We start from the raw sequence: 72,089 nt of genomic DNA on the forward strand, positions 1-72,089 counted from the left end.
GAATAGAAAGATTTGGATTTAGAGGAAGAAAATGTGTTAAAATACAAGTTTTGTTCCTTTCTTTGTAAAGAACAGCACTTACCTTCCTTGAGCCCCTGTTTTTCTCAACTGTAAAATGACAGTGTAGGCCCATATAATCTCTAAGTTCCCTTTTAGTTCTCTGATCCCATGATTGTATACCATATTTCCCTGGTGCTCTTAATATAACCTCCCTTTCTTTAATGAAATTCATTCAGCAAGTACCTTTTAAGTATTTAATCTCTTTGGGTTACAGTATGCTATTCTGCAGAATCAAGATAACAGACTAAATGAGTTCTAAATTCCCTCCTCCTTTTAAATTCTAAAATTATATACGTTTTCAAGACAATATCCTTAGTAGCAGAAACAAAGATAATTGAATTGAACAATCCCTGCCCTTAAACAGCTTGCCAATGAGTAAGGGAGATAAGACATGTACAAAAACAAGAATAATTTAAAGTAAGATACTATAAGTGCATAAAAAAACTACAAACAAAATTAGAGTCAGTATGAGAAGAGCCCTTAGAAACCATCTCCCTTTATAACATTTCTCTCATCTGTTCCTTTCTATCCACTCTCACGGTAAATCTGATCTTCTATTATAATAGCCTTCTAACTGTTCTCTTGGCCTCAAGGTTTATTGTAATCTCATCTACCCACACACCTGTCAAAATAATTGTGCTAAAATTTAGGCATAGCAAGGTCATTTCCCTATCTAATCTAGGATCAAATATAAATTCTGTTTCACATTTAAAGTCCTTTCTGACCTGCCCCCAACCAGAACTGTGTGAAATCCTTAATCTTTTGCTTTGGTCTCAATCCTATTCCTGACTGTGACTGAAACATAAAAGGCCCTAAATAAATGCTTATTGACTAAGTTTGAGCCCACTGTCTCCAAAGAATGAGAAAGTATATGTGTGCCCTGCTCCTAGGTATTACTATTCCCTTTCCTACAGACCAGCCATGGTCTAAGCAAATTTGCCTTCTTACAAAAAAATTACATTCCTATGGTACTACATTGTTCCAAACTTGGAAATCTTTCCTTCCTCAGCTGTTTTCTAAGAACTCCTAGTCTCCTTCAAGGCTTAGCTCAAGCTTCCTTTCCTATATGAAAAATTTTCCGGATTCCCATAGCTGCTAATGCCCTTTCTCTTCTCTTCTCATGACTGTTTTATATCTTTTATATATATATTTATAGCCTTATTCATAATGAAAATAACACTTATATAGTTCTTTAAAGTTTGCAAAATGCTTTACAAACATTGTCTCACTTTATCTTGACAATAATCCTGGAAAGGGGGTACTGTTATTATCCCCATTTTACAAATGGGAAAACCGAAGCAGGCAGAGGTTAGATGTCATGTCTAAAATAATGTCTGAGACAGGATTCGATCTGCCAGACTTATAGTAAATCATTATATGTTTGTCTTTGTATCTTGACTGCATCTACCACATAATAGTTCATTAGAAACAATTGTTGGTTGTTGACTGATGATTTCATAGAGTTAAACACCTTCATTTCACAAATGAGAAAATCCTGGGGCGACTTGCCCAGGTCACAAGGAAGTAGTAACAGCCTGCATTTTAAACCAGGTTCTTTCATTAAATTCCAGATCTGTTGAGTCTTTCTGATATCAGCTTTGAGGCTAGGCTATTTTCGTTTTGTTATTTATATGTCGGCAGTGCTAGGCCTTTACTAAACGATTATTGATTATCGATTGATAAATGAATCAAAACACCTCGAGGTATTTCAGGAAGCTCCAGGAAGGGAACAGAGCCTTTATTTCGAGTCAGGTTCTTTTACTAAAAGTCGATATCTTGACTCTTTTGGGGCAACACCTTCCTGGTTTTATTTCCAGACTTCAAAAACAAAACAAAACAAAAAAACAAAAACAAACGGAAAAAAGAAAACCCCGTTCCGACCACCCTCGACCCCGCCCAGCCCACAGTACTCCAGTGGCTCCAAGCAGCCCAAGAGCCTCGCTCTCTGAGGAGAGCAGACAGAATCGCAGTAGGAACTACAACTCCCAGTTGCCCCTGCGCGACCTCCTCCGGGCTGGGCTAGGGAGGGAGCCAGGACCGGACCTGTGCTGAGGTGGCAGAGGAAGAGATCCCGGATGTGGCGGAGCCGCGGCAGCGGAGAAGGAGGAGAAGGAGAAGGAGGAGGATTGAAGATGGACTCCTCCGAGAAGGCGTCTGCCACCTCTTCCCCGCGGGGTCGGCCACCCCGGGGTCGACCCCCGAAGCTGCAGCGCACCGCCCGCAATGGCGTGGGCAAAGGTGCGGAGAAGACCCCGCACATGGCAGCCTTGATTCTCGCGAGAGGAGGCAGCAAGGGCATCCCCCTGAAGAACATCAAGCACCTGGCGGGGGTCCCGCTCATCGGCTGGGTGCTGCGCGCAGCCCAGGACGCCGGGGTCTTTCAGAGGTGTGCATGCGCAGAGGGGACCCAGGCTGAAGGGGAATGGTCTGGGATGGGGGTGGGAGTCAACTTCCTTCAGCTGACAGTGCCCTCAGGAGTGGGTGTGGAAAGGGTCAGGAATTCCGGGTGCTGAGCGATTTGGACCAGAGGTTTTAGCCCCTTCAGATGACATTGGGGCAGTTCACAGACCTCTATTGCCCCACCTCAGAGACTGGTTGCCTGCTTCTCCTTTCCTCCCCTTATTCTCAATGCTGGGGTCTCTAATGAATGAATGGGTGGTTGAATGAATGGTATTCAAGTCTTAATCTATGCCAAATACTGTGAGACAATAGGCGAGCTATTTCTGACAGACTAGCGCCAATTAATTCCCCTTGACGATGCCTTGTTGCTTACTGATAAGGATGAAGAAAAGGGTTCAGAAATGGTTGAAATGTGAGATCATCCAGGCTTCATTTAATTCTCAATTCCAAGCAGCCTTCCTAGTCTTCTTCCTGTGAGTCAGCACAATCCAAAATGCATCCAGTGTTTATACAAGGTGAAAGATAGGGAACATTTATAGTACAGTCTTGGTGGTTTTATTATAATATTCTTGTAAATGATTTCAAAATTTAAATGTGAACATTGCATTGTTCAGATAACTGCCACTGCTTGGCCCTTGGGGGGCAACTTTGATCAGTCAGTTCTAATTATGTGCCTTTTGTAAATCACCGGATGATGTTCCTGTCAGCTCTTAAGGAGATAAACTCATATAGATGACTAAGGGGAAAGGAGGAAATATTTCTTAGTAATTACGAATTGAATTGCTGTAGCCTCAGAGACTGGCTAAATAGCATATAAAAGGATTACTGTGGGAATTGCAGTATTTCAGCATTTTAGTGAAGAGGTGTCCAGTGAATTGAGAGCCAAGCTGTCAGGCAGTCAATAAGAATTTATTATTCAGTCTTCCATTTGTCAGACAGTGTGCTAAGGCCAGGGTTATGAAGAAAGACAACAAATTCTCCCTGCTCTCAAGGAGCTCACAGTCTAATGGAGGAGAAAACATGAAGACAATTATGTATAAACAAGATACATGCAGAACAAAATGGAGATAATCCCAGAGGGAAGGCACTAAAATTAAGAACTGGAAAAGACTTCTTGAGAAAAGTGGGTCTTGTTTGAACCTAGGAAACCAGGGAAGCCAGGAGGAAAAAGATAAGGAAAAACATTTCTGGCTTGGGGGACAGATAAAGAAAAGGCCCAAAAGGGAGTGATAAGTGTCTTGCTTTTGGAACAAGGAATTCACTGGTTTGCAAAGTATGTGGGAGGCTATAAGGTGTAAGACTGCTAATACCTTTCCAGACATTTGAGGGCTAGGTTATGAAACCCAAACAAAGGACTTTATATTTGATTATGGAAGTGATAGAGAGCCACTAGTTTCCTGTGGAGGTGACAAAATCAGATTTGCTCTTTAGGGTGATGACTGGTAATTGAATGGAGGATGGATTGAAATTGGGGGAGCTAGAAAACCAACCAGAAAGCTATTGCAGTAATTCAAGTGGGAGATGATAAAGGGTTTGCATCAGAGACAAGAAGGGAGTATATTTAAGAAATGTTGCAAAGATAAATAAACAGGCCTTGGCAACAGATTATGGAGGGGTAAGACAGAATGAATCAAGGATGGCACCCTAGGTTATGAGCCTGATTGACTGGGAGGATAGTGGTGCCCCCAATAGTTCAGTTTTTTTAAGATGTCTACTGTATGTTCATTTTGAGAGGTCTGAAAGGGAGTTGGAGATTTGAGATTGGAAGTCAGCAGAGAGGTGAGAGCAAGATAGGTAGGTTTGAGAATCAAAGGCTTAGAGAAGATAATTAAATCCATGGAAGCTGGTAAGATCACCTAATGAAGTAGTAAAGAGAGAGAAGAGAAAAAGGCCTAGGGCAGTCCTGGCTCCAGAACCTAAAAGGCCTTGATTACAGCCTCTAACCCACACTAACAATGTGACCTTGGGTAAGCCTCTTAATTTTTCTGTGTTCTAGGCAACTCCCTAAAATTAAAAATGGTAGAGAAGGTGCCAACCAGCACTGGTCAGAGGAAGTTCATCAGGAGATCCATATACTAAGGAAGTTATATGCTTACGGCCTATCCCTTTCCCAGCTTTTGAGTTTTATGTTTATATTCCACACCTAGCTCTTACCTGGCATTTTGAGTTGGTTCTTGAAAAATGTTTGTACATTGAATGAATTCAAGTCATTTTCAAAGGTGCTCTTGGCAGAGGAAGTTCTTCACCCAGAAATTCCCTATACCAATGAAAAACAGTCCTCTTTTCTTTCCCCAATAGAGGACAATAAATATATAGAGAAATGAATACTTATAAATTTACAGAGCAAAAAAAAAAAAAACAAGAAAAAAATTAGAGGGGAAAATACTATCACTTCAAATGTTTTTTATGCAACTGCATAAAATATGGGTAACACATAAAACTTCCCCCAAATCAGTACTATCCAAAAGTGAAATAAGATCCCTTAGAAGACAGTAGTTTCCCTTTTTGTTTTTCAAAAAAAGATTGGATAATCATGGGTCAGGTATATGGGATTTAGGATTGTGTATAGGTGAGACTAGGTGAATCATAGAAGGAGCCTTAGATAGCATGTAGTCCAGACCTCATTCTGCAGATGAGGAAGATGAGGTTCCAAAAGATGAAGTGATTTATCTGAGGACATATTGCTAGTTAGTTGTAGAGCTGAGACCATAGCAACTGAAGCTGTTAGTACATATTTTTACCTCATTACCCCAGAGCAACTCATGTTTTTTTTAAAAATAAAATCCATAACTTTTTCTCTTAGGATAGATACTAAGTAGCCATTCCAAGGCAGAAGAATGGTAAGGGCAAGGTATTTGGAGTTAAATTTCTTGCCCTATGTCACCAAGCTAGAAAGTATCCCGAGGCTGAGGACCCCAGGTTTGACTTTATCTACTGAGCCTAGCTGTTCCTTGGAGCAGCTCTTAGAAATCTTTTCATCTCTATTCCTGATCCCAACAAGAACTTGCTATGTTTAGCATATAATAATGACTTGTGGTATTTTGTTCTTTATATGTATTATCTCATTCAAACTTTAAAGCAACATTAGATATTACAGATGTCATACCATTTTAAAGAGGAGAAAATAGCCTCACATGGTTAAGAGGCTTATGCTCAAGATTGCTAGCAACTGTCAAGAGGTGGGAGGAATTTGAATCTATTTATGATTCCACATTCCACACTCCATTCATTCTGCTACACTTCTCATCTCACCTTCAACAACATCCCTGTAATTGAAGCAATCTACATGAATTTCCTGAGCCCCTTCTTCCATTAGTCAGAAAATTTCTCGGCATAGGGACCTATTGTCTCCTTTTGCCTATTGGTCACAGAACAAGAGGCATTCTTCCTCTTTCCCATGTGTCCATCTTCTATCTAGGACCTTGCTCTAGCACTCCCCCTTATTTCAGGGAAAGCAACTTGGTAGATGGAGGAAAGTATTAAATTCAAAGTTAAAAGTCCTGACTTTAATCCTAGCTGTATCCCCCTAAAGTCTCAACCCCTATGAACCTCAGTTCCCTCATCTGTAAACTGAGGGAGTTGGACTAAGTATCCCTTCCAGTTTAAAATCTATATTTTTATCTGTTATACCTACAAAGTAGTCTTCCCAACACTCTGCTCAAGGAAAAAAAAAAGTTCCTTGGCCTGTATTCCATCTGGTTACTGTCTCCTCTGTTGTAGTGAAAAATTCACCTTTAAAGATTGTTAATTTATGGCCGCCAAGGAATTTACTTATGAAATTCCTAAAATGAAACACTCAAGTCAGAATGGAGTTTATGGAGGTTTAATCACAATGGGAGTAGGGAAAAGGAGAGGGAGAGAAGAGAGGAAAAAGGAGAGGGGTTACTCAATCTCTGACCAAGGCAGAGGGAGATTAGGCCCAAAGGGCCAAGGTGGAAAGGAATCAGTCCTTGACTCACGTGACCCATCTGAAGGGAAGCTGTCTGCAGGCCTTCTCCCTGTTCAAGCTCCTAACAGCAACTCGCATCTAGCCCTGTCCACAGGAAGTAAACCAATTCCAGAGGCTGCTTTCTCCGTCACTTCCTGTGCCTCACAAGTGCCAATGGTGGCTCTAGCTTGACCTAGGACTGCCCAGAGGTCTGTCCTTTTTTGCACATGTCTGTTGAGGGCCAGATTCTCAAATAATTAAATCTTGAGCTTTTTGCTGCAGCTCTTCCTAATCTCTACCTGAGTAGGGTGGAGATTGCAGTTTCCAAGACCTGACTGTTACTCCCATTTTGTCATTGATCAGGAAATAGCTAAATCCCATCCTCCAAAGAATGGTCTGAACAGGGTGGAGTAGTTTTGAAATTCACACCTGTCTCTCACTATTTTGATACATGTTTTAAAAAAAGTGTTCTCCTAAGTTTAGAATATCTTCCCTGTTGAATTCTTGCCCCTTAAAATCCAGCTTAAATGGTTTCTCTTCAATAAAGCCTTCAGATCCTCCATGGTTGTTAATAAGCTTTCAAACTTTAGTACTTCATCAATTAATCATGTAATATATTTACCTTTATGTCATTTCCTTATTAGATTGTAAGCTCTATGATGATAGGCACCTATCATATCTAAATTTTATGTCCTATGACTAGCATAGTGCTCTACACACAGTAAAGCCTTAATAAATAGTTGTTGAACGAATGCTCCCCAGACTGCGGAGTCTGGATGCCCTGGTCACTGAGCCCTGGGAGTGCCACAGTCTCAGAATGGACTCCAAGGAACAAAAGAACTTGGGGAACCTATATACCACTCTAGATGCCCTGGGGGCTTAGGATGAGAGGGACAGATGATTGACTTTACAATGGTAAGAAAGGAAAATGAGGAGTTCTAGACAGGAATAACAATGAGGGGCTCATGCTCTACAATGGACACAAAAGGGAAAAACTCAGCCCAGGGCTGGGCCACCTCCATAATGGACCTTAAACCATAGGGACTAAAGAGATACTTAATATTGGATGGGATTAGCTGTTCCCACCCAAACTACCAGGAAGTCCTTTGTCTGATGAAGTGGGACCTTCCCTCAGGGGGAAACCTCTCCTGTGACAAGGTCAAAACCTGGGGTTTATACCCTTAAACCAAGTAAACTGGGGATCTCTGTATTTCCACGTTGACATACCCCCTTTTTGGTCAAGACCAAAGATATGGATAAATGAGTAATGCTATATGGGATTAGACTCCATCCCCTAATGGTGGGAAAGTCTAAGGATACAGGTACTGGTGATTGGCATTGGGGGGCATTCCCCAATGCCACAATAGTCGCATTGACTATTGATCCAGAAAGCCCAGCAGTCTGCCTTTGACAAAACCTAACAAAACACTACAGCATTTCCCCAGTCTTAAGTCTTTCACATCTGGTAGGTCCTGATGATGACTTCAGCCTCCTCTCTGGCAGTAGACTTCTGTCCTTCTGCAGGCTCCTCCTTTTTTATCAGACAGCAAGAGAAATCCATAAACATCTTCTTTAATAGGACTTGATATATGCTTACTTACTACAAAGATTATCCATGCTGCTAACCTTAAATCTGCAATCCCATCTTATTAATTTTAGTAATGTGTTTCCTCCATTATAAAATTATGTAATTTACATGCTTAATCAGAAAGATTGCCTTACTTTACCAAAATATAAAAACCGTACAAACCATACAAGTATAAAAGAAAACAAATCCACAATACTGGTTACTCAGTACTTTGTAAATCTGGAAGTGACTACCTCCTGTTTGTGGCCAAAAATTAAAATATTTTGTCTACCACCAAGTAATCTAACTAGATATTCTATAAAACCCAAAAATCCAAAATCCAAAAATCCAAAACCACATTAGAATGACTGCATGGCAATTTCATCTTCAAAGCTATTTTTAAAGTCAAATTTTAAGTTTCAATATTGGAACAAACTCCAAAAATTCTCAAGATTAAAAATGCTTCTAATTTTCCCTAATTTTAAAACCTCATACACACAACTACACACACACACACACACACACACACACACACACACACACACACACACACACACCTTTAGGGAGGTTGAGATGCTAGGGATTTTGAAAAAAAAATTTTTTTAATTTAGTTTTTTTTATTCCTCTTTAACTACAATTATCTTTAGGCTCCATTATTCTTTCCTAACTTCTGATACTACTTTTGTTATGGGCATGAAGGATACCCTTTTGGGGTTCAGGAAGGATGCCTTTTGCAAGCATGCAATGACTCCAAAACTTAGCTTAAAAACAAAAAGAAATTTATTAATTTAGAAAGTAATGTTGAGAGTGGCCAGGAGGATAGCAAGGTGGAACAACAAGATGGGGAGCAGTTCCCTGGGAGGACAGCATGAAAGGAAAGGCTGTTCCCCCATGGGGACAGCATGGATGGAGAGGCTGTCCCCCAGACAACATCAGTTCTGGGGTTTATATATTCTTTAGATGCTATGTCCTGGGTGTGGGTGTGACTTGGAGAGTGTTAGTCCCTCAGGCATTTGGTGGAGTGGGGTGGTCATCTGACTGGGGTCTGCCTGGAGGCATAAAGATTCATTTCTTTGTCCACCTTAAATCTAGAGGACAAAAGAGGGTAAACATCTCAGGACCCTGGGTGGGGTCATTGGGTGTTTCTAGATTAAGAGTCATAAGGATGCAAGGGCAAAGGAGTTTTCCCTGATAATAGTTGGCCTGGGTTTCTGGGGGTACAGTGCCCATGTCACTTTGAGACAAGTAGTCTTTGCTTTGCTGCAAATTCTCAAATTAAATTAACAGATGTTATTTTCAAACCTCTTAAATCAGTTAAAATGGTTCCTATTTTAAACTTTTCCTACTTCAACTAACTTTGGGGACTATCTCTGTCCTTTCTAGGTTCTCTACTTAAATGGACTTTGCTCAGGGATAAATATAATTCTATGGGGAAATAAAATGGCCAGTTTTATGTCTGCTACAGAAACATATCTAATTCAATGAAAATGATGATAAACAATACTTATCTGGATCCAATATCTTGGGGCTCCTTCGAATTTCTCGTAGAGATGTCTTCAGGAATCCTTCAGATTCTAGGCTGCAGGAAAATCTTGTCCAGGCTTTGGGCTTCTTTAATCACTTTACCCACACTCCTGATTTGGGGTGGTAAAATACAAGGCATTCCTAGAAATTTCCATTCTCTATTAGCTCTCATGTGCCAATGATCATCAGAAATAATCACAAAACCATCAGTTCTCTCCACTTAAAAAGTAAAATTAGTTATCAGTATTCACTGGTCTTTTAAACAAAAATCCTATCTATTGTAATGGTTGCACTCTGGAAATTTACCTTAAAAATTCTAAAAATCAGGTTATAGTTCATGATCCTCTTACTTTTTCAGAAACTAAAACCCATAACATTTTTCCTCCAAACACAAAAAAAATTACTATAACATTTTTCCTCCAAACACAAAAAAAATTAACTTTAACTCTGAATACCTCTACAATTCCTTTCTTTTTTTACCTTTTTTTTGCTCTAATTAACTTTTGGCTCCAAGTTTGCCTTTCTCTTATCCTTGCCTCAAAGCCACTTTGGCCTAAGGCTAAAACCACTCCTAAAGAGGAAATTTGTTGGGCAAGTTTAAAAATGTTCAGGGTTTCCTTACCATTTAAAGCAATGCCTTTTCCCCAATATTTCTTGTCATTTACAACAATTCAATGACCACTCAGGTCTGTAGTTAACCATCCTAAAATGAAATTTCTTTACTCCAGAACTCACACATGTGCATTTCAGGAAAACCTTGCTATTTGAAAACAACAGCTAAAAAAAGTGAAATTATAGCACTCAAATAACCAAGTTAATACCTAGAATAAAATGCATCTTATTGCCAATATTAACTGCACTTGATACAAAATATTTCACACGTTAACCATCCCAAAACTTTGGGAAGAAAAATTAGACCTTAAAGTTAAGAATTTCTGGACCTCCTCGTTTCCTGCTGGATATTCCCAAATCCAGATGGCCAGCCCTGGTCTCGCCTCTTCAAACTTTTGGGAAGAATTCATTGTTAACTTTCAGACATTATTTCCTAACCTTTAAATCACAAGCATTTGAAATTATTGGCTAAGTCTCCGCCTAAGAAATCCATTAGACATACAATACAAACAAAAGCCCACAGAAAAAAATTTAAGAAATCCAGAACTTAAGTTCTTAAGCTTCTATGAGAAGCTTTTTACAAAACTTTATAACCATTTAAACCTAAAGCAATGGCATTAATTCATGAAGAAACTCTTTTAATCAAATTAAGGCAGTTACTCAGACTCTCAATTGAACACTCAGGCTCTCACATTCCAATGGAGTTTCCCATTCAAAGGTTTCAGCCAACCTTTCATGCCTCTAACCTGCTCTTCCTGCCCTCACCTCTCTCTTCTTACCCTTCTCTCAGTTCTTCGGTGCATTCCTCGAGCCATTGGTTGAAGACTTCTCTTTCGTCGTCTTCAATCTCTTCGACCTGCTTCGCTTAAAATATACTGTAGAAACAATCTTTTCCTCATTAAATGAACTCCACCTTGGCCAGCTTACCTTTGGATTGGCCTTTGTCACTGCCATTTATCTAATTACTAGCTTGCATCAGGTCCATACTTCGAAACCATGTAACTTGTGGCCCTATTTCTAGGTGGTTCTTCGGGCTGCTGTCTGCCCCCACCTTTTTTTGGGCGGGGGGACAACAGACAAAGCTGTTACCCATGTTCAATAGTGCCCAGGTGGCTATGGATGATGCGGCTGTGTACCCCCCAGACGCCCAACTAACAATCCCTTAAAGAGTGAGTCACTCCCAAACACGAGATGGGAGTCCTACCTCCCAGAGCCACTTATCTGGCCCTTCCTAAACCGGACTCCTGACCCAACCCCAAATGGGTTGTGTGAGGTACCTCAAGCCTCAGGGTAGCGGAAGGGCTCAGGCATCCGGGACCTGGGATCTCCGTGTAACCTCCATTTATGTCAACTAGAAAAAATGCAGAACTATTAAATAGTCAAAATCACTCTTTAATCAAGGAGAAAAGGGGTTAGCCCGACTAAGTTACAACAACAGAGCTGCTCCCCAAGACAGCACAGTCTAGACGCCCTGGTCACTGAGCCCTGGGAGTGCCACAGTCTCAGAATGGACTCCAAGGAACAAAAGAACTTGGGGAACCTATATACCACTCTAGATGCCCTGGGGGCTTACGAGAGGGACAGTTGATTGACTTTACAATGGTAAGAAAGGAAAATGAGGAGTTCCAGACAGGAATAACTAGTGAGGGGCTCATGCTCTACAATGGACACAAAAGGGAAAAACTCAGCCCAGGGCTGGGCCACCTCCATAATGGACCTTAGCCTAGAGGGAGAAACCATAGGGACTAAAGAGATACTTAATATTGGATGGGATTAGCTGTTCCCACCCAAACTACCAGGAAGTCCTTTGTCTGGTGAAGTGGGACCTTCCCTCAGGGGGAAACCTCTCCTGTGACAAGGTCAAAACCCGGGGTTTATACCCTTAAAACCAAGTAAACTGGGGATCTCTGTATTTCCACGTTGACAAACCATAATGAGTTGTTATTGCTATAGCCTTTTTACCATTGACAGCAGCCTAACCTTATAGTAGAAAGAACCTGGCAACTTTTATTCAACAAATTAAGCACTAGAAGTTCCATGTTTGAAAGGAAGCTTAAGGAAAAGTTTGTTTGTTGGATTTTTTTTTCCTTTGCCCATGTTTTGAGTTGTTTGGACCTCCTAAAACAACAGTTTCTCTAAAGAAAGTTATTGACACAAGAAGATATGAAGGTGGTTGAAGTGTGAACTAGAAAGATAAGGGAATGACTATGACTTCGCCTTTACAGCTCTACCTCTAAGGGTAAATTAAATATTACCGAATCTCAAAGTAGGAAGGAGTCTCAGAACCTGTCTTTCAACTACATTTCTGAAAAGGAATTTATACAATTTTCCTGATAATTAATTGATAAATAAATAGTCCTTTGTTTAAAAACTTCTAGTGAAAGGCAAACCACTTCTCCCTAAGGCAATTCATTCCATTTTGGGACAACTCTTAGGAAATTTTTTTCTTCTAAAAGCTTCCTGACTTCAACCCATTTTCCTTAGTTGTCTGAGGGTAAAATTAGATCTAATCTCTTTTCCAAATGATAGTTTACAAATACTTGAAGATAGCTATCAGGCCACCTTTACTCCTCAGTATCCTCTTTTGTAGGCTAATTATCCCCCAGTTCCTTCATTTTATCTTTATATGGTGATTGCAAGGGCCTTCACCATCTGGATGAATATTAGAGCTAGGAAAAACCTGAAAGACTATTTAATAGTTTTACTGTCTCGATGTGCAAATGAGGAAATTGAATTCCAAGGAAATGATTTTATCTAAGATCAAAGATCTAGTTATGTAGTAGAATTAACAATGATACACTGGAAAAATGTAAATCTGATAATGCCTAACTTGGCCTGTGTTTTAATGGTATGGATAGTTTTTCACAAAAATGAATTTTTCAGATTATTGAAATTTACTCCTTTAAGTCATGAAACATTTTTTTTTTAATTTTTACTATTTCTAATATAAATCTTTCTAAAATGCTATGTGTACATCTCTGGCAAAACAATGTACTAAATATTAACAGTTTCTTAACCTTGACTCAAACTCTACCTCTGACACAACTTAACTGTGCAACCCCAAAAAAGTCATCTCTTTCAGTTCTGATTGGTAACCCTAAAACTCATAAGTTACAGACAAGTTGCCCATGATAATCTTCAAGCTTTCATATTTGGAGTTCCCTACTCTGCTGCAGTTATAGATCTGTAATTTCTTGTAAGTTTCTTTGAAAAATCAATCTCAGAGATAGCTAAGTGTCTCAGTGGAAAAAGCACCAATCCTAAAGTCACTTAACCCTATTTGCTTTTGGTTGCTACTAAGACCAAAAAGAAAAAAATGAATTTTTTGCTTTTGTTTTTAAATTAAGAAAAAAAAGAAAGAAAGAAAACCAATCTCAGTGTCACCTCTTAGTTATTAGAAACTTTCCTCCTTAACTATCCTTGGTAATACTACATGTATTATAATTATCAACTGATAATTGTAGCCAATTGTTACTGCATTATTTTCTAAATATCAGGGGGACTTAGGAAAAGACATTAATATTCACTCCTGCACTATTTAGTGGTAGTTCTTAAAAAAGGGGGCAGCCATAAGACATGTGAATGGACTTAGAAGGAGACTTTAATGTGTTAACAGAGTTGAACCTTCTTGATTCAAAATAAACTTCTCTCTTGTGAAAGGATGACACTTTCCAAAGAACCCTCAGGGCTGCCACAAAACTTGGAATGTAAAAATTGTGTTTTGCCTCCAACTTCAGAGGGTATTAAGGAGCAGGTTTTAAAAATTTTAGCAAAAAGAAAGGTGATCTGACCAGATTGGAATGGAAATAACATTAGGATATTTCATCTTTATCCTTTCATCTCCTGGGCAGAAGAGCAGAAGGCATGTACTGCCTGCTTTTCTTTTTAGTCTTTTTATATATTCTCTCTCTCCCTTTCCTTGGTTTGTAACTCGATGCCTATGTGGCCTTATAACAAAGTAGGCCTCACTGTTGTTATAAAGATACAGTGGAGATGAACCTTTGTTCTCCAAGGCTATAACAAAAGAACACACACTGTGGCAGGTTCTACTAAGCCAAAAAGACTTTGACTAGGATCCCAGCAATAGACAATCTGTTAAGCATAAACAGTTGATATAGAAACCAATATAGTGACATTGCTTAACCTATTTTACCTAGTATTCACATACCTCTGTCATGAAGCAAGAAGCATATTTCATTAATTCAATGACTGTCATTCATTTTCCATAATTCAGAGTTCATCTTAGTTTTAGTGATTTTTTTCATTTATATAATTGAAATCATTGAATATTAGTTCTTTTGATTCATTTTTGTTCTGTATCAGTTTATGCAAATCCACATTTTCTTGAATTTTTCACATTTATAATTTCATACTTAATAATTATATTTCATTACTATAGTTTTCTATCTACTCCCTAGTTTATGGATATTTGTTTTGTTTTCAATTTTTTGCTATCATAGAGTTGGCATATTTGACTTTTTTAGGGAAGGGTTGATTTTCTGGTGTTAGTTGCTCAGTAGTGTGATTGCCCCAGTAGGACAAGAAGTAGAAAATGTTTAGTCATTTTTCTTACATGATTTCTAACTGAAACACAGAATAGTTGGATCACTTCACAGTTACCCCCATTAGGATGTTCACAAACCCTTTAGCATAGGCTACTCTTCTTTCTAATCATCATTGTCAAATTTTATGATGTAAAGTAAAACCTTGGAGTTGTTGTCATTTATAGTCTCCTACTATTAATTATTTGGTTACTATTAAGAATTCTGACAGGGGCAGCTAGGTGGCTCAGGGGATTGAGGGCCAGGCCTAGAGACAGGAGGTCCTGGGTTCAAATGTGGCCTCACACTTCCCAGCTGTAGGATCTTGGGCAAGTCACATAACCCCCATTGCCTAGCCCTTACCACTCTTATGCCTTGGAATCAATATGCAGTATTGATTCTAAGACAAAAGATAAGGGTTTTTTAAAAAAAGAATTAAAAAAAATTCTATCCTTAATTTATTGAAGTTGTTTTTTTAAGCATTTGCATGTTTGTGTTAAGCTAGAGATTACCCAGAAAGTCCATACTTTGGCCAGTTCTTGTTAAATAGTTCTTTTTTTCTCTTGATTGAAATTATATGTTTCATCAGTGGAGTCTGACCAACCTTATGTTCTATTGTACACTGACTAAAGTTTTCAAGATTAACTGGCTAGGAAAAGAGCATCAATAATACAGCTAAATTCTTCCCAGAACAGTAATATTAATAATTGTTTTTTGTTTGTATTTGGTAACAATTTATTGCCTCGTGCCTTATTTGTAGGCAGCAGCCCATGAAAATATTGTCTTAGCCTGAATCTTTTTTTAGATTATTTAAATGAGCCTAAAATAGTTGGAGAAATTCAAGCACATTATTATTTGCCAATCAACACTAATGACTATGAAGGAAGCAGAAGAATTAATTCCTAAGAAATGAATTATTGGAGCTGATAAGTGAAGAAAAATAAAATACTAATTCACTAGAGAGAAAGTAAAGCATATTACATTGTAGGAGAGCCTCAGAGAATGCAATCAAGGGCAAATCATTTGTCAGTGTCCTAGTCATCTTTCTGTTACAGTTGTGTAATTATAGATGGAGTTTTGTAGGGGAATAAGGAAGCAACATTTCTAATACTAATAAAATTGCAGGTCTGGGTAAAAAAAGTATTTTTTTAATTAATCTGCTAATTGGCATTCCTAACAAGTCTTAAGCCTTAAAATGTGCTCAAGGCTTTGTGATTTTGTCAGGGTAGACACTCCTTCCATCAACAGATTATAGCATCTTGATTGTCTTTAAGAGTTACTATAGCCAAAAAATTAATCAGCAGGGGACCAACGTAGTGATGACCCTTTCTTACTTTAGCTGGGTCAATCTTTAGGTGACACACAGAGTTCAACGCTAAACTTATGCACAAACCTTTAAAGTCAAGTTGCTTTTACAATTTGTGTTCATAGTTAAAGCTATATTGATAACTTTGTGTTTTGCATAATTTTTCCATTTTATAATGGATTTCATTTTGACTTATATATTTTTTAAATTATTACCAGACAAATATTTGTATAATATTATAAAATTCAATTCAACACCTGCTTATTAAATTCCTCCTTCATGCAAGGCACTTTGCTAGCCTCTCTCTCTCTCTCTCTCTCTCTCTCTCTCTCTCTCTCTCTCTCTCTCTCTCTCTCTCTCACTCTCTCTCTCTCTCTTTATATATATATATATATATATATGGGGTGCTCAGGGAGGGGTAGTATCTCTGGTATGGAAGGCTTGTCGTGCCCTTCTAGGGCAGCTCTCCAGCCTCTAACCTTCACCTGACACCCAGCTCTCACTTGTGGCTCCCAGTAGCTGCTAGCATGCGGCAGCAGCCACACCCCTGGCAATGGCTTCGACAGGCTGGCTAAACCTTGTGAGGGTAGCCATCGGGTCGACGTCGACCCCTGGTGAACCAGAGTTTTGCTCACCCAGCATGTGAAGACTGCTTCAGCGGAAGAAACCAACAAGAAGGTTCAACAGCTGAGAGGGTGACACAGCAAAGCGCTGTGGAGTGCTTAGGGTGTGTTGGAGCACAAAAGACAACACAGCCATCCAATGTAGCTGAGGAAGTCTCCAGGTGTAACAACTTTTCGTGCCCCCGGACTCAGGCTTCCAACCCCAAGAGAGTGGGACTGTCTCTGTGCATCGACTTTTCCACTTAAATCTTCATGCACAAGTGTCTTTATGCACAAAAACGCACAATGTCAATCGTCATCCTCGGTTACTGAGAGACTACTACCACCATATATATATAAATATATATATATATATATATACACACACACACACAAAGACAAAACAAAAGTTAATCTTTCACGAAGGAACTTATCCTCTACTGGAAGGATACATCATTTATGCAAAAAAGTCAGTGCTTTGAATATTTGAGGCAGGAAAAAAAAAACTTTAACAACTAAGAGAATCTGGAGAGGCCTTCCATGGATGTAACATCTCTCTTGGTCCTGAAAGAAGCCGAGGAGCTAAGACACAGAAGCAAAGAGGAATTTGAAGACATTTTAGTAGAGAAAGGAGACCATTAATAATTGGAGGAATCAGGGAAGTCTTGTAGAAGATGGCATTTGAGCTAAGAGTTTTAGGAAATAAGAAATGAGGAAGAAGAGCATGCCAGGCTTGGGACACAGCTTGCATAATTGCACACAGATGGGAGATGATCTGTCATACACGAGCCACAATAAATAAACAATTTGGCTAAATTACTGTAAAGATTAAAATTTAGGGGAGACTGAGGCAGGAAGAAATTAGTTTCTCTATGCAAGGAGTATTATATTTTTAGAGGTTTATTAAAAGTTAAGGATTAAAGAAAATACAGGATAAGAAAAACACATGTCCAGGCCACAGGGAGGCCTAGACACAACCTCACCTACATTATGAAAAGAGCCACGTCTGCCCCAAAACGTAAGTCCAAAAGGAGAGCGCTGTCGACGGGGAAGACTCTTTAAATAAAATTTTGTTCTCATCCCAGGTGAGAATTCAGTGAGATTAGAGGGCATTCTGGGAGCTAGCAAGGACTCCTGGGGAATGGAGTCCAGAGTTCAAATCTCAGTTTTACCCTATAGAATGTATAGCGGGCAATAATATAAAATAAATATAGGAATGTAGAGTGGAGCCAGATTTGAGGGGCTTTAAATACCTGGTGAGGGATTTATCCTAGAGGCAAGGGAAAGGCAGCTAGATTTTTGAGCCAAGGGAGTAGCATGGTAAGATCTCTGATTTAGGAATTCATTTAAAGAGGAAAGAGATCAGAAGTAGAGATACCAACTAGAACTGGAGATGGGAACAGGGGGCTTCTTGTAATAACTCCAGGTAAGTGATGATGGCTTGATTTGGAGATTTCCTTGATCTTTTAATTAAGTCATGATGAATTGAGACAAATTTATTCTTTCAAAGTCATCAATGGCCTATATATAGAAGGAAACCTAATTAGAAAGACATGTTTAAGTAGTCCTGCTCTATGCTATTGGCACTGATCTTGAACAATGGAGTCAATTCACCCTGCTGTTAACTTTTAACTTTCAATAAATAATGTAATAAAGTTTGGTCATTTTCAAGAAATTATCTACAATCTTAAGTAAACCTAGATTTGCATAGATATATTAGTATTCAATCTTCTATGTGAGTCAATAAAGTGATATGGCAGCCAAAAAAAGTAGTATGATTTTTAGATTTCCTTTAGTCTAGAGAAATAATATTCCTGCTGTACCCTGTTCTGGTCACATCCTATCTATGTATGTGACTCAGTTCAATGACTACCTTCAGTTCTGAATATCTTATTTTAGGAAGAGATTGATAATCTAATAAAGGCAACCAATCTGGTGAAATCAGTCAGTAAGCATTTATTAAAACTCATAATGTGTAACAAGTAAGCACTGGGGTTAAAAAGAAAGGAAAAAATCAAATACTTTTAGAGAGAAGACACTAGCAGTTGGGGGTAGGTCAAGGGTATAGGGAAAGACTGAGAAAGATTTTTAATACAAGGTGCAATCTAAGTAGAAATCTTGAAGGAGGTGGGGGGAGGGAACAGAGTGGGAGGAATTTGGAGAGGGGAAAGGAAAGTGCTCCAAGCATTAGGATCAGCTAGTACAAATACACATAGTCTGGAGACAGTACATTGTGTTTAAGGAATAGTGAAAAAGCCAATGTCACTGAATCATAAATATATGAAAGAATAAAGACCATAGAAGGATCAGGTGAAAGAAATGGAGATGTGTTGCCAATAGAAGAGAAAACAGATGTGGCAAGTAGGAGATAGGATAGCTGTCTTCAAGTATTTAAGGGCTTTCACATGGGACAGGGGTTAGACTTGATATTTTGGGCCCCCAAACATGAACTAAGATCAGTGAGAATAAAAATTGTACCAGGGACACATTTAAGCTCATCACAATGACCTTCCTAACAATCAGAATGATCTGTATGTAGAATGGATGCAGGAGGTGTTAAGACTCCCTTCCCTAGAGGTCTTCAGGCCAAAGCTAGATGAGGGCTTGTTAACTGTAGTGCAGAGAGGATTCTTTTTTTGAGATACAGAGGGACTAGATAGATACCCTTTGATGTCCCTTCTTTACTTGGATATTTTGTGAGTCTGTGATTTGGCCAAATGTCAGTTATAGAGCATTCAGGTACTCTTAGATGTCATATTTCTATGATATATAGATTTATAATTTTAGAATTAGGAAGAACTATAAAATTATCTGTTTAGTCTTCCTATTTTAAATTTTACATTTTTCAGTTATTGTTGTGTGGAGAGTGTTACTTCGTTGGTAGAGAGAATTCCTATTTAGGAACTCCCACTGATGCTGATTGATATCTGCAATTAAAAGTCTTTTTTATTTTTATGATTTTTAGAATATTTTTCCATGGTTATATGATTCATGTTCTCTTTTTCCCCTCCTCCTGGAGTTGACATGCAATTCCACTGGTTTATACATGTTTTATTACTCAAAACCCATTTCTATAACATTCATATTTGTAATAAGAGTAATCTTTTAAAAACCACAGCCCCAAATTACATACCCATATAATAGAGTGATGAATCACATATTTTTCTTTTGCATTTCTACTACCATAGTTCTTTCTCTAGATGTGGATAACATTCTTTTTCGTAAGTTCCATGGGATTGTTCTTGATTATTGCTTTTAGTAGCAGAGTCTATTACATTTGATCATTCCATAGTGTTTCACTTTCTGTATACAGTGTTCTCCTGATTCTGTCCATTTTACACCAAATCAGTTCATGGAGGTCTTTCCAGTTCATATCGAAATCAAACAGTTCATCATTCCTTATAGCACAATTCCATCACCTCCGTATACCACAACTTATTCCCCAATCAAGGGACACCCCCTGGTTTTCCAATTTTTTCCACCACAAAAGACACAGCTATAAATATTTTTGTACAAACATTTTTTGAATCTCTTTGGGGTACAAACCCAATAGTGGTATAGCTGGATCAAAGAACTGAAATCTTTTAAAGTCCTTTGGGCATAATTCCAAATTGCCTTCAAAATTGGTTGGATCCAGGTTGGATCAATTCATGAATCCACAAGCAGTGCATTAGTGTACATGCATTTGTATAGCATAAATGCATTTGCCACATCCCCTCCCACATTTATTATTTTCCTTTATTGTCATATTGGCCAATCTCCTAGGTATGCAGTGGTACCACAGAGTTGTTTTGATAATCAGGAGGGATTTAGAACACTTTATCATGTGATTATTTATAGTTTTGATTTCTTCATTTGAAAACTGCCTATTCATATCCCTTGAACATTTTCATTTGGGGAATGGCTTGATTTCTTGTAAATTTGACTTAGCATCTTATACATTTGGGAAATTAGACCTTTGTCAGAGAATTTTTGTCATAAAAAAAATTTTCCCCCAATTTGTTGTTTCCCTTCTAATTTTGCTTGCATTGGTTTTGTTTGTACAAAACGTTTTAAACTCAATATAATCAAAATTATTCATTTTATATCTTGTAGTATTCTCTGTCTCTTGCTCTGCAATTTAAAGTCTTAAAAACAACAGCAGCAATAACCCTTACAATCAGTACTATATATGAGTTCCAAGGCATAAGAGTGGTAAGGTCTAGGCAGTGGTGGTTAAATGACTTGCCCAGGGTCACACAGCTAGGAAGTGTCTGAGGCCAGATTTAAACCTAAGACCACCCATCTCTAGGCCTGGCTCTCAATTCACCGAGCAACCCAGTTGCCCCACAATTTGCAGTCTTGAAGAATTACCCAGAGCATTAAAAAGTTTGTGCTTCTTATTTTTCACTTTACTATCTCAGACTTAATATGCTTTTTGTTAGCTTAAGATGATTCCTTATTTATCCAGTGATAGTTACTGTTTGACTATTTCTAAAATATTTCAAATTCTTAGTCTCAAAAATATCTGATTATTGAAGCAGATATTAGACTAAATCAGTCTCTTTCAAATATGTTTAAAAAACAAAGTTCATCATTGCTCATCAATAAAAAGGCTATTCTACTCTGGCACTGTGGAGATAGCATTGGGAAGAAAACTGGATTTAGAACAAGAGGGATTCGATTTTAAGTCTGGATCTATAGCATTTACTGTTTGGATGGCCTTAGATAAATTATTTTACTTCTTTGGACCTTAATTTTTTTTATCTATAAAATGAAAGGATTGGACCATGATCTCTATAAATATATTTATCATTTTTAGATCTATGATCTTATGAATCAGAATTCAATAAAATACAACTTTTATGGCCTAGGATGGGACCAAAATCCTTTAAACACATTTTCTGAAAAAGCAAAAGTGAGCTTTTAAGTTTTAATGGAAATATATGTTTAAATAATAGGAAATAAAGCAGACTATTTTTCTCTTTCCCTCTATTAATCTATAAAACTATGGTAAGATACATTTAAAAAACATGAACAGTTTACAAAATTCATTAAAATTTGTGCCAAGTCATCTCATTGCCTAAAACTAGGTGTTCCTTCATGACAGAGACTTATTACTTTTTGTCTTAAATAGTGCTTACACCCAGTCAAATGCTCAATAATTGTTTATTGGTTTTGTAAAACTGGCATATCCCTCAAGCCTTAAGGGGTCCCCAAACTTTTTACACAGGGGGCCAGTTCACTGTCCCTCAGACCTTTGGAGGGCCAGACTATAAAAAAAAACTATGAACAAATCTGTATACCACTGTCTGGGATAGCGGAGGCTGCAGTGCTGGTTGTGATGGGCCTGTCACACCTTGCACAGGCCCATCACTGCCACCACTATACCAAGCAGTATACATAGTGAAGAATCCCCTCCCCCAGATTGCCACTCTCCATGCTGACATCTTCCATCGTGCAGCCACATAATCCTTTGTGTGGAGCCTCCGTTTCTCAGAACAATGCACCATGCAAAGGGTTATGTCTGGGGCAGTACTGAGTGAAGCAAGACTTTTGCTTTGTGGTGCTGCCACATACAATGCTCCTCTCACCAACCACCAATGAAAGAGGTGCCCATTCCAGAAGTGCAGTGGGGGCCAGATAAATGGCTTTAGGGGGCTGCAGTTTGGGGACCCCTGCTTTAAGGCAATATTATAAAGAGATTTTTACTTTTCTTACTCAGTAAGTTGTAATATAGAACCTTGCACAAATCTTTTCTTGGAGTTTTGGAAAATTAGATAAAAAAGTCATATTTATAAAAAAGCCTTTTGGTAAAATAAAGACCAATTTTTTTGCTGTGGCAGCCTACATTTCCAGTAAGGAACTGAATAAATCCACAAAAGAGATAGAACTTGTGTTAGGTGCCTTAGAATTTTAGAATATTTGACCTTGGAAGGGACTTTAAAAATCAACATTTCCTGCTTTGGGCACTAAGTTCTTTTTTCCCCTAACTTCCTCATTTATAAAATGAGGAATTTGGACTAGGATTATTTATAAAGTTAATCCCAACTCTTAAATCTAGCATTCTATAAACAGCCTTGGTTTACAAGTGAGGAAATTCAGTTGCTGAGAGGTATATAACTTGTCTTACATTCACACAGAAAATGAGTGGCATAGCCAAGGCTAGTAACTCAGGTCTTTTAATTTCCCTGTCTTTGTCTTGGTTACAGAACTTTATCTTTCAGTAGTATAGAAAATGAGGGTTTAAGTCAGTGAAGCTACTGCTAAATTCAATAATCATTGGTAAAACAATTAGGGGTAAATTTCCAGTTTTAGTTTTAATATTGTTCCATTAATGGAAGACAGCTAGTAATTATGTGAGAATCCTAATTCCTAAGTCAGCTGTTTGTCTATAAAGCCACTAAAGTGATTTTATGAAAATGAAGGACTAAATTACCCCTTTCCCAGAAAACTCCAGTGACTCCCTTTTGCCTCTAGGAAAAAAATACAAAATGCTGTTTGGTATTCAAACCCTTCATAACCTAGTCCCTTTCTACCTTTCAGGTTCATCTCACTCTCTGTCCTATTTGATCCAGTGACACTGGCTTTACTGTTACATATATAAGACATTTAATTTCTTGATTCAAGGCATATTCTCTGCCTGAAAAACACTCTCCCTCTTCCATACTAATGTCCTCCCTTATTTCTTTTTTAGTCCCAACTAAAATCCTACCTTTTACAAAACCTCACTCCTCTTAATTCCAGTACTTTCACTCGATTAATCATTTCATAGTTATCCTATATGATGCTTTTTTTGTTTTTATGTGGTCTCCCCTATTAGATTATAGGCCCCTTGAGGGCAGAAACACTTTTACCTTTTTTCTCCAGTGTATAACAATGCTTTCACACATAGTAGGTACAGTGATCCCTCACCTACCATGGGAGTTATGTTCCAGAGACCCCCATAATAGGTCAAAAATTTGCAAAGTAGCAACATTATATCATTGTTCCATAATGCAAACATTCTTTGTTGAACTCCTGTTAGTAGTATTATAAAACTAAAATTCCAAATTGTATTTATTTTTGCCTTTCATCAATTTCAGTAGTCTTACAGGAAATTTACAAACTGAGGCTATTCACCTTCATTTCAAAGCTCTTTATTGATTTTGGGGATTGTGCTTTTTATCCATGTATAGCATATGGGTTTCTACCGATCATGATGAAATTGAGAAAGTTGCCAAGCAGTGTGGAGCACAAGTTCACCGAAGAAGTTCAGAAGTTTCAAAAGACAGTTCAACTTCTTTAGATGCAATAACAGAGTTTCTAAGTTATCATAATGGTATGTATTTAATTACTAGTTTATTTTTTTAAGTAAGTGCATGTTTTGTTTTTGTTGGGATGGGATTTTACTATATTTAATTATATGATAACCTGATTTACTTTTTAAAAAATATTTTATTTTTTCCCAATTACATATAAAAACAATGTTAAAAATTTTTAAATATATTTTCAGTTTCAGATTCTCTCCTTCCTTCCCTCCCTTCCCAACTACTTGAGAAGCCAAGCAATATGATAAAGATTATACATGTGCAGGCATGCAAAACTATTTCCATATTAGTCATGTTGTGAAAGAAAACACAAACCAAAAAAACCCAATAACAACCCAAGAAAAATAAAGTAAAAAAAATGTTTTCTTCAATCTGCATTTAGACTTCATCAGTTCTTTGTCTGGAGATGGATAGCATTTTTCATCATAAGTCCTTCAAAATTATCTGGAATCATATTTCTGATAGTAGCAAAGTAATTAATCATTGATCATCATACAATATTGCTGTTACTATGTTTAGTGTTCTAGTTATTATCATTTCACTTTGCATCAGTTCATGTAAGTCTTCACAGAATTTTTTAAGAGTATCTTGTTTGTCATTTCTTATAACACAATAATATCATATACTACAACTTTTTCATCCATTCCCTAATTTTTAATTATGTTATTAGAAATGACAAATAGGGAAATATAAAGAAAATAAGAGAAATATATAAAGACATGAAAAGAGAATAAGGATATTACATATTATGATTGCATTTTTAAAAAACAGACACAAAATAAAGAGAAAAAAGTGTCAAAGTAAAACAAATCCAAAAGGAACTCAATAGGAGAGGATATTTATATTAGTACACATACATAACGTATTTTAAACAAATTGTAAATAATGTGGAGTTTATGGTTTTCACATTTTTTTTGTATTTATTTAAATGGTTTTTTTGGTGGTGGTGGTGGTGGTGGTGGTGACGACTAAGTACATAATAAAAGAAATTGCTCTCCCATTCCCCAGTTGATAAATGGTCAAGGGATATGAATAGGCAGTTCTCAGATAAAGAAATCAAAACTATCAATAATCCCATGGAAGAGTGAGAAATACAAATCAACACAACACTGAGGTACCACCTCACCCCTAGCAGACTGGCCAGTATGATAGCAAATGAAAGTGATAAATATTGGAGGGGATATGGCAAAATTGGGACACTAATACACTGCTAGTGGAGCTGTGAATTGGTCCAACCATTCTGGAGGGCAATTTGGAATTATGTGCAAAGAGCTTTAAAAGAATGCCTGCCCTTTGACCCAGCCATACCACTGCTGGGTTCATACCCCAAAAGAGATAATAAGGAAAAGGCTTGGAAAAAAATATTTATAGCCATGCTCTTTGTAGTGGCAAAAACTGGAAAATATGGGGATGCCCTCCAATTGAGGAATGGCTTAACAAATTGTGGTATCTGATGGTGACGGAATACTATTGTGCTGAAAGGAATAATGATCTGGAGGAATTCTCCAGGAATTGATGCAGAGCAAAAGGAGCAGAACCAGGAGAACACTCTACATAGAGACTTGTACATTGTGACATAATCAAATTTAATAAACTTTTCTCCTAGTAGCAATGCAAAGGCCCAGGACAATCCAGAAGAATTTATGAGAAAGAATGCTATCCACATCCAGAGAAAGAACTGTGGGAGTAGAAACACAGAAGAAAAACGTATGATCCATCACATGGTTCACTGGAGATATGATTGGGGTTTTGGCATTAAAAGATCACTCTACTTCAAATATGAATAACATGGAAATAGGTTTTGAACAATGATACATGTATAACCCAGTGGAATTGTTTGCCAGCTCCAGGAAGGGGAAGGAAGAGGAGAGGGAAAAATCATGAATCATGTAACCATGGAAAAATATTCTAAATTAATTAATTCACTCAAAAAAGAAAAAGGAAAAAAATTGCTCTCCAGAATGGTCATGCATTAATGTCTTAATTTTCCCATATCCCTTCCAACATTTTACTATTTTCCTTTTCTGTCATATTATCCTGTCTGAATGGTATGAGGTGGTAACTCAGTTATTTTAATTTGCATTTCTCTTATCAATAGGGATTTATAGCATTTTTTCTTATGATTATAGATAGCTTTGGTTACTTTGAAAATTGTCTATCCATATCCTTTGACCCATTTACCAAATGGAGAATGACTTGTATTCTTATAAACTTGATTAATTTCGCTACATAGTTGAGAAACAAGGCCTTTATTAAAGAAATTTGCTGTAACTTTTTTAATGTTTATGATTACTGTGTATTTCCTTCCATTCTATTTCCCCTCAATATTTATCCTTATTCTGTCTCTCATTTCACCTCATTCATTCTCTAAAGTGTTCTACATGTGACTACTATCTTAAATCCTTCCTTCTTTTTATCAGTATCCCTCTCTTCTCTTATCCCCTTCCCCTCCTCCTTTCCTATAGGGTAAGATTTATACTCATCTGAGTACCCACCCCTCTCTAAGCCAATTCTGTTGAATAAGATTCAAGTTTCTTACTCCTCCTTTTTCCATTTTCCCCTCCACTGTAAAAGATCTTTTCCTGCCTCTTTTATGTTAAATAATTTACCTCATTCAACTTTTCTCTTTCCCCTTCTCCCAATGCATTCCTCTTTCTTCCCTCTTAACATTATTTTTTTAGATATCGTCACATTCAAAGCAGACCTGTGCCCTTTAAATATATACAATCTATACACCCTAATTATGATCAAGTTCTTAGAAGTTACAATTATCATCTTCCAGTATAGGAATGTAAACAGTTTAACCTTGAATCCCTTCTGATTTTTCTTTCCTTTTTACCTTTTAATGCTTCTCTTGAGACTTGTATTTGAAATTCAGATTTTTGTTATTTCACCCCTGGTCTTTTTATCAGGTATCCTTAAAAGTCTTCTATTTTCTTGAATATTTGTTTTTCCCCTTTAAGATTATATTCCTTTTTCTGGGTAAGTAAGATTCCTGGTTGTAATCCTAGCTTGTTTGTCCTCTAGAATGTCGTATTCTAATCCCCTTTATTCCTTTGATATAGAAGTGACTAAATCTTATGTTATCCTGACTCTTATTGTGACATTGTATTAAAATTATTTCTTTCCTTCTCCTTGACCTAGGAGTTCTGAACTTTGACTAATATTTGGAGGAATTTTTATTTTGGAATGTCTTTTAGAAGGTGATCAGTGGATTCTTTCAATTTCTATTTTAGACTGGTTCAGGAATAAAGGGTAATTTCCCTTGATAATTTCTTTAGGCCCTTTTTTTGGCCTTGACTTTCTGGTAGTACAATAATTCTTGAATTATATCTCCTTGATCTTTTTTGGGGGGGTCAGTTGTTCTAGTGAGATAGTTCACATTTTCTTCAATTTTTAAAATTCTCTTTATTTTGTTTTATTGTTTCTTTTTTTTTTAAAATCCTTTCCTTCTATCTTAGAATAAATGCTAAATATTGGTTCTAAAACAGAAGAGTGGTAATCAGCAGGCAATTGGGGTTAAGTGACTGGTCCAAGGTCACACAGCTATGAAGTTTCTGAGGTCAGATCTAAACCAAGGTCTTCCTGTCTCCAGATTTAACTCTAGTCACTGAGCCACTTAACTGCCCTTGTTTTATTATTTTTTGATATCCCATCGCCTCATTGACTCCTATTTACCCCATTCTAATTATTAAGGAATTATTTTCATTGATGGGTTTTATACTTTTTCCATGTGGCTAATTCTACTTTTTAACGAGTTCTCTTCAGTGAATTTTTGTACCTTCTGTATCATTTGCTGTAGTATGTTTTTAAGATACTATTTTCTTCAACATTATTTGTATCTCTTTTACTAAGCTATTGATTCTTTTGCTTGGAATTTCTTACATTGCTCCCATTTCCCCCCAATTTTTTCTCTTCTTCTCTTATTTGATTTTTAAAATCCTTTTTCTGCTCTTCTAGAAATTTGGAGGTCAGGGGCCTGAGACCAATTCACATTTTTCTTTGAGGACTTAAATATAGCAGTTTTAACTTTTTGTCTTCTAAGTTTTTGTTTTGATCTCTGTCACTATAATAGCTTCTATGGTCAGATTATTTTTTTGTTGCTGTTGCTATTTGCTCATTTTTCAGGGCTATTTTTTTGCTTTTAATTTTATATTAAATTTGGACTCTACTCTCAGATTGGTGAGGGGATTATCCCAAGGTTCAGCTGTTTTCTGAGATAATTCTGAGAATCTGTAAGTTTTCAATTCTTCTGAGGTGATGTAATCATAGTGCCAGGGTAATGAGTAGTACTAGCCCACCAGAGTCTGTGAATATAGGAAAGTGAGGTCTCTGGTCACAGTGTGGGCCTTGACATTGCTGTACTGCACTCCACTCTCTCTTTAGTGCAACAGCTCTTTCTTGTCAATCTTCTAGGTTGTCTTGGCTTGGAAAAAAAATGTTGAATGCCATCATTTTGTGGGACCTGCTACTCCAGAATTCAGTTTGAACTGTTCTTTTAAAGTTGTTTGAGAGGAATTTGGGAGACTTCAGACAAGTCCCTGACTATTCTCCGCTCTTTTGCAACCTGATTTACTTTATGATGAATTGAATGTAAAAGTTAGAAACGTCTCTTCACTGGCACAAATTTTTATTTTGTTAAAATCATTATGACACATTTTTTTCATCTTTTGTCTTCTTAAGAGGTTGATATCATAGGAAATATCCAAGCTACTTCCCCTTGTTTACATCCTGCTGACCTTCAGAAAGTGGCAGAAATGATCCGAGAAGATGGATATGATTCTGTTTTCTCTGTTGTGAGGCGTCATCAATTTCGGTGGAGTGAAATTCAGAAAGGAGGTAACTTGACATTTTAATTTTTTCTAGTCTCAACTAATTATAGAAAGGCTCAATTTTTCTTTCTTACTAGGTATGTTATGAGAAGTGAATGTAAGTACATAATAGTAGTGTGATTTATGGAAACAATAACAAGATAGTCTTGATACAGTGGTTTATAGAATAAGAAGTCAAATATTAGGAACCTTCATTTTAGTAGACAGAACAATTGTCAGTAAAATAAAAGCTAATAAAGTAAGGAAGGGCATGATATGTGGTTACATATCAAAGCCTAAAATTATCCACCCCTTAAAACTTGAAAGAAGAGTTTTAGGAAGTAAGCCTTCACATATTAAAGTGTTAGGTTTTGCCCAAAGAAGAGCTAAAACATAAATAGGTTAAAGACAAATATTTTCATAACTGACAAATCCAAAATGATATTTTAAGGGAAAGTAGGGATTTAAGGGCAAAGGATAAGAGATGGGAGTAGGAGTGAGGGTGACTGGAGGTACCAGGAGTTTTTTGCTACTATGGTATTTTTTAATGTTCTTGTGCTTTTTCTTCCTTCCATCTTGACTAAGTCAATTTACTACAATTATTTTGGTATATGAAATGCTAAATTTATAAGTTTCTTTCTGCTGGTGAGATTATTATTAAGCACAGAAATCCCATTTTAAATAATAAATGGCAAAATTATCTCTACAGTTATTTCTCCTTAAGAGAATATCTCCAGATTGAACTCACTGTTGAAAATTTCATTTCATTGATAATTTCTGTATATATATCACATTTCCAAATGTAGTCTTCTCTCCAGCTCCTTTGAAAGAGTATTCCCTTAGAATAAAGAGTTAAAACAAAAGGGAAAAAAGTTGAGCAAAGCTAATCAGATTATATCAACTTTACACACCCACAGACCCCAACCTCTGCAAAGAAGCAGTGATAATGGGCATACTTCTATTTAAAACTGAGTATTTAGTAGAAGGATCCTAACTTATAAAAATAAAAACTAATCACTAGATTAAAAATATGCAAATTATGGTAGTATATTCATCCTTTTTAAAACTATTGTAAAACATTGTAAATATTTTGTAAATTATAAATGTAAAGGTAAAACATTGACTAAGCTGATTACCAGGTGGTAGGAAGGTGAAGTAATTGAATACTTACAATTTAAGAGGGAGTTAACATTTCTGAAAATGGAATAGATTTTTTAAGTGACATTTTTTTTTAGTAATCACCATAGATGTCAGTAAGATAGCTTCAGAAATGTTTTTTGTCTTAAAAAATAATATAAGAGAGGGGAAGGGAATGTACTCCAAGAGGGAGATTTGGAACCTGAGGTATGGAGATGGGGAAGGAGAGGAGAAAGAACCCTCCTTCCTCAAAAGCAGGGTTCAGGGGAGACAGCAGCTGTAACGGGTTAGCTCAGAGAGAGGAGAGGGGGGTTGAAGATTTTCCCCCTTCTGCCTTTCCTCCTTAGATAAAGCTGTTCTCCCCAATTCGCTCTTGTCCCTCTTGTCCCCCCTCCACTACTCGTGACTCAAAAGGTCTCCCCTTGATCTGTTCACTCACACTCAGCTTGGGGACCAGATAACTTTTAATATTAACTCAATCAGATAATACAAAAGGAATAACGATTAGGGAAGAATGGGAAAAGGAAAGTGGGGAAAGGGGGTCCCTGTCTCTATCTAAGCCCTTTTCCTCCCTCCTTGAGTTTGGGGGGTAACTCAGGCATTGGCAGCCTGAGCCCCCTGAGAGAAAGTCAGGTTGACTCACCCCTGGGCAACAGGAGTTGAGGTAAAGTCTGCTCAGGTTTCTCTTCAGAAGTCCCTTTAATTGGGAAGTGTTGGGGGGAAAAGATTTCCAGTCACCAGCAGGAAAGTGGGTAACCCTCAGGAGAAAGTCTTTATCCACCTTCTCCCTTTGACATCTCCAGACGGAGAGACCCTCACTGTTCTCCCAGCCAGAGTCTTCTCTCCTCAGGAAATTCACTCCTAGGGCCCCTCCCCCATCAAGGTGATCAATTTCATATACTCTTCAGTCTGGCACTTTTTCTCTAGTGGCAGCCTCTATCACATTTTCCAACAATTGCTGACTAATAGCTACTATGCATATAGCATTTTTAAGATCTGCAGAATACTTTACAAATATATCATAACATCACCATCAGCTTGTTTCAATTTTGTTTGCTTACATACTGCTTTGTTATTCACAATACTTTGTTAAAATATCTCCATCCAAGTGAAACTTGTGATAACTGAGGTATACACAAGCATCAAATAATATATAAATAAATTACATATCACTTACTTTTAACATATTAAAGTATTCTAGTGTACTAAGGAAAACTGAGCAGGAGGGACATCTCTTAGCTGGAACAAATTGTCTTTAGTTCCTTGGTATACCTGAGGTCATAATCCAGAGTTATTATAGGGGACCGACCTATAGACCAGAGGTGTAAAACATGCATCTAGCAGCCTGCAAGACTCCAAACAACACTAAAATGTAATTGATATATTTGACAAAATTAATAAAAACACAGTAAAATGTTGATAACATTTTAAAACCTTGTTAAAATATGGTCCACAGGGGTCCTTATGTACAGATTAGTGGCGCCTGTTTCTATTTGAGTTTAGTAATTCTGTAGAGTTGAATCAGATAACTGCAGAAGTGTTTTTCTAAAAATTTCTAAATAATAGCAAAGCCCCTATTTACATTACACTTTTAAGGTCTGCAGGACACTTTACAAATACTATTCCATAACACCACTGTCTGATTAAAAACTAAACTCAAATAAAAAACTCAAATTTGAGTTTCACACTGCTACTTTAGACTTTTCCAGGAATTTAGACTTCTAGTAGGGGTTTCTTACATCTTTGAGATGTATCATCAAGCAATTACTAGGAGCTAGAAAATATCTTTCTACTAATATGTTTTAGAAATTTATGAAAAAATCATTTAGCCATATCATCCATTCCCTTAATCAATTTAGTTCATTGAGATTTTGTTATTACATTGTATATAATTGCTCATTTTTACAAAAAGTTCTGATCCTGAATTATTCCAAAAGAATCATTCTTGCCAGAAAAAATAAGAATATTGAGATGTGCCATTAGTAGATTTGCAACATTATGAATTGACTATAGTCTTTTACTTCCAGTAAGTGAAGTAACAGAGCCTCTGAATTTGAATCCAGCCAAGCGGCCTCGTCGGCAAGACTGGGATGGAGAATTATATGAAAATGGCTCCTTTTATTTTGCCAAAAGGCATTTGATAGAAATGGGCTACCTACAGGTCTGTATATTCATTTTGCAAAAACCTTTTAAAGAATTTTACCCTATCTTACTTATGTTTGTGTCTTAAGTCCTGAAAAATGACAAGAGAAGTAGAGTTGCTAAATGGAATTGAATGTCAGCACTAGGGGGACCTGACTATTACTGACAAAACTGCTTTGGATGAGGCATTGCCATTCATGTTCATCCTCTGATGTTGATAACTAGAATACCATTAAGTTAACTTCAATTTATATCTATATCTTTGCATACTGTAAAAATTAAATTATATCTCTAATAAAAATATTATATTTTATGAGGTTTATTAAGGATCATTAGAAATCAAGGAATAAAGAGGATACAAAATAAAAACCAATAAAAATCAGCTCATGGCTGATTAGCCCATTTAAAATCCCCACACCTAGCTTACCACTATACTTGCTGCATCATTGCAAAGGAAGCCAGCATGGGAGGCATTACTTAAAGTTAAATACCAATTATGATCTCGCCAACATGGAGACTCAGGAGAGATTATAGAGAATTCTGGGAAATACCAAGGACTTCTGGGGAATGAAGTCTAGGGTTCAAAATCTCCATTTTTACAAGACTATACTATAGTATATATATAGTATTCTATACATAAAGATATTCTGTATGTAAAGACATATATCTTCAAATATGAAAAGGATTATTGCAACATTCATATTCTATTAAAAACACTAATCTATTTTAAATCCATATTCAAGGTACTCTTCACTTATAGCATTACTACTTAATAATTGCCTCTTTGTTATGAAAGTTTACCTGAAAAGAAAATTCCATAGAGTTCTATCATGTTATCATAAGTTTATCTAAAACACCATGTTTGAGAGGGAAAAAAAAAAAGCTTTTCACCTCCTTACCAGTTTACAAACTTTATACAAAATATCAAATGTTTAGGAAAAATCATACTAATCAATTACAGATGATTCCCATCTGAGAAACATGGTCCAGAAACCATACCATCAAGAAAACCAGTATTCCTCTACCCATTAGAAATTATCTCTCATCCACATAATTACTAAGGTAGGAAATCATATTCCCTTCCCACTGACATCAAAATATTTTAATGATTATGAATCCTTTCCCTCCAGGCCCCCTAACTAGAAGTTTTAAATTAGGGCTAAATATTATTTCTTCTATTAGTTCATACTTAATTTCCACAAGTGGATATGGTTCAATGGTATGGCAAATTTTCCTGTCCTCCATTTTCTCTTGTGTTATAACTAGAAGAGAAATCGCAGGGACCCTTATATAATCTCCGAGTTGAAGAGAAGTAGAAAGAAAAAGGATCTGTTCATATATGTTATTATGATACAGGCCTCTTTATCTCTATTTTCTCTCCCTGGGCTGCCTTAGAGATTTCTTCCTGATAGAAGTCATCCAGCTCTTCTTTGGACCATACTTTTAGAAGAACTGAGATGGGGAACTATTCTTTATAATTTAAAGTAGAATTTCACATTAAAGGGGAAAAATGGTAATTTTGGCATCAGCAATATTTAAAAGTAATCTAAGTTTCTTGGTGGATTTGTTTTGATATAAAGAGAAAAAATACTCTCTATATTTGGTTCAAAAATTTATTGGTTTATGTTAGTAATGTCTTTTGCATTTTTTAGTTCTCCAGAAATCCAGAAGTTATATATATTGTAATAAAATTTTTTTCTAGAAAGTTACTAAATTTTGCATACCTTTTGACCCAGACATCTTTTGGGAATGACCTAACAGATTATAATATATGAAAGTAATGAGATATTATTGTACCATTAAAAAATGGACACCTTCAAAGGAAACTTGAACGATCTTTATGAACCAGTGTAGAGTGAAGTGATCAGAATTAGGAAAACAATGACAACAATATTATAGTGGAAAATAACTTTGAAAAACTGTAGAACTCTGCTCAATGCAACATCTTTCCCCTTCAAACCTCCCTAATCCTTACTTCTCTATTACTGGTAAGGATAACACCATCCTCTCAGTCATGCAGGCTTATAATCTAGGAGTTATCCTTGTCTCCTCATTCTCTTTTGTCCCCCATATCCAATCTGTTACCAAGGCCTGTCAACTTTATCTTTGTAATATTTTTCAAGTATGCCCCCTCCTCTCCTCTGATACTGCCACCGCCCCAGTACAGACCCCATCATCCCACATCTAGACTCCCTGGCATAAATCTCTCCTCATTAGTATCCATGCTTCATTCACTGTCAAAGTGATCTTCCTAAAGCTCAATTGTGATCACGTAACCACAGCCTACTCAGTAAATTCCAGTGGCTTCCTATAACCTTTAGTATCAAATATAAAAACCTTTGTTTGGCATCCCAAAATTCATAGGATCTGCCCTGCCTTTCCAGTCTTTTTAAGCCCCTGCTTCTAGCCACATGGACTCCAGCAATATTTGCTTCCTTACTCTTTCTTAAATCAGACATTCCATCTCCAGACTCCATTCATTTTTACTAACTGCCCCACCTGCCTGGAGTGCTCTTCCTTCTCACCTCTGCCTCATGGCTTCGCTGACTCACTTCAAGACCCTGATAAAATCCTATTGGATTTTGGGAAATTTTTTCCCAATTCCCTTTAATTCTAGTTCTTTTCTTTTATTAATTATCTCTGCTTTGTCTTGTAAATAGCTTGTTTGTACCTAATTGTTTGTATGTTGTCTTCCTCATTAGACTCTGAGCTCCTAAAGAGCAGGAACTGTTTTTTGTCTTTCTATTCCTAGTGCATTGGACAGTGCCTGGCACATTGTTGTTGTTGTTGTTTAGTTGTGCAATAGTTATCCATGGGATTTTATTAGCAAGGATACTGAAGTGGTTTGCCTTTTCCTTCTCCAGTGGATCCAGTGAATTCTTTTATGAGGCAATCAGAGATTAAATGACTTGCCTAGGGTCACACAGCTAGGATAAGTGTCTGAAACTGGATTTGAACTCAGGTCTTCCTGACTCAGCCTTAACTGCTCTTAATCACTGAGCCACAACTATCTCTTGTTTATCTCTCACATGGTAGGTACTTAATAATATTTGACTTAGTGAGTGAAGATTAAACCTGTCAGAAAGGTGATAAACTTGGAATGCAAAATGAGATATAAATCTTTGGACATGGTCGATGTGAGAATTTATTTCATTGTATTGTACATATTTATTACAAAAGATTTTTTTGTTGTTTCTTTTTTCAAAGGGTGACATTGGAAAGGAGAAATAATAAATAATTGATTAATCTAAAAAACTTCTTGATGGAACAGTAATAGCTATATTTGATGCTAAGAAGTAATACTTTTGACATTAATTTTTTTTAATAGGGTGGGAAGATGGCCTATTATGAAATGCGAGCTGAACACAGTGTAGACATTGATGTTGATATTGATTGGCCTATTGCAGAACAAAGAGTATTGAGGTAAGAGCCAACTATATTTATACTTAACAAATAGACTAAATTCTAATTACATTACAACAAAGTGTCCAAATGGTCATTTATAATTAACTTACATGTTGTTATGATGGTACTCAATATAGTTTGTCTGGTTCTATAAAACCACGCCATCTTAGACTACCTTAATCTTGTTCTACAATAAAGTATAAGAATTCATACTTTTATGTGTGGGCATAGATGTTTTTATGCAGAAGCAAGTCTTCCTTTATTATTTATGTCTATGACTTGAAAGATTAAGAAGATAACATGTTTATTAAATTGCAGGCTCTTTATGAGTTAGAGTGCTAGACTTGGAGTCAAGAAGAATATTGTTATTTTCTATATTGGAATCCTTCCTCAGCACCAGTTACTTGACCATCCAAATGACATATTTATACTCTGAAACTCAGTTTTTTCATCTGTAAATTGGAGATAATAATAGTGATAATAGCTACCTCTAGGTTTTTATTGTGAGGCTCAAGTAAGATGATTATATAAAGTGCTTTTAAACCAAAGACTACTATATTTGGATTCAAAAAGACCTTGTCAAATTTGGATTTGGTTTCTTTCAGATATGGCTATTTTGGCAAAGAGAAGCTTAAGGAAATAAAGCTCCTAGTTTGCAATATTGATGGATGTCTCACCAATGGTCACATTTATGTATCAGGAAACCAAGAAGAAATAATATCTTATGATGTTAGAGATTCAATTGGGATAAATTTATTAAAGAAAAGTGATATTGAGGTATTTACCCACTGAATTATACTACATTATATTTTTTATTTGGTCTCACAGAAAACTTGGGGAGAGAATCCTGAAATTTAAAATTTTTGGTAAAATATGAAATGTGGAAGAAGCCATCTTTTCTAGTTTTTACCTATAAAGAAATATGTTCTACAAAATTCCCCACTAGTTATCTTTCAGAGGCAACCCATTCAATTTTTAGTGCCCCAATAATAAGGGATTTTTCCCCTTATTTGATCCTACATCTGCTTCTTTGCAACTTCTACTCATCTATCCTTTAGGGCTAAGCAAAACATAAATCTTACACATGACAGCTATTTATATACAGAAAGATAGTTACCATACTTCCCTTAAATCTTTTCTGGGATAGCTTTCACAGTTCCTTTAGTTTTCACTCCATTATTTCAAGGCCCCTTACTATGCTAGTAATCCTCCTTTATATACTTTTTGAGTTGTCAATAGCCCTACTAAAATGTGCCAAAAGGAATTCAACAAAGTATTCTAGATGTGGTCTCATCAAGACAAAACTCAATGAGCCTATTTCTTCACACATTCTGGATATGGAGACTGGCTTCTATGTCAATGGGATCATTTATATATCATTTTTGTTCTAGATCCTTTGCCCGATGAAATCATTACCTTTTAATCTTAGAGTCTATGTCAAATTTTAAATATAACTATTTCTTTCAAATTAAAATAATATCTCAGGATATCAAATAACTGTTCATTTTGTTGAGTTGTTTTATAGTCTAGAGTTGTTATTATTAAAGGATTTTCTATTTTTAAATTTGTATTGCTTTAATATTTTTACCTTTTTTTTTCCATAGGTGAGGTTAATCTCTGAAAGGTCCTGTTCAAAACAAACACTCTCCTCTTTAAAACTGGATTTGAGAATGGAAATTGGTATTTCCAATAAGCTAGCAGTTGTAGATGAATGGAGAAAAGAAATGGGTTTATGTTGGAAAGAAGTGGCATATCTCGGTGGGTACCTTGCTATTTAGTCATAATAAAATAGAACTAAGATTTTATCTTTCATATGTGAATCTATGGAGAAAAGAAAGAATTACTCATACTGTTTGACTGGTCATGGCAAAGAAGTCAGAATATTCCTTGCTTCATAGTGCCACTTCAGACTCTTTCTACCACCATCACTCAGAATCCTCTCCTCCTTTGAGGTTTATAATATACAAGTTTATCACCCAATATAGTTCCTTGTGATCATTTTCTATTGATATGTAGTATGTGCTTCTTCTTTCCTCAGGGAGTTCAAGGCCTGGACTGGTTTATGATCTTTCCCCCTACTCCAACTCCTGCCCTAATCCACGTTGTAAGACTGAAATTTACATATTGATGGTTCCTCAACTATCAGAACTACCCTGTTCCTCAATAAGTCAGTTTTAGTGACTTGTTTCGCTATTCCAATTGAGCTACACTTAGAGATAGACATCTTTTTTTATCTTGCTAAGTACAAGTATTCTACTTCCATGTTCATCAACTCTGAAATTTATTTGATCATAATCTTTTATTATTCCCTACTTCTCCATACCTTATGCCTTTTGTCCTGTTTATCCTAACTGGTGGTGAACCAAGCATTAAACCTTCATTTTCTTCCCATTCAATCACCCCCACACTGGATACACTTTTTCTCTTCTATATATTGAATCCTTTGTAAATTGGTTTAACTCTACATTTTCTTCTTGAATCCCTTACTCTCTGGTCCTACTACCAGTCACACCTTCCAAACCCTATCCTTGGATTATTGACATTGCCCAAGTCCTCCAATACTATTCATGTGCTGCTGAATAGAACTGGAGGAAATAATAAAATAATTTTCAGTTGGCCCACTACAAATTTATGTTACATAATCAATTAGACTTTCAATTAAGTAAAGCAATCCTTTCATACATTCCTAATCAATTCACTGTCCTACTCACCACAATGGTTATTCTAGACTTTTTTCATCCCTCTTCTAACATCTTATAACCTACAAGATTCCTACCACACTTCATTCTCTCAGCTAAGAACTTTGCCTCATACTTCTCCAAAAATAATTGAGACTGTTCTCCAAAAGTTCCCTCCTCTGATTCCACATCTTCACCCACTCTCTCTTAATTAAATTGTTCTCTTTACCAAGGCAAACCCTCTACCTATACCCTTGATCCCATCTTCATCAGCTTGTCCCCTCTATCATCCCCATTCTCTCAAATTTTTAATCCCTCCAAGTCCACTGGTTATTTCTTGGCTGCCTACTCTCAGACCCATTTCACCCTTTCTTAAGTAATTTTCACTAAATAAAATATGATCATCCCCTCTAACTATTATCCGATATCTCTTCTCTCTTTCTTGGCTATACTCCTTGAGAAAAACTATCTACACTAGAAGTTTCCACTTTCTCTCCTCTCACTTAATTATCCATTTTCCTTAGTTTGTTTTTTGAACTCATTATTCAACTGAAATTTCTCTCTCCAAATTTATCTCAAGATCTTTTTCTCATTCCTTATCTTTCTCAAGAAGTCTCTCTGAAACCTTTGACACTATTAATCACCCCGTCTTTGACATTCTTCTCATTTTCATGACATTGCTCTCTGCTGGTTCTCATTCTGTTATTCAATTGTGTCCAACTATTCATGACCCTTTTTGGAAAAAGTACTAGAATAGTTTGCCATTTCCTTCTCCAGCTCATTTTACAATGAGCAAACTGATGCAAACAGGGTTAAGTGACTTGCTAGTAAGTGTCTGAGACTAGATTTTAACTCAGATCTTCCTGATTCTAGGTTTAACATTCAATTCACTGCACCATCTTGCTGCTTGTGCCTTTGAGAGAATGTATTTCTAATATATTGAATTATTTCTGTTTCTGGGTTTTGAATTGAGGTTCAGATCTTCCCCTTGCACCTTCCCAGTCATTCCTTTGTTCCTAGGAACTTTAAGGAATGGCCCACCCAAAGAATTTCCTCCATTATTCCATGATAGATAGAAAAGTGATATAAAGAGGGATGAGAGTATGATGGAATATCTTTGGCTATTCGTCAGAGATGTTTTGAAATGCCCAGGGGAGGGCTGAATAATGGGCTTCCAAAATATACTTATGGATTCAATTGGCAGAACTTCCTTGTCTTTGATCACCAAGGGAGAGGTCATTGATAATTTGATTTATTGATCATTGCTAGCCTAATTAATAAATTGATTTTTTTACCTGGAAGTCAGGCTCTTGGAATTTTTTTAATCCCTTACCTCCAGCTTAGAATCAATACTAAGTATTGGTTCCAAGGCAGAAGAATGGTAAAGGCTAAGCAGTGGGGGTGACTTGCCCAGGGTCACATATCTAGGAAGTGTCTGAAATCAGATTTGAATACAGAACTTTCCATTTCCTGACCTGACACTCCATCCACTGAATCACCTACCTGTCCCCTCTTGGAACTTTTAAATCATCATATCTTCCATCTAAGATTATCTCTTCCATATACATTATATATATTTCATACATACCTATATATATATATATATATATATATATATTACTTCCCTACTCAAATATGAACTCTTTGAGGGCAAGGACCATGTTTTTGGCATTCTTTGTATCCTAAGCAATTTATACAGTTCCATGACACATAATAATCACTGATAAATGCTTGTTGCCAGATTTACTGACTGAGGAGAAAGAGTGGATAACAGTATCAGATCCTTCACAGAAGTAAAGAAGAACAAGGATTTAAAAAACTGCCATTCTATTTGGCAACTAAAAAGTCACTGGTAACTTTGCAGTGAATAATTTCAGTTGTGTAGCAAAGTCTGATGCCAGATTTCTGAGAGTTGAAAAGTGAGTGAGGCATGAGAAAGTGGAGACAGAGAACATAGGTAGCTTTTTTTGATGTTTGGCTGAGAAAGAGGATACAACAAATTCAAAGCAGAGGCATTTAATAAATCATATGAAAGTTGTAATAGAACATATCCCTGAAGTCTATGCTTTCACAAATACACATACTGTCAGTAGAGAAAGTGGAAAAAGAAAGGTTGACCAAACTAAAGTAAAAGAGCAGAGATTGGTGAATGGTATAAAGAGGAAAAAAAGAGTGTGCTCCTTTTTCTTCTTTTTTTCCCTCTATCTAGGTGGGAGCTAGATGGAGGCAAGCATTAAATGACAAACTGAGAAGTGTGTATTTTGACCTAGGGTCTATGGGGGATAACTAGACCTTTTAGAAGAGCAGTGGTATATGTCTAGGGAGTGTTAATTTGATGGCTGTGTGGAGGTTGGACTGGATACAGAAGAGACTAGAAGCAGGGAGACCAATAGGGAACTGTTATAATCCTTTAGGAGAAAGGTGAGTGAGGAGGTGAAAGCAGCTATCTTCTATAATTGTGGCATTTGAAAACTAGAACCCTGCAATCCTACTTGATAAAAGTTTCCTGTAAGCCAATTTGAATTGTGGTGGGAAAATTTTAGAATTCAATTTGTTTCCTTCCCAGGGGTTCTTAACATGGGATCCATGAACTTTTTTCATTTTGATATTTTGGTAATTGTATTTCCAAATCATTGACTTCCTTTATAATCATACATTTTTATTTGTCTATATTAAAAAACATTATTCTATGAATTTCACAGGTTTTGCCAGGAATGTTTAACAAAACAGGTTAAGAATTTCCTGACCCAGTCCATTCATGTGCATGTTTATTATGTGTATAGCCAAAATAATATGTGGCTGATCCTTCAAATATATATACTGCCATAGCTTATTGAAGTTACACTATGTCATAGTTTCAAAATTACTGTTGAGATATCATCTGCAAACTATCACTACCAGATATATTACCCATTGAAAAATGAAAGTTTAAATTCAGTAACTCCTAGGTGTCAGAACACCTTCCCTACTATCCAGCTGACCTCACTCATGGCAAATGTCTCTGCACCAGGTAAGTATAGACGATAGGATCATAGAATCACAGAGACTTAGCTCTGGAACTCATCCAGGGGTTCATCTATTCCTCATTAAAGCAAGCGTCTGAACTCCATGGGCTTTTGTGTCCGTCTTCCATGAGGACTGTGCTACTAATCATTGCTATGTCTTCTGTAGCATTTAAAATAGTTGATGTTGTAAACTGTAGTGAGTTAAAATGGTGGAAGATATAAATTGTGATAGATATGAGAGGGTGAATAAATTTGACCACAGAAAATATGTTTCACAACAGTGTCTTGGTTTTTAAATCAAATATAAGGTGGTCGCCAGGGAAATATTCCCAATTATTCAATATACCCAAGTCAACTGGGTTTTATAGAGATTTTAATTAATAATACAATGAGTAATTAAAGGAAAGAGAGAAAAAGGAAATAAGTATGAAGGACCTTAAGCCAACATGGCCTAGACCTGAGTCTTAAGAGAGAGAGATCAGTCAGTTATTCTTTTATCACTCACCACAAGATATGTCTTAAGCAAGGATGTCTGGGGAACAGAGTCTCCCCAGAGGGAGTTCCAGCCAGAGTCAGCCTCCCAAGGGACTTCTTCTCAAGATATCTTCAAAGGGCCTCCTCCAAAGGGATCTATCTCCAAGGATCGGATCTCTAAGGATCAAGGATCTATCTCCAAGGATCCCTTGCTCAAGAGATTCCTTTTTTTTTTTTTTATTAAAACCCTTACCTTCCATCTTGGAGTCAATACTGTGTATTGGCTCCAAGGCAGAAGAGTGGTAAGGGCTAGGCAATGGGGGTCAAGTGACTTGCCCAGGGTCACACAGCTGGGAAGTGGCTGAAGCCAGATTTGAACCTAGGACCTCCCGTCTCTAGGACTGGTTCTCAATCCACTGTGCTACCCAGCTGCCCCCTCCTTTTCTTATATAGGGTTTTTTTCCTATGTCACCTCCCCTAAGTTCATCTACCAATCACCATAGATGTTTTCTAAAAGAGCCCATCTGAATTCCAGCTAAGTCAACTAATCCCCTCAGTACGTCTGAACCAGAGAAAACACAGCTGAGTCGACTAATCCCGTCAAGAGAAAACCTGCCCGACTTTTATAGGTACCTAGCATCCCATTGTATAAATTCTAAAAACAGGCATGGCTCAAAGAACTCCTTGCCTCATCATAAGCATGGATCCAAGTACTTTCATTGTTTAGCAAGGAGTTTTCTCCCCTAAAGCAGTATTAAGTACGGGTGGAGTAGAGGTCCTCCCATTTCTGATCCTGGCCAGTTCTCACATCAAAATGGGGAATGTTTACAGTAGGGAATTTGTTCCAATGAAAAATTCCCCAATGGAGAAATCTTTAACATTCACAAGTCTGAGAGATTTCAAGATTTACACTTCCCAGTTTTAAATCTGAATGGAGGTGTTCCCAAAGCAAATGGCTCAGAGATGTGAAACGATTTACTCCATGTCATAGAGTAATGGACAAAGGCAGGATTCAAACTCAGATGCCCTACTTCAAATTCAACAGTCTTTTCCCTATTCTCTCAAGATTTTGTGAATCTCTGCGTGCAGTGTGGCACAGTGGACAGACCAGTGGACCTAGAGTCAAAACGACCTACATTTAAAACCCTCTTGAGATACTTACTGGCTGTGTGGCCTGGGGCAAAGTGATTTACCCTCTCATAGCATCAGTCATTACCATCTTCATAAGGGTAATAATAGCAACTACCTCAGAGTTGTTACAAGTTGTTGCAAGATATGTTATATCAATTATGTTAAATCACAGTCAGAATTTCAGTAGCTTGCCATATCCAAAAAGAATGCTGTTTTTGTGTTTTAATAGTGTTTGATTTAATGAGTATCTTTTTACCATTAGGAAATGAAGTTTCTGATGAAGAATGCTTGAAGAAAGCTGGCATGAGTGGAGTTCCTGCTGATGCTTGCTCTGTTGCCCAGAAGGCTGCTGGGTATATCTGCAAATCCAGTGGTGGCCGAGGTGCCATCCGAGAATTTGCAGAACACATCTTCCTGCTGATGGAAAAAGTGAATTCATGCCAAAAATAAAACAATGTGATGATGATGATGATAAAAAGGAAGAGGAAACTATATAGTCCTCTTCAATCATTTTGCTTTTATTTTGTTGGTTTTATTTCCGTGTTGTAATGTTTTCAGAAATATAATTTGCTCTGTGGTATAGTTAAATATCTTTAAAAGAGAAAAAACTCTCCTGAAATCATTAGCCTAAAATCTGCTGTGGAAATGGAATGGTCTGTATCACCTTTTGAGTTAGGGTTGCTTCCAATCTTACCCAGATTTTTGTAAAACACAATTAGCAATATTGTCAGAATGTTAAATTTTTGCATTGTACCAAATAAGACTTGCATGTTTATGTGTGTCAAGTGATCTTTGATTTTTATTTATTATGGGACTGTGTGTCTGATAAGATTTGCACTATCAATAAAATTATATTGCACAAACTGTACCAGAAGACTCTCATTATTTTAGGAGAAAAAGGTTAACAGAAACATCACCTTAATCCTGAAATGTGTTTAGGATGGCCATTTGGCAAAATCAGGTTATAGATTATTGTTATTGTTGTTTATAGATTAGGAAGGCAGCATAATGGAGAACAGAGATATCAGATTGATGGCCAGAGTGGATGAAAGCACCTGGCACTCCCAAGTACAGCCCAAAATAGATTAAAATGTAGTTAGAACATATTTATAAAAATAAATAAAAATACAGTAAAATGTAGATAATGGGAATTTATAGTTTTCTAAGGAAATGTGTAATGTAACCTGCAGGGATGTAATAACTAAAATAATATTTCTACCCAGATATATATTTTATAAAGTTTATTGGAAGGGTAGACAATGTTCCTATAATTAACCTGACCTCATGGTGCCTAGCCTGCCAGTCTCTTCCTCATTCCTCTCTCACCTGCCTGCTCTGTCTCTTCTCTGTTCTCCCTTTCAGTCTCCTGCAGTTCTCTTCTGGTTATCCTGATTCTGCCCCAAACCTTAACTTTTATTGACATGCAGAATGTACATTGATGCAACTGTGGTATGTCAAGAATGTTTGATAGACAGGTAAAGTTACTCAGGAGGGGGGAAGAGATAAACTTCCGTGGCACAACCGCCTATGATCCTTTGGGAGACCTGTCCCCCCAAAGGATCATTTAAATATAACTATCTTATAACTCTAAATACCTTCTATCTAAAAGTACATACAATATTGCATTTTTCTAAGAGAGATGGGAGCAACTAACAATAGTTACAGATGGGAGTAAAATACAAAAACTGATTGATAGACGCATTGACAAATGCCAATTAGGGGGCAGGCCCCTTTGGCTTAAGTGCATTTAGTATAATAATTGCTGCTATTAATAATTAATAACAATATGCATTTATTATAATTATTAATGATGATATTAGTAATAATACACAGTCATAGTCATTGTTATTAACAATTAACCATAAATCATAAACAAGTATCAATAATAATGATTAGCAATTAATAATAGTGACATAATAGTTATTTAAAATTAATAATTATTGTTAATAGTATTACTAATACTTTTGTGTTTTAAAAGTATTCCTTAATATTGCATGTAATTAATTTGATTTAATGTTGGCTTTGTTCAAATTTAGAAATTAATAATTCTTTTATTTAAATGTATTCAATTTAATAGCATTATTTTAGATCACTAGTAGCAGTAGCAAAGGAATTCTTTTTATATTTTCCTGCAGTTTTAATTCTCGACAGTGGGTGGAGCTATAAATGCATGTAGAGTGGAAGACATCTGTGGGTAGACCTATCTAAGCAGGCAGTCAGACAAAGGGAAAACAAAAAAATTGTCTTTTAATATGCTAAAGAAGCAGGCAGTCTACAAGCAAAGCTTTGAGTGGTTTTTAAAATGCTAATGAAGGCAGGCACTCCCAAGGAAAATGTGACTTTAATTATGCTAAAGAAACCAGGCAGTCTACAAGCAAAGTTTGAGGGTAAGTTTCAAGAAACAAATTTTTAAAAAAAGGAAAAAGGACTTCCTCTTATCCCAGGTCTAAGGACTGTTTGAGGGGGAAGGGAGAAGGGAAAGAAAAATGGAGTTAAATCCCTTCCCCTGGAATAGCCACAAGTTTTCAAAGTTTTAGGGGGGAAGGGAGCCCCTAACCCTAGTGCACAGCCTAGAAGGACCCTCATAATTAATTTAATGATTTACTCTGAGTAGGTCCCTACTACAGTGGCATGTGGGGAAAGTCAGACAGACACTGGGCTGGTAAAGATCCATTGGGTCCTAGTGCCCCTTGGTTTAAAACAGGTCTGGTCAGGTGGAGGGTGGGGGGTGGCAAAGTGTGGAGAGTGCAGAGACTGGGAAGAAACAGGAGTCTGCATTTCGCACTGTGAGATTTAAAATGGTTAAGGTCTTAAACTGTAGTGAGTTAAAATGGTGGAAGATATAAATTGTGATAGATATAAGAGAGGGTGAGTAAATTTTGACCTCAGAAATATGTTTCACTACAGTGTCTTGGGTTTTAAATCAAATATAAGGTGGTCGCCAGGGAAATATTCCCAATTATTCAAATACCCAAGTCAATTGGGTTTTATAGAGATTTTAATTAACAATACAATGAGTAATCAAAGAAAGAGAGAGAGAGAGAGTAAGAAAGGAATAAGTATGAAGGGCCTCAAGCCAATATGGCCTAGACCTGAGTCTTACGAGAGAAATCAGTCAGTTTTTTAACACTCACCACAAGGTCTGACTAAACAAGGATTCTAGTAACACCAGGCCAGCTCCATCTCAGCTGACTTCACCAGAGAGCCTTCCAGCCAGAGACTGTTCCAAAAGGCCTCTCTCAAGAGATTCTTCCCAAGCGGTCCTCATCAGAGATCCTCCAAAAGGCTTTCTCCAAAAGGATCTATCCAAAAGGATATCTTCAAGAGATTCTGCTTTTTCTTATATAGGGGTTTTTCTCCCATGTCACCTCCCCTAAGTCCTTACATCTACCAATCACTGTAGACGCTTTCCAAAGGACTGCCCATCTAAATTCCTGCTAAGTCGGCCAATCTCCTCAGTAAATCTGAATCAGAAAAAAATGCTGCTGGGTCAACCAAGATCCTCAGTAAGTCTGAAGGAGAGAAAACAGAGCTGAGTCAACTAATCTCATCAAGAGAAAACTTGCCCGACCCTTTTAGGTACCTAGCATCCCATTGTATCAATTCTCAAAACAGGCCTGGCTCAAAGAACTCCTTGTCCCACCATAAGCATGGATCCAAGTACTTTCTTTGTTTAGCAAGGAGTTTTTTTTTCCCCTAAAGCAGTCTTAAGTACAGTTGGAGTAGAGGTCCTCCCATTTCTGATCCTGGTGAGTTCTCACATCAAACTGGGGAATGTTTCTCAATAGGGAATTTGTTCCAATTAAGAATTCCCTGATGGGGAAATTTTTAACATTCACAAGTCTGAGAGATTTCAAGATTTACAGCACCTGCAGGACCCAGCCCTTTAATATAAATCAGTGGCTCCCCTGCCTGGGTCCCCAGTTCTGCTTTGGGCAAAAAGCCTCCTTCCTCTTCTCTACTGCCCCAGGGAGCCCCTAAACTATACCCCAGGATTCATTTAATGGAGTATCTCTGCACTCAGCACAGCGCCTGGCTGAGCAAAGTGGCAGTATGAGCCAGTGGCTTCATGTGCCCAGGGAAGTCAGGGGTTGGGGCTGGCCTTCTAAAGTAAGAGAACAGGGTGGGGAAACTCAGGGAAGGGAGTTTTTCTCACCAATCCAATGTGATTCGATCCAGGAGAAACAGCAGCCTGTTCCCTCCCTCTGCCAAAGTTCCTTTCACATATGAAGGCAGGCTAGCAAACTGAAGTGTCTTCTCTCTTACCTGGGCTTTACCTAAGACTCAAAACTTCTCTCAGAAGAAAATTAAGGGTTGTTCTTAGACCAATGTGGTTGCCATTTGTAATAATTAAAATAATATTTCTACCCAGATATATATTTTATAAAGTTTATTGGAAGGGTAGACAACGTTCCTATAAGTAACCTGACCTCGTGGTGCTTAGCCTGCTAGTCTCTTCCTCATTCCTCTCTCACCTGCATGCTCTGTTTCTTCTCTGATCTCCCATTCAATTCTCCCATGGTTCTCTCCTGGTTCTCCCAATTCTGCCCCAAACCTTAACTTTTATTAATGTACAGAATGTCCACCAACGCAACCCTGGCGTAACTGTGGTATGTCAAGAATATTTGATAGACAGGTAAAGTTACTCAGGAGGGGGAGGGGATAAACTTCCTTGACAAAAGGATATATTTCTATTTCAGCTTGACACTACTAGTATAGTGGTTAGGGCACGGAATATGACACTAGGAAGATTTGCCTTCGAGTCCCATCACAGACACTTAATAATATATGATCCTGGAAAGTCACTTAATCTCTGTACCTCAGTTTCCTCACCTGCAAAATGATGGGAAGAAGGGTGACTAATGGCTAGGAGGCCATTAAGGTGCCTTTCAACTCTAATTTTGTGAACCAGTGATCCTATTAAAATCATAACAAAGTTTTATTTACCAAATTATTTGACAAATATTTCATAAAATGCTTCTTATGTACATTACATTGTGAACTAAAGGATATAGATAAGTCAACATCTCTAACCTCTGAGACCTTGTTTAGTGTAAAAGCTTACATTGATTTAAGTTTACATAGAGAAGGCTATGTATGGGGGTAGTAGAAGATGAACTGGTGAGTTGCTTGGACTTATCTCTAAGATTGTTTTAATGCTGATTATATGTACTGTTATTTTGCCAGAGTTGCACCTCTATACTTAAAGAAATCTCTAACAGAAACTCTTTTTGAGATTGAGGTATCTAGGTAAGCATCTCAGATTTGAACATTTAGATAGATGAGAGAAGCAAGAAACATTTTCTTTTTGTCTACTTGTATGTTCTATGTTTCTGTTATAAAGAGTAACTTTTTATAATTAAAAATTTCTATAAAGGGTTAAAATAAGACAGTATTTTTACTGTCAATTGCCCTTGTCTGGGGTTTTTTTAAGTCACTAAATCTCATCTTAACTTTGCTATGATTTTTAGCATACAATAGAAGTGTTTTGTACCCAAGGTAAAATAGTCATGTTTAGAGACTTACTTTCATTCCAAACTGACTTTATTTGTTGAATAATAGTAATTCAGACACTGTGCTATTATAGCTTTGAAGCAAAAGAGCGTCCCTAGGAGAATGTTGATGTTACAAAGATGGTCCTTTGTTTTGGGGGAAAACTTGGGCTTATAAAAACCAAAAATACAATTCAGCCTACAGATCCAATTCTTTGTCCATTTATGGTGTCTATCTAAGCAGAACTGTATGAGGAAATCTATCATGTGGTACAAATTCGAGAAAAAGAGGGAAGTACTAAAAAAACATAGACCCCCGAAAGATCCCAAGGCCAGTATTTGCCACTATCACCACTGATCCTGGATATATCATGTGGAGTGGAATGCCAGCCCAAGTAGCAAAAAGATTGTTTACCCCCATAGGAGGCAGTTCTAGAAGTTCAGTGCCAAGGGAAGGTGGACCTCTAATAGTTACGGGGTCTTCAGAGAGTGGAAAGTAGGGATGGCACCCTTCCTTATCTAAGAGTACTGACTTGCCTCACATCCCCCAAAAGGACCCTGAACCACAGAGCTTAACTATTGCATTGAGGAAGCACACTTGAATCATGGCAGCTGTAAAAATTAAAATTAATCTCATAATAAAATATTACATTTTAGGAGATTTATTAATGATCATTAGAAATCAAGGAATAAAGGGGATACAAAATAAAGACCTCATGCCCATGGCTGGTTAGCCATTTCAAAATTCCCATTCACCACCATCATATTCCCCAAAAGGGCCAAAAAGAGGGTGGGACCCTCCACGTCCCCACCTATAATCCCCTATCTATAGGAAGTACTAAATGACAGGAAGTTAGTGGGCTCCCAAGAAATGTAGTTCTTTTTTAGGGTAACAGATTTTCAATTATACTTCCCCCCTCCCCCCAAGATCCGGTGGATGACTTGCCTCTCTAATGGATCTTGTAAACATAATCAACTTAAATTACAATAATTTGGCGATAAAAGGGAAAAGAACAAAACCAATGATTTCTCGGCACATTGACAAAATTGACAAAAAGCCAATTAGGGGGCAGTTCCCTTTGGCATAAGAGTATATTAATATATAGTTTTAAAAACATTATTTTATTTGGTCATTTTCATACATTATTCATTGGAAACAGATCATTTTTCCCTCCCCCCCACCCCACCCCCCAACCACCCCTTCCCTAGCCAATGCACGATTTGTCTGGGTATCACATGTGTCCTTGCTCTGAACCCATTTCCTTGTTGTTGGTATTTGCATTAGGGTGCTCATTTAGCATCTCTCCTCCATCATGTCCCCTCAACCTCTGTAGTCAAGCAGTTGCTTTTCCTTGGTGTTTTTACTCCCTCAGTTCGTCCTCTGCTTGAGGATAGTTTTGTTTTTTTTTTTCTCATAGATCACTGCAGATTGTTCAGGGACATTGTAAAGCCATTACTGGAGAAGTCCATTACGTTCTCTCTTGTACCACAATGTGTCAGTCTCTGTGTACAATGTTCTCCTGGTTCTGCTCCTCTCACTCTGCATCACTTCTTGGAGGTTGTTCCAGTCTCCACGGAATTCCTCCACTTTATTATTCCTTTTAGCACAATAGTATTCCATCACCAACGTATACCACAATTTCCAATTTTTTGCCACCACAAAGAGCACAGCTATGAATATTCTTGTACAAGTCTTTTTCCTTATTATCTCTTTGGGGTACAAACCCAGCAGTGCTATGGCTGGATCAAAGGGCAGACAGTCTTTTATTGCCCTTTGGGCATAGTTCCAAATTGCCCTCCAGAATGGTTGGATCAATTCACAACTCCACCAGCAATGCATTAATGTCCCTACTTTGCCATATCCCCTCCAGCATTCATTACTTTCCTTTGCTGTCATGTTGGCCAATCTGCTAGGTGTGAGGTGATACCTCAGAGTTGTTTTGATTTGCACCTCTCTGATTATAAGAGATTTAGAACACTTTTTCATGTGTTTATTAATAGTCTTGATTTCTTTAACTGAAAATTTCCTATTCATGTCCCTTGTCCATTTTTCAATTGGAGAATGGCTTGATTTTTTTGTGCAACTGGTTTAGCTCTTTATACATTTGAGTAATTAGACCTTTGTCAGAGGTTTTTGTTATGAAGATTGTTTCCCAATTTGTTGCTTTCCTTCTAATTTTAGTTACATTGGTTTTGTTTGTACAAAAACTTTTTAATTTGATGTAGTCAAAATTATTTGTTTTGCATTTTGTGACTATTTCTAAGTCTTACTTGGTTTTAAAATCTTTCCCTTCCCAAAGGTCTGACATGTATACTATTCTGTGTTCACCTAATTTACTTATAGTTTCCTTCTTTATATTCGTCATTCACCCATTCTGAGTTTATCTTGGTGTAGGGTGTGAGGTGTTGATCCAAACCTAATCGCTCCCACACTGTCTTCCAATTTTCCCAGCAGTTTTTATCAAATACTGGATTTTTGTCCCAAACCTGGGGTCTTTGGGTTTGTCATAGACTATCTTGCTGAGGTCATTTACCCCAAGTCTATTCCACTAATCCTCCTTTTTGTCTCTTAGCCAGTACCAAATTGTTTTGATGACTGCTGCTTTGTAATATTGTTTGAGATCTGGGATTTTGGATATATATTAATATTATAGCAAATATATATTTTAACTTATATTACTGCAAAATCAAAAAAGTTTAAGAAAATCTTCTCTGTAAGGCTCCAGCACAGGGTGGCCAACCCTGTGTGACCTTACTTGGGGTAACGAAAATGAAGAGTAACGAATGGATGCTAAATGAAATGCATAGTGACAAAGATTATTGGATTCACACAAAGCATATAAAGGTAAAAACCACAGGAATGTATGACGTTACATCCCAGCACCAGCAGGAACTATGATTGGGCAAATCCATAGGGATTCATGATGTTACCTGCCAGGCACCAGGAGGAACCAAGAGGACTCCAAAAAAGGGAAGAAAAACAAGTTTCTCACAGTTGTTATAAAACCTCCTTATGCTGACTATTCCAACCTTGAACACACAACTGGGCAGGTCATACAAAGTTCAACCCATGACCTTGACTACTGCAGCCCAAGCAGGAGGAAGAGGAGGCTTTGCCCCTACTACACTTCTCAATACTGGTGATATATGCTTCAAATACAAAAAGAAGTGAAAAAATAAAACTGAAATAGTATATTGCATATGCAAGTAAAAATAAAAGAGTTTTAAAAATCAAAAATATATAGCTTACAATCATTGACACACTGTGTCAGCTAAGAAAAGGAAGAATACAAAAGTTTATCATCAAAAAACGAGATCCATTTCCTTTTCAAACTTGGCCATGATCCACTGTGAGTGCACACAAATGATTTTCACAAAGTAGCAGTATTTATAAAGAACAATAGTATAACAGGTAATGAGCATTCAAAAAGTATCAAAATCCCCAAAGCTATAATAGCCCATTTAATGACAATAGCAAACAAACCCTTTATCATTAGGATTCACATGAGTCTGCTGTGTGACATTTAAAACTAATGAGTACTTGTCACGAGTTTTTCAGGTGTAGCAATGTTTCAACGTTGGCTGAGATTTTTTTTTTAATCTATTATTGCCAACATTACAAAAATGTGGCAGAGGAGTCTAGGAAAAAATTCACCAAGAATTTAGATAATTCTGGTGAAAGGGTAGAATAAGCAGAAGAGTTACAAATGAGAGATGCTCCCTCTTGGGAGCCATCCAGGGGTACCATGCCCTAGGATCAACTTCTCAGCTCCTTTGATATGAGACTGTTATGTCTCATCCATTCACATTTTTATAAATGCAGAGGTGGGGACTATAAAAGTGCTTCACTTAAGCTACTAAAATGGACTCTTTACCTCTTGTTACAAATAATTCCTGGAAAGGCAAAATGATTAGTCATAGTTGCTGAAAAATAATTTTAAGTCATGTCTGAAGATCCCTTAAAATCAATTTTAGATATTTAGCTCATTAAATTCTTCAAAGGTGGTTAGCCAGGTTAAGACCATCCATCATCTATGTGACAATTAGCAAATGCAAAATGGGGGAAAAAACTGTTTATAGGCTTTTATAATATTTTTTTTCAGTAGCCATAAAGGAAAAGTAACAAAATATAACAGTAGTTAAAACACAGGAGATTAAAATGACTCAGTGCAATAGAAAGTATTGATCAGATTAATATATGAACTTAAAACAACAAAATTAAATCTTAAACAAAACAATCAGCAAAATACAATAAAATACAGACTTTCATTTAAAAAAATGGAGTCTGAAAAGGTTTAAAATTTCACCTCCAGACTCTTAAAGGTTCCTTTCTCTATCCATTCAGGCTCCCTTTGTCAGAGCTCGTGGATCTCCCATAGTGAGGGAGAACTCCTTGCTGAGCATAGTGTGAAGGAATCCCAAATTGGATGAAACTTAGAGACTGGGCAGGCCCAAATGGCAAAGGGTTGTAGGGAGATGAATTTCTCTCCTGAATCTAAGGCAAGATAAGTGAAAGGATCAGTGCACTCATGAATGGTAGAAGTTGTTTGAGATAGGTAATACACTGCTCTTTCATAGAATGCGCCATGCTTGCAATTTACTTCCTATTTGGAAAAGCAACTTCCCTCCTCCCTTCCCCTTCCCCCCTGAGTCAAAATGCTAAGGAAAAGTTTGTTTCCCCAGCCATGTGGAGAGGGAATTAGGAGGCTAATTGTTGCCTAAGGACACCCTGGTTTTTACCAGTTGTCCAGAGAGCGGCTCCAAGTTTGTGAGTTCCAAAGACACAGCAGAAGCTACCAGCAGTCTGGGACTGGGCTGGGGCTGGGGCTGGGACTGGGGCTAAAGCGGGAAGAGGGGTGATCAGGATCAAGAAGATTAGGAGCCAGAGCAAGCAGAATCAGGGGCAGCAATATCAGAGGCAACAGCAGAGAGAAACTGAAGAGCATGGGCTCAAGCAGATGGGCAAGAGAAGTGACTTATCTCCTCTTCACCAAGAGTCCCCAAGCTAAGAACAGCCCAGCTGGTAGGGAGAGCAACTGGGCAAAAAGGAGGGGGAGGGGGGAGGCAGCAGCTCTGGTAGAGAGTTTGAAGTTCTCTCAGAGTTTTTGAGGGTAGGTGGGTGGGTGGGGACAAAAGGCCTTGGAAGGAGAAATGTGGCTTTAAAAAAATTTATCTAGGCTATCTTAAAAAGATTGAGAGGGGAGCAGCTGGGTGGCTCAGTGGATTGAGAGTCAGGCCTAGAGATGGGAGGTCCTAGGTTCAAATCTGACCTCAGACACTTCCCAGCTGTGTGAACCTGGGCAAGTCTCTTCACCCCCATTGCCTAGCCCTTACTGTTCTTTTGCCTTGGAGCCAATACACAGTAATGACTCCAAGACAGAAGTTAAGGGTTTTAAAAAAAAGATTGTGAATTCCTTCTCCAAGTGATTGCCATCAATGTAAAAGTTAAAATTAAATCTCAATGATAAAAATATTATATTTTAGGAGATTTATTAATGATCATTAGATATCAAGAAATAAAGAGGATACAAAATAAAGACCACGTGCCCATGGCTGATTAGCCATTTCAAAATCCCCACTCACCACCATCATGCTCCCCAACAGGGCCAAAAAGAGGGTGGGACCCTCCACATTCCCGCCTAATATCCCCTGTCTACAGGAAGTACTTAATGATGGGAAATCAGTGGGCTCCCACAAAATGTAGTTCTTTTTTAGGGTAACATTTTCAATTATACACAGCCTAGGACAAAGCCCCAGTGATCCTGTGCTAGATATGGCTTTGTATCGAAGAAACGCATACTCTTAAACTTGTTTATTCACTTGCATATAAGCTTGAAAATAATCATTTTTGCCTAGGTAGATAGGTCAGAAATTTTTATGTAATTGAAGTTCTCATTCTGAAGGCTTTTTAAAGTTCAGGATTTGAAGCCTTTGATTTAATCTCATTTGCAATAGAACTTCTTTCTAGAGATCTCCAGGTATATATAGGGAGTCACTCTTCCACTTGAATTCTCTACTTAACCTTCTACATGACATTGGCAAAGTATTTGAAGAGCTGACATTCCCTATGTTTTGCCTTCCCTAGGGCATATCATTTAGATGGTTGTCAGAGTTAGCTCTGGTTGCATCTTTTTTTTTTTTAAACCCTTACCTTCCGTCTTGGAGTCAATACTGTGTATTGGCTCCAAGGCAGAAGAGTGGTAAGGGCTAGGCAATGAGGGTTAAGTGACTTGCCCAGGGTCACACAGCTGGGAAGTGTCTGAGGCCAGATTTGAACCTAGGACCTCATGTCTCTAGGCCTGACTCTCAATCCACTGAGACACCCAGCTGCCCTCTCGGGTTACATCTTTTTAAAGAATCCTATGTGGTTTTAACAAATTCTCAAACATTTTGCTAAATCTTGGTAACCTTGCTTATAGAAATCCACTAACAGATCAGTTTAGTCACTCCCAGACTATGCTTTTTATACACATCCCATCTGGCAAGACTATATTGCCCACTGCCCACCCCTCTAGGCTCCACTGTACTTCACCTGGATCAGCACTTTCTGCATTGAATCTGGACCCCTGGACTCTGTTTCTCTAGAATCCATGACCTCCAATCCTCAGTCCCTGGGGAAATGAATCCACTCTTCTCTGGAGCTCCTATTTTGGGTTCCAGTCTTCTTTGTGAATGTAGACTAGTCTGTTTAAGCCTATCTATTAACTGGTCTTAAATCACATTCTGTGTAGTCATCCGTCCTCCAAATCATCTTGCCATCTGCCTGTAACCTTCACTTTCTTCCACTCTACCTCTTGCTTTGGACACAAAAAATCAAATCAATGATAAGTAATCCACACTTATTAAGCACTTACAAAGTGCCAGACACTGTGCTAAGCACTGAGGATACAAATATTTAAAAACATAGATATAGTGCCCTCAAAGGGATTACACTCTTATAGGAGTAAGACAATACATAAAAGGAAGCTGAAAGGAGTAGAGGTTGAAAAGGTACCCAGTCAGGGGTGGGGTGGAGTGATATGATGGATAATCCCAAATGAGTTAGATGAAAAATAAAAAGATGACTGGCCTGGATGCCCTCCTTAAATGAAAAGAGGAACTTTTTAAATTCTTCCCAAAAGATCTTTTTTTTTTTGATAAAGCAAATGCAAAACAGAATTGAGTTGATCTGTTTCCTCACTATTGTTCATTATCATTGTCTCATCCAATCTAGACAGTAATATTATCCATGTTTAATCTTCTTCTTTTTGTCAGTATGACTTTTTAAAAACCATACCTTTTTGTGAACCTGTTCTTTCCTTATCATGCTCAGCTCTTTCTTCATTTTAGTATTAATTTGATTCATTTTTCAGGATTTATCCACAGTGCCATTCTTCATACATTCATTTTCCATTATCTACTTTTGACTTTGTCTTCTATATGTATCTTTAAGTTTTTAAGCTAATTTTTTCCCTTTTTGTACATAGTGATCTCTTTAATCTATTTAAAAAATCAGAATTGTTCCACCCCATATCTCTAGATTTTGTTGTTAATAGTTTCCTAGTCACCCTTCCTCACTTAACTTCTCCTGTAGAATTATGGGATCTTACCCATTCTTCCTCTGAATGCTTTGAAATATGTTCCCCAAAATCACTTCAGGATATTCTCAATTCTCAAAGTTGGATTACTTTGGCATCCAGGCCTCAAGTTTCCCTTCATTTCTTCTTCTAGCAACAGATTTCCCTCTTTTTAGTGAAGATCTGATCCAAAATATCAGCACTCCTTCTGAAGAATTAAATTAACATTAATAAAAGTAGAGAAGTTGTTAACTGGTTTGCCTTATAAAGAGTGCTCCAGCAGATGTTCAAATAATTGACATCTACCATCACTAATATAACATATTTCTTTGCAGGTTTCCCAAACTCTTCCTTTATTCCCCTTTGAGTCTTAGTGGTCTTGCAGAATTTTCCCATAAGGATATTGTTTTTGTTTCTGCTTCTATTCATCTTTATCTCAATGCTATCTACCAAGTCTTTACCCTATGGTTACTGTGTTTCTTGAAATGAATGTGTGTTCCGATTATAAAATGCTACTCTGCTTCCAGCACATTCCTTGCATTGGGACACAACAACTTGCTCCTTCAACTTACCTGGTTCCTTTGGAATTATTACAGCTTTTCAGAACTATGGTCCAATCATAGATTCACTCCATCAAGTCTCAGTGATATCTATGAGATCATGTTTGCCTCTTTATATGTGGCATTCTGGAAAATTTTACTTGTTCCTCATATTTGTGTGCCTGTGTATAAGGACATTTGGTGCTATCAATTTTATTGCCAGCTCTTAGATTTCTGTCTCTTGAATTTCTAGACATTTCTGTTTCTATTCTCCTTACACTGTGTTTGACCTATAGGGAAATTAGGTAGTGTATATACCTAGGAAGTTTTTTCCTCTTCCTTCCTTTTCATTGTAAACCACCTCCAGGTAAATATAGGTTTTAACAGTTTTTTGCAGGTGCTCTTTGTCCCTACAGTTTGGTCCTTCATTCCTATACTTTATAACATGGTCTAGAATCTAAATTCACATTTCTCAGAAAGATATATTCTTAACCACCGGTTCATTGCTCAGATTCCATCTGTTTCTCCTGAAGTCCTTTGCTTTCATCAAAAGTAACGATTAAAATGCCACCTACATTTCTTCATTCCCCAATTTCTTTTAAAGTATTTCATCATCCTTTATTTTTCTTGAAAAATTCTTCAGTGTTTTACAATCTACAGGGCTTAAGTAATCATAACAGTCCTTCTTGTTCTTCCTACTACTGTTGCTTTCTGGAAGGAATATATTTCTTTTTTGTAATAAACTTTTAATTTTAATTTTTTAACAATTTTTTAAAATTTGGGTTTTGAATTTTCTCCCTCCCTCCTGCTCCTCCTCCACTTACTGAGAATTCAAGCAATGTTATACTTGTTACACATCCAAAATATTTCCATATTAGCCATGTTGAGAAAAAAAGCACAAAAAATACAGTGAAAAATATGCTTTACTCGTCCTATATTATAAATATAAACTATATATATATATATATATATATATATAAAATCATAACATTTTGAGAATCAGCCTTAGAAATCATCTAGGCTAATCTCATATATATTCTTCTAATAAAAAGATTTTACTTTTAAGTATGTTATCTTTGGGAGAGAAAACATATTTGCCAAATATAATCATGAAGATATTTGTAGAATATTGTTGCCTGTGCCCTGCTAAATTTCAAGTTCTCTTCTTATTTTCTATCCTAAAAGTTAGATTGTCTCAATTAAAAATTATTAACTTTTTCCCATTCTGCAATCCTGTGGATAAAATGCTAGACTTGGAGTCAAGAAGACCTGGGTTCAAATCTAGACTCATAGTTAAGAATTGTATGACTCTAGACAAGTCACTTAACTTCTGTCTGCCCTAGTTTCCTTATCTATAAAATGAGAATAATAATAGTACCTTCCTCACAGGCATCATCACAATGTTGTCATAAGTATAAAGTAAATAATATTTGTAAAGCACTTTCTTAAAGGTGTGAATCTTAAAAATTCTTAGACCCTATTTCATAAGATTTGGTCAAGACCATTCCCCATTTTAAACAATGAAGGTACTTGATCAGGAATGTGAGAACTCTACTTCACCCATACTTAAGCATACTTTAGGGGAAGATAAAGTTGTAAACTCTTTACTGAACAATGAAAAAGTACTTAACTCATACTTATAGTGAGTCAAAAGCCTTAAGGTAAGTCTATTTTTAGGAAGGTGCTAAGTACCTATGAAGGTCAGGCAACTTGCAAACTTGCAAGTTGCAAAGAGGTGTGAACTTACTCATAAGTTTTAGTCTTCCCAGAAAAGTTTAGTCTACTCAGGTGTGAATTACTCAGAAGTTTTAGTCTATCCAGAGAAGTTGAGAACCAAAGAAGGTGTGAATTAAGAATGGTCAGTCCTTTGGAAAAACATCTACTGTGATTGGTAGATGTGAGAACTTAGGGGAGGTGACATAGGAGAAAATTCTCTTTAAAAGGAGCTAAAAAGAGGTCTCTGGGTGATTCAACTGGCCAAAGCTGAATTGGAGAGAGGCAGCTTGCCAGAGCTGCCTTGAAGGGCTTGGTGGCTGAAATTAGTTCAGCTTGCCAGAGCTGAACTGGTGGATCTCTAAACACTAGAGTCTTGCTTGGACAAGACTTGTGGTGAGTTGATAAAAGACTGACTGATCTCTCTCTTAAGGCTTAAGCCTTAAGGCTGGCCTAAGCTGGTTTAGCCCCTTTCCTACTATTCCCTCTTACTCTGTTCCTCTCCCTTTCTTTTAATTCCTTCATTTGTATTAATTAAAATCTCCATAAAAACCCAGCTGACTTGGGTATATTTCATATTTGGGAATTTTTCCCTAGCAACCACTATATTTTTTATTTGAAACCATATTTACGCAGTCACAGTTTAAGGCAACCACTCTTTTATCTGTCACAGTTTATGCCAACCACTACTTTAAATGTTACAGAGGGTTTGGTTTGAGTGTTATGGAAGAAGAGAGAAAGAATGGAGTCTCCCCCTCTCAAGTTTAGGACAAGTTGTTGATGTTATATGCCTCAGAAGGTAGAAAGGAGGGTGAGATGGGTTAGTTCCCCTTCAGTTCTCACCAGATATGTCTCCTCACTAAACCTGCTTTTAACTCCCCTCTCTTAACTGTTCTTGTTGATGAACTTCTTTCCTTGGGAAAAGAGAGAGAAATCAGCTCTCTCCCTCCTACACTGTTACTATTTCCTTCACTCACAATGAAGTCATTTGAGGATAGATGACAAACTTTATTCTAAACAATTATTGTAAGGGGTAAAAAAAGGGAGATGTCTGAAGGGTTAGGATCTACAGAAAAGAGGAGAAAGGATGTCCCTGTCTGTCTAAATCTTCCTTCCTTTTCTCCAAAGTTGAGAGACCCAGGCTTAACAGCCTGGCCTCTGAGAGGTTCAGATTTGTTGAACCCTGGTCTTTGTCACAGCAGAGTAATGTCAAGACCCAGAGTGTCAAGGAACCGTGAGAGATCTTGTTAGGCTGCTTCTTCCTCTTCTCAGATTTCTGTCACTTCTTGCTGGGATCTTTGGAGGAGATGGTGATCAGGTTCAAGGAGGGATTTAGTCTAGTGCTCAGCATTCAGTCTCAGAAAAGAGGGGGGGGAGGGAGGAAGGGAGGGAGGGAGGGAGAGAGAGAGAGAGAGAGAGAGAGAGAGAGAGAGAGAGAGAGAGAGAGAGAGAGAGAGAGAGAGAGAGAGAGAGAGCTCAGAGTTCCTGCTCTTAGAATCTCCTCCTCTAAGGATTCTAATCCTCTTGAGTCCCTCCCCCATTGTGGATGAGAAGCTTCTGCAGCTTTCCAGACTGTCATTCATGTTCTTGGATTAGACCTCTATCACAACTCTGCCATTTTGTCTTGTTAGCATGGTGTCAACATGATTCCACACAAAATACTTACCTTAAATCTATTCCTACTGTAATCTATCTATTCTGTTTACTACTCCCCCCTCTCAAAAGAATAAATTGTATCCTGATCTATCTGTCTGCTACACTAAGGTCCTATCCTATGCTCAGAGTTGAGTTGTGGGAAGGAGGGTTAGAGGTCATACATGTCATGAGGGTTTTGTACAATGTAGCATTTTTTATGGTTGACTAAGTGTGTAACCATAAGTACAATGCTTATTTCTATTTCAAACAATATAACATTTAACTATTGAGTAAAGTAAACTGTCCTATGACTTCACATATATAATGCTATTTAGATGTAACAATTTTATCTGGATATATGCTAGCCTCTATCTTTTAAAGTATAATTTGTTGTCCCTGTGCTACCTCTCTAAGTAACAGATTTCCCTTTTCCACCCTAAACTAATCTGTCCCTGTCTGTTAAGTGTTAGTCTGTTCATTTCTTTTCTAAGTTAGTTGATTAGATTATTAGTCTTCACATATGTACATATATGATTTCTCTACAAATTTTACATATGGTACATATATATTGTGTGTGTGTGTGTATATATATATATATATATACAAAATATACCTATGCTCTGGTTTGAAGTCATTCAGACAGGAAAGTCTTTTCCTTCCTATCTGTATGAGTTCTATTGGAGAGTTACTTACAAATGTATAGTTTTATGGGATGTTCTTATCTATGAATCAACCCCTAAGGTCAGTGTGAGTTTGTGATTTGTTTACTAAAATATGTGGTGATAAACGTATATATTCACTTTATCTCCTGGATTTTCTCTTCTCTTGTTTCATGATGCATTTGATTATCTTCATTCTTCTTGTGCCATATTATATGTGCATGTAATTCCCTAAATGTGATGTTAACATGTACATCGATTAATCTTACATAACCCATTATTCAGAAGTTTGTTTTCTATAATGTCCTTGGTTCAAAGTTCTTTCTGGTTGTTAATGTGTGTCTGCTGGCCTCTGGTGTTGACTGAAGCTATCATAGGTCCAGATGTCTTCTTTTCTGGTTACAAACTTGCCTGTTGTCTCAGCTTGTAGGACGATCTAGGTTGTCTGGTGATTGGAACATACGGGATAGCGCTTGCATGTAAGATTTTTTTCTTTTTAAAGATTGCTTGCATCTTCCTTCATGTGTGAGTGTGAGATAAGTGCTTATCTGCAGAGGTTTTTTTTTTATGGAGAGGCTTATTTGTGTTTTTTTTTCTGGTTGTGTAATATATCATTCTTAATCACATTCACTGTTATTTGAGTTTTTCTCTTCTTCACATTCCTGTGCATCTTGTGTCAGAGTATGAGTTAGTTGATTGTGTTTTAGGAGCAATTTCTGGGGCATTTGTGCCTGCATGGACTCTGGGGTTGTTTCTATACTGTTTTCAGGTATTACATTGTGGGCATAATGGTGTTTTACGTGGGACGTATGGAACCATGTATCTTTTCCCATTATTTTGATGGCTGTAGGAGTGGTGAGGGATACTTTGTATGGACCATTCCACCTGGGTTCTGTAGGTGTCTCTTTGGGGAAAATTTTCACTTGTACTTTATCACCTGGCTTGATGCAGGTAGAAATCTAATGGTACTCTTTGTACTAATAATCCTAGTCTTCTGAGTTCTTCCAGCCTATCTTGTAGCTCTGTCAGATAGATGTGCAAATGTCATTCTCCTACTACATTGGATATATAAGATGGTTTAGTGGTCCTTCTGTGCCATACTTTTTGTGCAAGTTGTGCAAAAAGTATCTTGTAGGGGGAAATGTATGTCTCTGGGTTTGGTTCTCAGGAAGAACAGTGCTAGTGGAAGGACTTCTGTCTACTTTAGATGGGTTTTGCACAGAGTTTTGCTATTGTACTCTTTAAATCTGTGTCAAGGAAGTTCATTCCCCGCCCCCCCCTTGAGTATCTTGACCTGTCCGTCAAACATTCCTGACATAAGACAGTTGCGTCAGGTTTTCATATGTGTACGTGCTATACATCAATAAAAGTCAAGGTTTGGGGCTTCTTGGGGAGGAGGGAACAGAAAAGAGACTCGGGGATGGAGCAGGAGGGTAAGGGGAAAGGAGGAAGAGACTTATAGGCTAGGGACCATGTGGTAAAGTTACCTATAGGAATCATGAGATTTAAACTGATTATCTACCCTTTCTAATAAACTTTAAAAAATATATATCTGGGTAGAAATATTATTTCAATTCTCACAGATGGCGACCAGATGGGACTTTAGGACTTTTAATTTTCTTCTGACAAGTTTTAAATAAGTGCTTAGATCAGCATAGGTTAATAGAAACTCAGTTGGGCCTGCCTGCATACACGAAACTTGCTGAGAAAGAGAAGCAGAACCATCTAAAGCACCTCTTCAGATGGATTGGTGAGAAAGGTCAGTAAAGTCCTGACCAGAGTACAGGAACCCAGCCCAGCCAAGCCCCTGATTTCCCCAGGTGTGTGAAATCGCTGACTGACTCAACTGCCACTTTGTTCAGCCAGGCGCTGGGCTGAGTGAGGAGACACTCCTTAAATTAATCCTGAGGGTCCTTATGGGCTGTGGATTAGAGTTAGGGGCTCCCTGGGACAATAGAGACAATAGTCCTGGCTTTTTGCCCAAACAGAACTGGGGAGTCTTTAGGACTAGGGTGGGGAAGTGGCTTTTCCCCCCCAGATCATTAAGGACTCTCCCAACTTGGTTCCCCATCCCCCCACCCCACCCCACCCATTTTGGATGAGAGTGGGGTAGTAGAGGATGGGGCAGGATCCCTCATGCCCCCTGACAGTCTGACTTTCCTGAGCTTGAAAAAACACAGACTCCTGTTTCTTCCCAGACTCTGCACTTTCCCCAGGCATGCCATACAGAGGAACCTGACACAGGCTCCAGGTGCCTGCTGCCTTTCCTCAGCTCAGCACAGCCCAGCGCATGGGTTTTCCTCCCTCCACTATCCAGATTCCTTTGACTAATTTGGCTCCTAGATGTTCTTGCTATGACTGAACTTCCTCTTGGCTATAAGCTTGTTTGATATCATGCTTGTCAACCAGAGAGAAATTCAGAACATGGATAGGACCAAATCTGACAGCAAATTTTGTCACATCTGCCCTATGATTGCCCTTAGTTGTTTCTTTGTCCTTGGAATACCTAGCTTTTGTATATCCACTTTCTCTTATTGAATATTTTCCTGGTGCCCCTTTCCAGGATAAAGCCTAGGTACTCAACTTTTGGGAGAACCCACTGTAACTTTCTCTTAGAGACCTTGTACCCTCTTTAGTATAACTCTATAAATCTTCCAGGCATGTTTTAGAGTCAGGAGATGCAAGGAGCAGATCATCTACATAATGCACTAGCTTGCTATGCTTAAATCTTATACTTTCTAGGTCTCTTTTTAGCAGCTCTCAGAATATTGATATTCTCTTGCAACAACCTTGAACTAGCCGAGTCCAGCAGAGTTTATTTTTTTTCTAAGAGAATGCAAAAATACTCTGGCTGTCAGGATGGAGGGGGGTGGTAAAATAGGCATTACTCAGTTCTATCACTGTATACCAGCAGGCATTACTAAGGATCTCCTATATGATGTCATTTGGGGATGGAGTGATGGTATATGTCTTCTTGATTATGTTATTGATCACCCTGAGATCCTGAACAAATTGCCAATTTATAGATCTATCTTTGTTTGGCTTGTTCTTTCTGATGCCTAATATCTGGCTATCATATTCTGATACTGTGGGTCTTAATATGCCCTGCTCCTGCAAGCTGTTGATTATAGGGGTAATTCCCTCAATAGCTTCTTTGCTGAGCTTTTATTGATTCATTTTGGGAGGTGGTATGCAATCCTTGACTTCTATTTTTACTGGTGCTACTGACTTTATCATCCCTACATCATTCCTGTGTGCAGCCCATACACCCTGTAGCATACTAGGCATATTAGCATCTTGGAAGTATGATTGATGTATTGATATTGTATTCTATGTATTCATTTACCAGACTCATGGTCAGATCACTTAATGATCATTGTATGGAAAGTGACAGTCCTGAGGACAAACAAATTCCTGGACGGGGTGTTGCCGGCCACAGTGTCCTAGCTTGCGCTTTGTCGGACCAGATTCCTTTCCAAAGCGCATGTTGGATTAATCTCCTCCTCTTTGATTTCATGATTGTCAATTCAACCAATGTCAAAACCTATGTCATGTCACTTATTCATTAATCACCTCCCACTTCACATTCCTAAAATCTCCAATAAAAGTTGGGGAACACATGTGAGTCTCCCTCTTACATCTCTTTCCTTGCTTCTCTTGCCCTTATTCTTGATCTTGCCTCTTGCGTCTCTTGATCTTACATCTCTTGGTCTTGCCTATATTGTTCCTCATGTCTGCTTGATTTGCACAATGCAGTTGCCCCACATGTCTCTCATTGATCTTTTGGCTCTCTGGCCCATGGGAGGTATCCCAGAGATTTCAGTTCCCCACATATTCTCTTGTTTCTCCTACTTCTAATTTCTCTGCTTGTTATCTTCTTCTAGAGAGGTATTAATGGAGCTTGTGACTCCCCACATGTTTTAACTTGTTGTCTTTGAGTCTTTATTTCTGTGTCTCTCCCTCTATCACCATTATTTATTCATTCATTTTCCTCTAGTCTCCATTCTCCTTCTCAGGTCACGACCCATTAGTAAATTATATGGGAACAGCAGGCAGTTCCTATACACCCTGTGGAATGTCTTTAGGAATGCCACAGAGTGATGTTATAGCCTGCTGTTGGTCACTTGTCTTTTTAAGCTGTCCCAGAAATAGGAGTGGGTAGTGCTTCAGTGATTGCTTAGGTTTAAAACTTTAAAGAGTTACATAAATACCAGCTATTATTATTTTTATTATTATTACCTTTTGCTATATCTCCTATTTAGAATCCATTCTGTTAATATTTTTGAAACCTTGCTAGCAAGTCTTTTTAGAAGTAGGACCTAATTTGAGTAGGAATATAAATTATACTATTATCTATGGTTCTTTTTGCAAGACACTTGAATGTCAAAGTAACTCCATTCCCATCTTTCCATTACAAATACCTTCAGAACGTATGCACCAACTATATATATGTGTGTGTGTGTGTGTGTGTGTGTGTGTGTGTATTACATATTATAATCTGTTAAGACCATAAATTTAGACATAGAAGAAACCTTAGAGATCATCTAGTCCAAACTCTGCATTTTATAAACCCAAAGACGTTAAACAAAATACTTTCCTGAAGTCTCATAGGTTATTAGTGGTATAGTCAGAATTTGAACTCAGGATTATCCATGACTCCAAAAAAAGTACTCTTTCATTGAATTATGTTATAATATAAGATAGATAAAGACAAGGGGATAATTGTGATATTATTCAGATAACATGATTTTCTAACAAAGTACTATCGATATTAAGTTTGAAAACCAAGTAATAACTATGAAATGTGGTTTGATAAATTTCTAAAAAGCTGATTTCCCAATGAAACCCACATTTCAATATTTCTTTGTTTTTTTATAATGCTTTTATCATCGTACACAACTTTTCCTCTATCTCTCTGTCCAAAACAGTTTTGCTTATTAGTTCAATTATCTTATTTTCATCATTTTTAGTAATAATAGGTACCTAGCATTTACATAGTGCTTTAAGGTTTGCAAAGTACTTTAAAAATATTTTCTTATTTGATCTTCCTAACAACCCTGAGAGTTAAGTGCTATTATTATCCCCTTTTACAATTGAGGAAACAGAAGCAGACAAAGTTTAAAAGAATTCCCCAGGGACATAGAACTAGTAAGTGTTTGAGGTCAAATCTGAACTCAATTGATAACACCAGGTATATCAGTCTATTCATTATGGTTCCTAGATTCTTAAGATAACTTTTTAAAATTCGAGGTCTTTGGAATAATGAAAATAATGACTCACATTTATATGATGCTTTAAACTCATTAGGTTCTAAGATTTAGATGTGGAAAATTCCTTCCTTCCTTCCTTCCTTCCTTCCTTCCTTCCTTCCTTCCTTCCTTCCTTCCTTCCTTCCTTCCTTCCTTCCTTCCTTCCTTCCTTCCTTCCTTCCTTCCTTCCTCCCTCCCTCCCTCCCTCCTTCCCTCCCTTCCTTCCTCCCTCCCTCCCTTTCTCTCTTTCTCTCTCTCTCTCTTTCTCTCTCTCTCTCTTTCTCTCTTTCTCTCTTTCTTTCTTTCTTTCTTTCTTTCTTTCTTTCTTTCTTTCTTTCTTTCTTTCTTTCTTTCTTTCTTTCTTTCTTTCTTTCTTTCTTTCTTTCTTTCTTTCTTTCTTTCTTTCTTTCTTTCTTTCTTTCTTTCTTTCTTTCTTTCTTTCTTTCTTTCTTTCTTTCTTTCTTTCTTTCTTTCTTTCTTTCTTTCTTTCTTTCTTTCTTTCTTTCTTTCTTTCTTTCTTTCTTTCTTTCTTTCTTTCTTTCTTTCTTTCTAGAAATTCCTTAAGATTTGATTAGCTTAAGGGACTAAGGGACTATTAATGTATTAAATATCCTTCTCTTGCTATAGGTAAGTAAATTTAACAATTTTTAAAAGTCCTTTTCTTAACTGATGAATGACCAAAATGTGTCATTTTGTTCCAATATCAAACCAAATCTAGCAGGGGACAGGCCTAAATTAGGCTCAGCATAGAATAATTACTATAGTCTTACAGGATTGGGGCTTAATGAGCTCTTTAAAGTGGGGGTTGGGGGGAAGCTGGGTAGTTTAGTGGATTGAGAACCAGGAGGTCATGGGTTCAAATCTGATCTCAGACACTTTCTAGCTGTGTGACCCTCCTCGGCAAGTCACTTAATCCCCCATTGCCTATCCCTAACTGCTCTTCTACCTTAGAACCAATGCCAAGTATTAATTCTAAGACAGAAGGTAAGGGTTTAAAAATAAATAAAGTGGGGAATGGACCATACAGAAGAAATCTCAATTGACCTTCCAATTTTAAGCAATAATTTTGGAAATACTATTGACTGCCTCCCAAGACAAAATCTCCACTCATTGAAGATTAGAGAATAAATTTCTGATGACCCTTTAGCAAGAAGAGTATAATATGAATATGTTCTGTGCCCTTCAAAACTTTAATCTTGTAGATAATTGTACTAAACCCAACTTTGCTAGTTCTTTATGCCTAGTAATTTAAGCTTCCTCCATATTCTACTAGGAGTTTTCTTCATCTCTTCAGAACTTGGCTTGCCTCTAAATCAGCCTGCAGATAATCAACTTTTTTGAGGAAAAAGAGCCTTTCTCTGCATTAAAAAAGGACTAATTAAAAATAAACTAATTGTGTTACTAGAACATCATTAACTAAGGGACCTGTAGACACTTCAAACTCAACATATCCAAAAGTGAAAGCATCATCCTTCCCCCTTAACTCACTCCTTTTCAAAGCATCAGTTTCTATCAAAAATATCACCATTCTTCCAGTCTCTTAGGCTTCAACTCTGAATTCATCCTCCACTCCTCAGTCTCTCTCACCTTTCTCCATGCCCATTACATCTATTTCCTTGTCAAGTTTTATGAATCCTACTTTTACCACATCTTTCCAACTTATCCACTATCCAGAGTCTCTTTCTTCTCATAGAAACCACTTTAATAGTCTCCTAATGGATCTCTCTAACTCCAGTTTTTCTTCTGTATGATGCATCCTCCACAGAGCTTCCAACTTTATTGTCTTAAAGCATAGGATAATCCTTGTTCAAGAAGTTTCAACAGCTTCCTATGACTTCTACGATACATTACAAACTGGTATTGAAAACCCGTCCATTGCTCTCCTTTATGCATCCTATGTTTCAGCCAAATCAGCATGTTTTATATTCCTCATGCGGAGCAAAAATATCCTATTAAACATATGATTTTTCATCTCTGTGCTTTTATAGAAGCTACGCCCAACTCCATTCCCATTCCTGGAACACACTCTTTCCTCATGTTGGACTTGTAGAATCCCTAGCTTTCTTCCAAGTTTAGTTCCAGTGTGACCTTCCTCTTTCTCAACAGTTTCTTTCTCAACAGTTCCATTTGTTATTGCCCCACCTTCTCCATGACTCTATTTACTTGGTATGTCATATATTGTCTAATTACTCATGTGTAATAAAAGGTAGTTGGTTCAGTGGAAAGAGCACGGGGCTTGGAATCAGAAAGACATCTTCCTGATTTCAAATCTGGCCTCATTCACTTACTAGCTGTGTGACCCTGGGCAACTCACTTAACCCTTGTTCGTCTCAGTTCCTCATCTGTAAAATGAACTGGAGAAGGAAATGGTAAACCATTCCTAGTATCTTTGCCAGGAAAACCCCAAATGAGATCTCAAAGAGTTAGACAGTTGAAATGATTCAACAGCAACAAAAGAGAAGCTAAGCTCACAGAGGGAAAAGGATATTTAGTCTTCATTTCCATAACCTCAAGGTGACTTACAGTAGATGCAGTATATTTGCTTGTTGGATGAAGGGATATATACTAAAATACTAAGTTTAAAAGGTTTCTTATAAGCACACAAATATTTGTTAAATGTAATTTATTTAGACACATTGAAAATATATGTCCAACAATTGGAACCAGTTGAAATTTTTATTTTGAAATGTTTTTATTTTTTAAATTACATTTAGAAACAATTTTTAAAAGTCGTTTTTGACATTTTAAAATTCAGATTTTCTCCCTCCCTACCCCCTTCCAGACGGCAAATAGTCTGATATGGGTTATACTCATATTTTCATGTAATACATATTTCCACATTGCTTATGTCATGATAAAAAGCACATATCACACATACAATAGAAATCTCATGAAGGATATACAGTGGAAAATGGCATGTTTTGTTCTGCACTCAGATTCTAATACTTCCTTCTTTGGCTGTGGATAACATTTTCTTCTTGAGTCCCTTGTGGTTATCTTGAAGACTTGTTTGCTGATAATGGTTTAGTCCTTCACTGTTGATCATCGTATAATATTTTTTTTTTACTGTATACATTGTCCTCTTGGTTTTTCTGAACTCTTCCTGTTCATCATTCCTTATGACAAAATAATATTCTGTTACAATGATATACAACAACTTGTTCATGCAATTTCCAAGTGATGTCTCCCACCTCAGGTTCCAATTCTTTGCCACCAAATAAAAAAGACTTGCTAAAAATATTTTGGTACAGATTGATCCTTTCCCCTTATCTCTGGTCTCTTTGAGATATAGTCTCAGTAGTGGTACTATTAGGTCAAAGGATATGCAGAGTTTTGTGACCTTTTGAGGCTGGTTCCATATTGCTCCCCAGAATGGCTATATCAGTTTGCAGTTCCACCAACACTGTATTAGTGTCCCAATTTTCCTATATGCCCTCCAATATTTATCATTCTACTTTTTTTGGCCATATTAGTCAATCTGGTAGGTATGAAGTGGTATCTCAGAGTTCTTTTAATTTGCATTTCTCTAATAAATAAAGACTTGAAGCATTTTTTCATATCAGTATGGATAGTTTTAATTTCTTCCTCTGAGAATTGTCTATTTATATCAAATGTATGACCATTTTTCAGTTGGGGAATGTTTTTTTTATTTATATATATGTATATATATATGTGTGTGTGTGTGTGTGTGTGTGTGTGTGTGTGTGTGTGTGTTTGTGTGTGTGTGTGTGGCTCAGTTCTCTATATATTTGAGAAATGAGGCTTTTTCCAGTTACTTGTTATAAAATGTACCCAAATTTGTTGGTTTCCTTCTATTCTTGGTTACATTGGTTTTATCTGTTCAAAACCTTTTTAATATCATATAATCAAAATGATCTATTTCATTTTTCATAATGTTCTCTGTGTCTTGTTTGGTCATAAATTCTTCCATTATCCATAAGTCTGAGAGGTAAAGTTTTCCATGTTCCTCTAATTTGTTTATGGTGTCACCCTTTATTTCTAGATCAAGTATCCATTTTAACTTTAACCTGGTATATGATGTGAGATGTTGCTCTATGTCTAATCTCTGTCATACTGCTGTCTAGTTTCTCCAGCAGTTTTTGTCAAATTATGAGCTCTTTCCCAAAAGCCTGGATCTTTGGGGTTTATCAAACACTAAGTTGCTATGGGCATTAACTGCCATATGTTGATTATATAGTCTATTTCGCTGACCCACCACTATGTTTCTTAGCCAGTATCAGACTGTTTTTTTTAACCCACTCTTATGTATTGGTTCCAAGGTAGAAGAGCAGTAAGGGCTAGACAATGGGGGCTAAGTGACTTGCCCAAGGTCACACAACTAGAAAGTGTCTGAGGTCAGTTTTGAACTGAAGACCTCCCATCTCTAGGCCTGGCTCTCAATCCACTGAGCCACCCAGCTGCCCCCCTCAGACTGTTTTGATGATTACTGCTTTATAGGATACTTTGAAATTGGTATAACCAGAATGCCTTCATATTTTTTCCCCATTAATTCCCTTGTTATTCGTGGCCTTTTGTTCTTCCAGATGAATTTTGTTATTGTTTTTTTCTAGTACTTTAAAATATTTTTTGGGTAGTGTATCAGTCCAGCCCATAGGCATTATGGAGAGACAAGGATTGTGAGTGAGCACATAGCCATCCTGTGCATGGCAATAAATTTTATTGCCAGCGTGGCTGAAGTTTAGGCGCGAAACCTGGCTTTCCTTTGTCTCACTCTCCCGGGGATAATAACCCCACCTTCACCTTGTCATAAGTTGCATTATCCAATGGGAATAGCCCAGGTAACTCATCCATATGCATTGAGGTATCATGTAACTGATCAATATGTATTGAGCTGTCAAGACTATAAATAAACGAGCCGCAGCTAGCCAGCCCACTTGGAGGACATCCACAGGTTTGCTAAGGAACATCTTCTCCCCTGTCTCTCTCCTCTCTATCTTTCTCACTAAGGCCTGGTCTTTAGGCCAGGCTTGCTTTACTTCCTCTCTCTTTCTCCTAATGCTACCTAGCATTATCTACCTCCTTTAGTTTCTGATCTCCTTTCCATCTGAGCTAGCATTATCCTCTGACCAGTGCAGTGTTAAATTGAGACCATTGGGTGGGTTAGCCTGGATAGCCCAGTGGTCGGAGCAGCTGTGGCTCTTACAAATAATAATTGTCTACTGACTTGGTTATTCACATCTCTAAAGTCGGCTCGTTCACGCCCTTCGCGGGATCTAAAACTTCTACTCTATCTCTATCTTCTCTCACCCTTGCAGCCTCTCGCAGGCCGGGAGGCAACAGGTAGTTTGATCAGTATAGTACTGAATAAGTAAATTAATTTAGAAAGGATTGCGATTTTCACTCCTTTGGCACAGTCTACCCATGAGCAATTAGTGTTTTTTCCAGTTGTGTTGGCCTGACTTTCTTTGTGTGACACATGATTGCTGAGTTTGTTTTGTTTGGCATACTCATAGGTATTTTATATTGTCCAGAGTTACTTTGAATGGAATTTGCATTTCTATCTCTTGTTGGTGGTAAATAGAAGTGCTCTCGATTTATGTAGGTTTCTTTTGTATCCTGTGATTTTGCAGAAGTTGTCATTATTTCTATTAGTTTTTTGGTTCATTCTCTAGGGTTCTCTAGGTATACCATCATGTTGTCTGTAAAGAGAGAAAACTTTGTTTCTTCATTGCCTATTTTAATTTCTTTAATTTTTTTCTGCTCTTATTAATATAGTGAGTATATATATATATAATATTAATTAATTAATTAATGCTAGTGATACTGTGCACCCTTGTTTTACCCCTGATCTTATTAATAAGGGTCTTGGTTTGTACTTATTACAGATAATGCTTGCAGATGGTTTTAGATAGATGCCATTTATCACTTTAAGAATAATTCTTTTTTTCCAATGTTTTCTAATTTTTTAAAAATAAGGAATGGGTGTTGTATTTTGTCAAATGCTCTTTCTACACCTATTGAAATAATCATGTGATTTCTGTTGTTTTTTTTATTGAAATTGTAGATTGCTTCTCTGATTTGTTGTTTAACACATTTGCTCTTTAGAATAATATAGTTTAGTCTCCAACTAATTTTTAGTCTTTCTGTTGTTCTTTGTTGAGTATAATTTTTATTCCATTCTGGATTGAAAAGTATGCATTTAATATATATGCTTTCCTACATGTGGATATGGGGTTTTCCCCCAATTATGTGCTCAGTTTTTGTAAAGGTGCCATGAACTAGTGAGGAAAAGGTATATTCCTTTCTATTCCCATTCAGTTTTCTCTAGAAGTCTATCATATCCAGATTTCCTGAAGTTCTATTTATCCACTTAATTTTTCTCTTATTTTTTGGTTAGATTTATTTACTTCTGAGGGGGAAAACTGAGGTCCTCCAGTAGTACCATCTTACTATCTATTTCCTCCTTTGACTCATGTAACTTTTCCCTTAGGAATGTGGATGCTATGCCATTTGGTGCATATATGTTTGATATTGATATTGCTTTATTGTCTATGGTGCCTTTTATCATGATGTAGTTTTCTTCCTTATCTCTTTTGATTATATCAATTTTTACTTTTGCTTTGTGTGAAAACATGATTGCTTTTTCTTTTTTGTTTGTTTAGCTTAGGCATAG

General features: G+C 37.2%; 1 protein-coding gene across 1 annotated transcript; it reads left to right on the forward strand.

Annotated features, from left to right (window-relative positions):
* Positions 1-2,025: 2,025 nt before the first annotated feature.
* Positions 2,026-43,480, forward strand: CMAS (cytidine monophosphate N-acetylneuraminic acid synthetase). The gene is made up of 8 exons (XM_001362435.5): positions 2,026-2,446; positions 23,698-23,840; positions 28,513-28,668; positions 31,805-31,938; positions 35,248-35,342; positions 35,930-36,101; positions 36,929-37,082; positions 42,875-43,480. The coding sequence occupies exons 1-8, from the start codon at positions 2,136-2,138 to the stop codon at positions 43,060-43,062; spliced, it is 1,353 nt and encodes a 450-aa protein (XP_001362472.2). The 5' UTR covers positions 2,026-2,135; the 3' UTR covers positions 43,063-43,480.
* Positions 43,481-72,089: the final 28,609 nt, after the last annotated feature.

Source organism: Monodelphis domestica, chromosome 5 (assembly GCF_027887165.1).
Source record: "Monodelphis domestica isolate mMonDom1 chromosome 5, mMonDom1.pri, whole genome shotgun sequence".
NCBI classification, from domain to species: domain Eukaryota; kingdom Metazoa; phylum Chordata; class Mammalia; order Didelphimorphia; family Didelphidae; genus Monodelphis; species Monodelphis domestica.

Excerpts from the sequence above, each read along its gene's own strand:
- CMAS (XM_001362435.5), top strand. The coding sequence starts at position 2,136 with ATGTGGCGGAGCCGCGGCAGCGGAGAAGGAGGAGAAGGAGAAGGAGGA. Across the intron at positions 23,841-28,512 it reads GTTTCTAAGTTATCATAATG|AGGTTGATATCATAGGAAAT; the intron begins GTATGTATTTAA and ends TGTCTTCTTAAG. Across the intron at positions 31,939-35,247 it reads TAGAAATGGGCTACCTACAG|GGTGGGAAGATGGCCTATTA; the intron begins GTCTGTATATTC and ends TTTTTTTAATAG.